The sequence below is a fragment of the Uloborus diversus genome, chromosome 2 (assembly GCF_026930045.1).
Source record: "Uloborus diversus isolate 005 chromosome 2, Udiv.v.3.1, whole genome shotgun sequence".
Classification (NCBI taxonomy): Eukaryota; Metazoa; Arthropoda; class Arachnida; order Araneae; family Uloboridae; genus Uloborus; species Uloborus diversus.
Window position 1 is genome coordinate 72069601 of NC_072732.1, and position 72089 is coordinate 72141689.

The window sequence follows — 72089 nt, forward strand, 5'->3', positions numbered from 1 at the left end:
ACATAAAAAAGGTTTTTTTTCAATTTTTGAAGTGAAAACATATTTAAAAATGTAAAAATAACGTACCAAAATAAAGAGCTTTTTTTCTGCGTCTGATAGAATGTGTTTGGAACTTCCATGTTATTTAAAGTTCGAATTATAACGTTTTTTAAAGCAAATTTTAAATGCGGCTAAAATAAGCCTTTATTCACCCGCTTGGTGACCGAATTCCTTGTCGGCCGACAAGGAAATTAAACGCAATAATTTATACTTTTTGTCTGTTGTTAGTTTCTATTTTTTAACAAAAAAAAACTTGTCATTGTTTATTAATAGTATAGGGTTTTTAAAAGGATTTTCAATTTCCCCTCTGCATTACCCAATTGCGAATTAAATGGGGTTTTTTTATTTTTGATTTTAGTTATTACAGTTGTTTATTTTCGAATGAGTGCACCATGTATTAGGTATACTAGCTGAATTTGATGCCATTAAGAGAGAAGTTATGATTACTTTAAAACACTGGGACATTTTTATAATACTCAGAAAAAATATCCGTTTGTTATTAATTATATAGTTTTCAGAAGCGAATATGTTATATTGAAAATGTAGCCTTCTTTTTAAATTTCAGTCATACATTGAACGTGTCCTGGGTGGGAAATCTTGCAAGTTATGCTAACGGAGAAACTGTCTAAATTTTTAGTTACCAAAAATATTATCACTTAAAAGCATAATACTGATATGCATTTTATAGGGATGATTTTCATATTATGGATCACTTTTCACGTTTTCCAAATTGCATGCCAAACTAGTCAAAATACCGTTTTCTCATTAGCTTGTCAAACGTTGCCAAATGTTGTAATAATGCTAATCTTGATTGTTTTTTCAGTGCCGTAAAAAAATTGAACAATTTTCGATACCATAAGATTTTTTTAAAGAACGTTTCAATTAAAAAAAACATTTTAATAAGGCTCAAAGCTTCATTAAATATAAAAATGGTCCCGCAATTTATTAAAATAAACCAATAGACGGTCAAAAATTGAAAGCTCATTAAAATTCTAAATATTTCGCCAAACAAATTTGAAGACTTTTTGACATTTCAATGGATGCACGTTGGCGTGCTTACGTTGACACACATGTAGACACATAGGTTTACACCCACACACAAGCCTACACAAACACATACGCAACTATACACAGGTAAACGCCCAATGAGTAGGGTCCTGTTACAACTCGTGATTGCGAATAACATAATTTCAATTCAAAATTTTAAAATTCAAATTAATTTTCATTCATTTTTTAAAATTATTTTCAATAATAAAATCAAGCATATTAAAAATCTGGTTACCTTAAAAGTTATGTCGGTAGAATTACGGTAACCGGGTCGCGGCGATAAATATTTCATTCTGGCAACCCGCTACCCTACACCAAAGCTTATTTGCTATTCCATTGGCCAATCAACCATTTCAGAATTCACCTTTACTAAATTGTAATTTATTTATCCAATATATATATATATATATATATATATATATATATATATATATATATATATATATATATATATATATATATATATATATATATATATATATATATATATATATATATATATATATATATATATATTTAATTCTATAGAATAATATTTTTAATTTTCTCAAAGGTAATTTACTTTCTGAAAATTGGCAACATATTGTGATTTTTCAATTTTCAGATCTTCGAAACATGTTATGAAATTTTACATAAACGCGAAATTACGATTTTACGCGAAATGTTCGTTACCTTTAACTTTTGTAAGTTATAAGTTTAAAAATTAGTTATTCATAAATTTTGGATTTTATTTTGGAATGTGTTCACAGTAAGTAATTTCCTCCATATTTCATTGTTCTTTCCTAAGTTTAAAACTTTTTGATTATCGTAATAACTTAATCAGTAAGTTAGAATTATAATTTTAGTTATGATAACATTCTCTGAATGGTTCTTTTGATGTGATTTAACTTATTTAATAGATCGTTTTAAGTCTTAATTAAACATTAAGTATTTTTAATGGCTTTTTCTCAGATTACTTCAGACTAATGTCGTGTTCTATCCAACTTTTACTGTTGATAAACTTTGGTAGAAATATCTTCATTTTAATGTTCTATAGGAAATGAAACATATTGGTAAAACGTGTAACACCATATACGTCTTGAACTTTTTCGTTCACATACATCATGATATTTTATTTCCTTCAGACACCTCCGCTTCTAAATATTTTTTTATTTAAAAAAATCATCATTTTTTTAAATTTTTCTTCTTTACGGTTGCGATCAGAGAAAGAAAAGGGTTAATAAGTAGTTGTAGTTGCTAAGGTGATAATTTGAGCAATTCCAAGCTCCGCACCTTTTCTTTGGGTCAACTCTCATTGGATGATTTCCTTCGTTTACATTGCAGTACTTTGTTTACTTTGGTCGTAGGTGCCAAATTTGGCAGTTTTTGAACAAATACGCAAAAATTTCTTATTGTTCTCATTTGACTGTTTTGAATTCCTATGCTTTTATTTTCCCTCCTCCTCCCTATGCAGCACCACCGTCGACCGGAACCTCCGGATGCCGCTTCTCTAGCGAAAACTGTCTCCAGGTTGCTCCATATCCTACACACACACACGCATACAAACACACACATACACACACGCACACATACACATAAACATGCACACACGCACACTACACAAACGCACACACACACAAACACACACACCACGCCTGCACACAGACACAAACACACACACACATACACACGCACACACACACATGCATACACACACACTCATGTCTGCACACAGATACAAGCACACACGCCTACACACACACTCTCGTGATTGCGAAAAACATAAATTGAATACAAGATGTCAAAATTCCTATCATTTTTTTCTTTCTTTCTTTTTTTTTTTTTTTTGCTTCTTTACGGTTAATGTAATTCTACCGTTAAGTCACGGTTGTTTTTTTTTTTTCAGGAGAAACACCTATATGTAAATTAACCTAAATAGCAAAACTACAGGAAGAATTACGGTAACCAAGTGGCGGCAATAATCACTAGCCTTAATATGACGGATGTGAATTTCCTCTCCATTTTTATTAAATTCTATTTGTAGAAACAAGAAACCAAACGAGTAGGGTCATATCGCAATTTGATCGCGAAAAAGAAATTTTGAAATCAAGCAGACAGAAATTAAATGAATAAATACCAAGAGATGGACGCTGGATTTTATTTATTTATTTATTTATTTATTTATTTATTTACTAGCAGTACCCGCACAGCGATGCCAGTGCTAAAAATTTAATGGAAGTTCGTTGAATAAAAAAAAAATGATGCCCCCTCCCCCTCTGATGTAAAATGATCAGTTTTCTTTGTATAAAATGCGCACACACCTTTTCAAAGAATTAATAATTAATTAATTCAAAGAATTCTTCTTTAGAATTAAATGTAAAAGGAGTACAAATACAGCTTCCATTCTCCCTGCTTTTACGATGCACTGGTTTCTTTTCATTAGTAATTTCGAAGATATTTCGATAACTGGGGGTTTTTCGCTATCGTCAATTATGGGCTGTAATTTTTGCTTCTATCACTATTAGCAAGGCCATGGCCGAAGTACATTAGCCCTTGGTCTTTAGCGTCCACAAATTTGGCGACAATTTGGAAAATTGCTAAGACTCTTAAATTTCAAACTCTTCCCGCAATTTCTACATTTTCTGGGGGTATAATCATAACGTAGATCGTAAAATATGCAGAATTGGCGAAAACATTTCCCCATTGCTTATAATTCCGTGGCGCCAAGTTTGTGAACCTTTAAGAAATTAAAATGAAGCGAAGCTAAAAGACGTAATCATGGTAATGCGAAACAAAACATCAGTAATTTTAATGGAGATTAGATTGATTCGAACTTGATTTTTAACGGCTTGTAACTTTTTTCCTTTGGAGACAGAAGGTTACTTTTTCGACCATAGGTCGTGATATTTCTGGAGTAAAAAATGTCGCTTTTTCCAAAGGTGTCAAAAAGAAAACTGTGGGACAATTCCTTCAGTTTTATTGATAGATTTAATGAAGAAAGTATTGCCAAAATTTCAGCTAAGCCTAAAAAAGTTCGAGATAAAAACGCAAATTGCTCCCGTCGTAATGAAGTTAGAGCATTGAAACAAATGGCTTAGAGCGCAGAAAATTCTACCCCTTTCAACGATACAAAATATTAATATGTGCAAGTAATTTTTCACCCCTTTAATAGCCAATAATTGGCAATTTACTTGAAATTTGGGCCTACATTGGAATAAAAAAAGAACTATTTATCGGATTTTTTTCGATCTATAGCCTATGTTACTCAGTAAGAAGGCACCTTTCATACAGTGAAAGAATTTTTCAAATAGTTGCAGTAGTTCCGGAGATTACCTCGAACATATAAACACACCAAAATTCCTCCTCTCTCTTTATAATGTTAGTATACTAGATTTATTGGCTTTTTTTTTTGCAGTTTAATATAAATATTTCGGGAAGATTTCGATAATTCTGAATCTGGTGATCTTTCTTCATATGCGTCAATTTTTGGTTGCAGTGCCAGCGCGAGAGGTATTTTTCGTTGCAAATCTAAACAAAGAGAAAAAAATTTCTATTCACATAGGGTTACTATAAATTAGCAGGGTTACCAAAATAAAATTATTTAGACGATGAATGACGATGATAGAAAATGAGACGACCGCGCCAGATTCCCAGTTATCGAAATATCCCCAATATTTCGCATGTTAATGTTAATGGAAGTATTAGTTTGTTGCATTACTCGTTTTGTTTTAAATTTTATTAAAAAACAAAAAAAAAGTTTGACATTGTACTTCTACTGTTCACTGTATTTTTGACATAATGTGGCTAAAATACAGTGGGGCTAAAATAAAAGGAAAAATAATCGCCAAAGTTTAAAATGCGTCAAGTGCAGTACTAACTAGTATCACGAAACTTTCTTCTATATTTTTCATTTTTTTCTGATCCCTCCCCATGCTTGACGAGGAAGCGATATTCCCAACAAAAACAAAATTACACATGCAAAAACTTGAAGACCATCCCAATGTCTGAATTATTACAAAAGCAAAGCAAAGAGCGAAAATTGAAAGTTATTTTAAAAGCCTTCCTTGAATTAATTACAAATATTTTATTTGTTACTAAACATAAGATGGCAACAGTTAAAAATTTTAAATCATCTTACTAATATTATATATGCGAAAGTTTGTCTGTATGGATGTATGTATGGATGTATGGATGGATGTATGGATGTTTGTTACTCTTTCACGCAAAAACTACTGAACGGATTTTGATGAAACTTTACAATAATATAGCTTATGCATCAGAATAACACATAGGGTAGTTTTCGTCCCGTTATGGGGGGCAAAACCCCCTTAGGGGGGCAATAAAACACAATTTTTGTATAAATTCTCTAATATTGGGATGAAAAAATACTTGCACATATTTACATTATATGTCCATCGAAAGCTCTGATTTTTCCGCTGAAGATGGCACCTGTTCGAAATTTCTAAGTAGAATAAAAAACGAGTTATGAGCTTTTTTAGATCCATGTTTGAAGGCTTTCCTCAACTTAATACAGTATTTAGTGTATCATCTCAACTCCCTGTCGATAGCGACAATTGTTGTATTGTTGACTATCTTTGCTTTTCGTGACTGTTCAAGGCTTTTCTCAAGTCAAATCTTGAAGTAAGATTTTTGTACAAGATTGGCAAATAATACATGATTTGGCTGATGATTTTCCATTTAAACGGAACTTTAATGTAATTAATGGTTTTTATTATTATTTATGCTGATTGAACACTTACTCATTATCCAAACAACCAGCAGATCGCCAAAATATTTGCAGAAAGATTTCCGTAGCTGATGCATTTGGCAGTTTTTTCAACGTTGCTGTTTTTGAAGCCGAAGACTACGTCATAATGTTTCTCAGCTTTCACCATGTAAACAAAATATCGCCAATCAAAAAATTTTCAAAAGACTTTTTTTACTGTATTAAATAATCCAGCAACTAAATTAGGCAAATCCATAAACAGCACAAAAACTTCCATTAATTTTCCTTTTTGCACAATTTCAAACAATCACCAAATTTTATTACTTATTTCGGTAACATTTCGGATGAAACTGTTTAACGCCATTTTATGGTGACCAAAAATATCTCAGCATCTGGCGACGATATCTCTGTAACGAAAATTAATATATCGTTTTACAAAGTAAGGAAAGAATGGGGGAGCATCATCGAAGGTATCCCGAAACGACTTTCGCAAATTCGGTAAAATCGCACCAAGAGCCACAATGATTGAAATTTCCCGAAATAACTAAAGCAAGTATAAGGGGATTACGAGCGCAGCTACTTTTTTTTTATCACTTCGTACTTCATTAGCCATACAGAGAAGGTTTTAGACTCCATGTTAAAAAAAAAGTATCAACAGATTAATCTTTTTAAACATGAGAAGATTAATTTCATGTTTTTTAAATTTGTGTATATGCTTAAATATAGTGCTTTCGTTTCTAAATCAATACTACTTTGTTCTTTATACTTATTGCTATTTTAGTTTTATGGGTAAGGAAGAAACTCGATTTTTAATCACGTCAAAAAGATGTGTTTTAAATTCTTTCACTTAAAACAGAAAGCAAAAGCAAGTAACTATTTTTTCTAATAATTATTACTGACCCAGGCAACGCCGGGTATTTTTGCTAGTTGAGATAATATTTCCAATCATTTCCATACAATTAAAATCACGAGAAATACGCAGACGACAATCTATTACGATTTATCTTATTGTTGCATTAATAAAACTAATTTTATTCGCAAAAAAAAACTAGTATGTTGTGGCCATCACGAAACTTTCTTCTATATTTTTCCTTTTTCTGATCCCTCCCCATGCTTGACGAGGAAGCAATATTCCTAACAGAAACAAAATTACACATGCAAAAACTTGACGACCATCCCAATGTCTGAATTATTGTAAAAACAAAACAAAGAGCGAAAATTGAAAGTTACTTTAAAAGCCTTACTTGAATTAATTACAAATATTTTATTTATTAACAAACATAAGATGGCAACAGTTAAAAATTTTAAATCATTGAGATAATATTTCCGATCATTTCCATACAATTAAAATCACGAGAAATACGCAGACGACAATCTATTACGATTTATCTTTCTTATTGTTGCATTAATAAAACTATTTTCATTCGCAAAAAAAAAAAAAAAAAAAATCAACACCTCTTGGAGCGATTGGAGTCAAAATTGAACCAAAGCCTGTTTACGTATGGATTCACATATATTCCAAATTTCAACCAGAACGTAGCATTACTTCTTGAGATAGGGCACTCACAATGGAAAAAAAGAACGGGCGATTGCGCTACCCCCTTTTTAGCTGTTGACACCAAAATAAAATCAGCTCTTATACCCACTAAGGGCTACTTGTCAAAAAATTTTTGTTTGATTCCGTTCGTTATTTCTTGAGATACAGCAGTCACAATTGACGACAAAAAACGTTCTATAGCTCCACCCCCCTTTGAGTTATTGACACCAAAATTGAATCAGCACCTGCTCCTGTTAATGGCAACATATGGACCAAATTTTGTTTGATTCCGCCAGTTACTTCCTGAGGAATAGCAAGCACGCGTAACTCAAAAAACGTCCCATTGCTCCACCCCCTTGGAGGAATTCGCGCCAAAAACTAATGGGCACAAGTTCACATAGGGGCACATATGTGTACCAAATTTCGTTCGATTTCATGCGGTAGTTTTTGCTGTAGAGCGGCCACAAAAAACTGGTCACACACCAACGTGACGCACACACACACAGACAGACAGACATTTTCCAAAAATAGTCGAAATGGACTCAGCACACCTCAAAACGTTCGAATCCGTCAAAATTCGAAATTCGAAAATTTGCACGAACCCAATACTTCTTCTATATATTAGATATAGAAGAAAGTAAAAATTAAATCAAATGCGAACAAATCCGCCAAGTCATTATATTTGGCCACTTAAGTACCAAAAATGTATCTATATATACACTGAAGAGCCAAAACATTAAGATCACCCCTAACTTTTTCAAAGAACTCGTTTGGATAACGCGGAGAACACATGATGAGATGGGATTGGTATATAACGGGAGCTGGAGAAGGTAAGGCTTCATTCGAGCACTTTCTCTTGCAAGTTTATGGGAAAGGGTAACAATCTTAGCGAATTTGATCGAGGGCATATTGTGATGGCCCGAAGACTGGACTCTCAGAAACTGCAAGACTGGTAGGTTGTTCACGATCTGTCGTTGCTAGTACTTATGCAAAATGGAAAAAAGACGGTGAAACCAACAATAGGCGTAAAAGTGTTGGACGGCCACTCGTCATCAAAGATACGGGACGTCGGAGACTAGGCCGCTTGGTAAAGCAAAATCGGAGGCAGACAGTTGATCAACTAACAGCTCAATACGATGCAGGTGCGAGTGTAAGTGTTTTCAAACACACAGTTCAGCGAACATTGTTGGTCCCACTCGTGAGCCTCTATTGACCAATCATCATCGCCAACTACACCTACAGTGGGCCCAAGAACACCGAGACTGGTCCATGGATGACTGGAAGAGAGTTGGTTTGTCCAACGAATTGCGATTTCTTGTTCATCACGTGGATGGTCGTGTCAGGGTTAACCGTGTTACAGGTGAACAGTTGATCCCGTCTTGTATCGTTAGTCGTAAACAGGCTGGTAGTGGCGGTGTTATGATTTGGGGGACTTTTTTCTGGTAGGCTCTGGGACCCTTAGTTGTGGTAAAACATACTGAGAGTGTTGTGAAGGTTTATAACAACACCCTAATTTTGTATAAGAATTTGACTCCATTATTTTATAAAAATCGACAAAACTTTATTTACATCACATATACTTGAAGAAGTCGTCATTTTTATTTTTTCAAGACCAAATTCGTGGAACACGATCTCGTGCGTCTTTTTCACTTTTTTTTAATTACGTGTTGCCATTCGGCAGTTTGTGTTAAATAGAAATAAAATAATTAAATTTAAGAATTAAAAGACATTAAAAATATGGATGAAAATATAATACTAGAGAATTATCATTACGTGGTAATAATTTTTACTGAGAGGGGCACTTCAGTACCCCCTTCCCAGTAATGATGATAATAAATGCGTTGCCGAAAGTCACGCATTAACCACGAATGAGATGTCCATAATTCTTTGGGAAGTGAACTGTTCGTCCATATTTTGTCCTATATGAAGTTTCTTCATCTTTTTTACGCATTTCTTCTTCTGTTTGGTTAACATTGTCCTTGTCAGCAGAAAGAAATGCTGGTTTTAGCCTGTCTACAGACACAGTGACATTTTTGCCTTTTATCATTACTTTGAACACTTTCGCGCCGCGCTTGATGACTGCATAAGGTCCGTTGTATGGCGGCTGAAGACTTTTCCGCACCTCATCATTTCTGATAAAAACATGGGTGCAAGTTTTTAAGTCTTGTGATACGAAAGGCTTAATATTAGAATGTGATTTTGTCGGTAAAGGAGCAAAATCGTGAAATATATCTCTTAGCTTCTGTATCATAGTTTCAGGGCTTTTTCTAACCGAATGTTCATCGAAAAAATCTCCTGGAAGTCGAAGTGAAGTTCCATAAACAAGTTCGGCTGGTGAAACATTCAGATCCGTTTTAATTGCTGCACGGAATCCTAGGAGTATGGTGGGAAGAACTTCGGTCGATTTTTCATTTCGTCGAGCTTTTAAAGCACATTTTAATGGTCGATGCCAGTTCTCAATAAGACCATTTGATTGAGGATGGTATGGTGAAGTTCTTATCTTTTCGGCACCAATGAATCGAGTTAATTGTGGAAATAGCTCAGACTCAAATTGACGACCTTGATCTGATGTAATTTTTTCTGGGTAACCAAATCTTGAAATCCATTCAGACATTTACGTCTTAGCGACAGTTGGTGCTGTCATATCACAAATAGGATATGCTTCTGGCCATCGCGTTGCCCTATCAATTACCGTTAAGCAGTAATTCTTTCCTTCAGATTCTGGTAGTGGTCCTATTAGATCAATGTGTATATGGGCAAACCTAGATGTGTTAATATCAAATTTTCCTTCTTCAGTTTTAGTGTGCCTGAAAACCTTTGATCTTTGGCAGTTTAAACACTCTTTAACCCATACTTTGATATCCGTAGCCATTGAAGGCCAAACAAATCTCTGCTTAATAAGCTTAGTCGAACCTTTTATACCTGGGTGTGTTAAATTATGTAGGTTTAAAAAAACTTGTTTACGAAAACTTTTTATTAGAAAACGTCGTGCTTTTCCTGTAGAAATATCACAAAATATTTCAGTTTTTGAATCAGGCATAGTAAGTAATTTTAATACTAAATTAGATTCCTTATTTTCTAAAGCAGATTTAAGTTCTAAGTCAGATTTTTGTTCAACACCTAACTTAGCGTAATCTAGCGAAGTAGGAAATTTAATTGTACTTATTCGAGAAAGGGCACCGGCTGCTTCATTTGAGCTGCCTTGCAAATATTCAATGTCAGTTATAAACTCAGAGATAAAGGATAACCATCTACTTTGCCTATTTGTGTAGGTATCTCGTTTCTTTTGAAAAGCAAATTTTATTGGTTTGTGATCAGTGTATATTATACATTCTTTCGCCTCGATGAAATGTCGAAAATATTTTACTGATTCATAAATGGCTAATAATTCCCTATCAAAAACCGAGTATTTTAACTGAGCAGTATTCAGTTTTTTTGAAAAAAAATGCTATTGGTTTCAACCCTTCTTCAGTCTGCAGACTTAAGGTTGAACCAATGGAGAAATCACTAGCATCAGTGTGTAATGCTAACTGCCCATCCTGCGAGGGAAAGACCAATGCAGCGCCAATCATAGTGCTATCATTCTTTTTACATCCTCTTATTTGATCTGTTAAAGGAGTAAGCAGTCTTGCTGCATGTTTAACAAATCTTCTAAAATAATTTATTAATCCAATGAATCGTCGAAGCTCTGATATTGTTTTTGGCTTAGGATAATTTTGAATGGTTTCAACTTTTGATTCTAAAGGTTTAATTCCTTCAAAAGAAATATCACGTCCGGGTCACCACTGAGAGTGTTGTGAAGGTTTATAACAACACCCTAATTTTGTATAAGAATTTGACTCCATTATTTTATAAAAATCGACAAAACTTTATTTACATCACATATACTTCAAGAAGTCGTCATTTTTATTTTTTCAAGACCAAATTCGTGAAACACGATCTCGTGCGTCTTTTTCACTTTTTTTTTTAATTACGTGTTGCCATTCGGCAGTTTGTGTTAAATAGAAATAAAATAATTAAATTTAAGAATTAAAAGACATTAAAAATATGGATGAAAATATAATACTAGCGAATTATCATTACGTGGTAATAATTTTGACTGAGAAGGGCACTTCAATACCATGAAGGCTGTGGATTATCTAAACATCGTGGCAGTTCAGGTGCACCCGTATATGGCGTCGGTCTTCCCTGCTGGAAACGACATATTCCAGCAGGGCAATGCCCCATGTCAAAAGGTTAAAATTGTGCTGGAGTGGTTCCAGCAGCATGATAAAGAATTCCAATTAATCCCCTGGCCACCGAAGTCGCTGGATTTAAATCCTATAGAGTTCATTTGGAATTTCATGGAATAGCAGCTCAGAGCTGAAACACCATGTCAAGATATCTTAACTTTGCGTGATCGCTGCAATAGTATTTGGTACAATCTATCTTCAGACGTCTACCAAGAGCTCGTGGCATCCATGCCAAGACTAGTCGCAGCTGTTTTGCAGGCCAAAAGTGGCACAATGCGTTATTGACTGGGTGGTCATAATGTTTTGGCTCATCAGTGCATATATATAAAGGTGACGGTGATTCTTTGTTTCTTGTTTTTGTAGTCGATGGCCAGAAGCCCCCATAGCACCTACAGTTCTGAAACTTGGCACACAATTCAAACGTGCACCTCTAATCCGAAATTCTAAATTTCGAATTAGTTTTTTTCTAATTAACTTATTAAGCAAAATTTCGGCTAATTAGGGGCAAAAAGTTCATCCACCCTCAAACATTATATATCGTTGGAAAGAATTTACCTTCTCAAACAAGATGATGTTTGTTCCAATATTCTCAATTAATTAGAACAGGATATATAAGCGAGTCTAATTGAGATAATTTTTAAGGCTTCACTTTCGAGAAATTGCTATAACACTAGGTCCACACACTTTCCAGACAATTTTCAACTATAACACTAGGTCCATTTTCCAGACAATTTTTAAATAACTTTCTTTTTAAACATTTTGGCGGAAGTTACCTTTGTTGCTTATGAATATTTTACTGTTATTACTTTATTCTAAATTCATTGTGCGTATGTTAATTAATTTTTTTTTAATCAGAAAAATGTTTGGCGAATTTGGCGATGCATTATGGAATTTTTTAAATTTGAAAGCTACTGCAAATGTAATTTTGATGCAATTTGTTAGTCTTTGATTCAACAGATTTTCTTTACATTTTTAGAACAGGCATAGCTGTGCGGGTACTGCTAGTAAAACTGTAACACAAAAATAAAAACAAGTCACTAACTTAGTTGAAATGTTCCATAAAATCAAAAAAAAAAAAAATTATGGAGAGAAAAATTAGTACAGTTAATTCAGCAGTGGGTCATTTTTTAAACCAATTTGGCGGGGATATTTCGATATTTGGGAATCTTGCGATCTTTCTTCATTGGCGTCAATTTTTGGCTCCAGCGCCTGCGCGAGAGGTATTTTTCTTTGCAAATCAAAACAAAGAGATCGGAAACATCTATTCACATAAGATTACTATAAATCAGAAAGGTTACCAAACTAAAATTATTTAAGACAAAAATGAGACCACCGCGCCAAAACCGCGCCAGATTCCCAATTATCGAAATATTCCCGAGAAAAGTCTAACGAATCTAATTTTTACCTCCGTAGTAGAATTCATCCCAGTCGTAGGGTTTTGATGACGAAAGGTGACTATAATTTTGCCACCATTTATGGCGTAAGCGGTTTTCTTTCCTACATTTGTCAGTTAGTACTCTGTCCATCTGAACTGGATTCATTTTTGTATTCATCTTAATATACTCTGATATATAATTTCGTAATTGTTTACTCTTCTAAAACAGATTTAAAATTCGAAGAATTTAACGTATACGCTGAGAAGAACATCACATTTGTAAGAGAAGTAGTTTGCACATACTGTCACATCTACTAGACGTTAAATCCCGGTTATTACAAATTTGCCATTTCAACTGCGCTTGCGCACGGACTTAGCTTTTTGGGCTTTCTCTTTTTAAGATTTCGTGTTGTTTGTTAATATTTAGGCTGTGCTAGAGTTCCAACAAATTAATGAATGCAATTAGAATATTTTCACAGCGATTTCGGGATACATTATATGAAACTACGGATATGAATAACTGATAATCTTTATAAAGAAAAGAGAAAATTGACACTTCAATATTTATTGGTTTGGAAATATTTATTTAACGTAAACGTAAAACACGTTATGTACTTCAAAATTGATCGGAATATTACAAATATCCGTTTTTTGCGGATATTTTACGTTATGCGTGAACATTATTATACATTTGTATTTAGGTTGAGGGTTCAGCTTTGTATTGGAAGTGATATTGCAAATCGATACGCTCTTCTGAGGTTAAAAATTTGGCCCTGAAAAGGCTTTTGTTGGATAGAAAAATCAGACTCCGAATCCATTAATAATTAAGACGCAAAACTCAATCTTGACCGAGGCGTAAAAACTAAATCAAAGAAAGCTTTGTAATTTCGAATTTTTATCTGTTCTCAACGCATATTAACCAATTTAAATGTTTTTCATTAGTTTGAGCAAGAGTTTTGAAATCAGCTAAGTCCGCGCGCAAGCGCAGTTGAAATGGCAAATTTGTGATAACCGGGATTTAACGTCGAGTGTCACATCTAAGTTTAATTTTTAAAATCCGTTATTTGTAGTCTACCACATACTAAGGCCCCTATATATACGAGCCGACGCATCAGCTTAAGATTAGCCATTTCGGATCGGAGCGCGTGTTTGAGTGGTTGTCTTTTCTGATGAGTTATCGCGTTTGGTGATTATTCACTGTAAGCAATAATTTGCGACACGTGAATTGTTTATTGAATAAAATGTTATTTTTGGCAAATTTGGAGAAATCCAAAACTTTGCTGTGGTAACCCTAGCAGTGCAACAACGAAAACTCCGATCCAAATAGGCTAAACTTCAGCTGATGCGTCGGCCTATCTATATAGCGGCTGAACCATATATAATTGGCAGTTAATACTTGTCACGTTATTAGCGAAGAAAAATCATTTACGAGCTTTTTAAAGCCCTTATTCACTTCGCCGTATACCACATTAGTAAAATTCATCGACATGTTGTAGAAGTAACTTATTTTAGCTTAGGTATGGCCCCACCAGGTGGCCCTGATGTTTAACAGGCCTCGACAATTTATGACATTTACGATTATGTATTCTTGAAATCCTCGTAAGCTACGAAAAATTTCATATGTTTGATTCATTTTTACCAGAAGTGGAGCTGAACTCCAGCCCCGCTTGATGCATCAAAGGCAACGGTTCAAAGTTAGTTTATTTTTGATTATTTTAGAACAAGCATAGATTCGAATAAGTTTCAGACATCAGTTATAGAGCGTAAATTCCTTTTTTATATTTTTTTAAACAAGTACACTAAAATGGGGTGAACAAAAACATTGGTGTGAATAATAACAAAACTTCCAAAACAGTTTTATGTCACATTTCAGGGAGTAAAAGTAGTGGTAAAGGGGTAAATTTATTGTTGCAAATTGATAACACTCTAAATTTGAAGGAAAAAATAAGTTTATGTGGTTGGCAGCATTGAGAGTCAGATTTATTGCAAGAATACCATGTTTTGTTTTTAGCGGATATTTCGACATCTTCCAAACTTTACATGTAAGTATTATATCCTATCATGTTATGTTCTTGATTTGTACTATTTCTTTAGTGTTACATACCTATAAAAAAGATAACATACTTTAAGAATGTATGAATAACACACCTTTCTATTTTCAGAATATTATTTGAGGCTATGTCACATATTTAGGATGTGTGGGGTGAATAGAAACACAGTAGACAGCTGTTTTTATTCTTTCTATTCTTTCTAGTACAAGCACTGACAGTGGGAGTTCTAGTAAGTCTAAAAATAAAATAACAATCAGGTCAAAAAACAAATATGGAAAAGTAAGAAAACATAAAAATGTTAATTCCTCATCATCTGAGGAAGAGTCAGAGTACTCTTTCCAAGATAGTGATGCAGAACTTGTTTTATCTGACTCCGAAGATACTGATATGGCAAACTATGCTCAAGAACTTGACAGTAACCTCCAGGTTGATGACTTTGCAATTGTCAAAGTATGTGGGAAAACTAAAAATGTGTTGCGAAAGTACTAGTGAATATATATTTTAACCTATTGTTGAGGGAGAATAAAAATAAATATTTAACCCGTTGCCAAAGGACAATAAGAAAGCCAGCTCTGCTTTTTGTAATGAAATTTCATACTGTGATATGTCAATTAAGAATAGATAAAACGTAGCGAGAGAGAGTGAAGCCTTCATTTCTAGAAAGCAACGATTTTAGGTTCCGTGATATATTTTAAAGTAAATTACTTGAAGATTTACGCTAAACGTCGTAGTTGAACCGTGTGACAGGATCAGTGCTATAGGTTTTCCTAACCAAATGATCATAAAGTACAGTGCCAAGCAACATTTGTTTCTAGGCTGAAATCCATCTGAGTTTTGGCCCTAGAGTCAAGAATAGTTTAAGGATTATCTAACTTATCAGTACATTATTAAAGGAAATGATGATGTAATTTAAAGACGAAACAAATTTTATTTTCGTCCAGATAAATTACAGCAGGGTTTTTCTGTAGACAAAAGATCAGTGCAGTGGAAGTTCTTTATCGTTGGTGGAAATAACAAATTAGGCAATATATGAAGTTTAAAAAGTTTTCGTTGAAAAGATCGGACCGCTAATCGGTCGCTTAAAGCTACTGTTAATGTAAGTTATTGTAGTTTTTGTTTATTTCGCGTTATTTGGCGAAGTATTTCAAATTGAAAAGAATTGTTTTTCGTTTTTAGAGTTTTTAGTCATTTTAGTTGAAGAATGTGTTTATTTTACATCGCGAAGGGGGGGGGGGGGTGAGTTATTTTCGCCTATTCAGAAAACTGTTTTTACGTTTATAATTTTTTTTAAACGATATCCTTTCGATTGTTTTGTTCTTTTGCATATGGGGTTTCTACAGCAGGATTTCCCGTTTGTTATAGATGGATAGTTAGTTTTTTACACTTAATATCTGAGGACGCTTTTTATCCTTTGAGCATGGTTGAAAGTACAAACCATCAATTATGGGAGAAAAAATAGTTTATAAAACAATTGCTCAGTGGGCATTAAATAAATCAAGTTGTATGTGGTGGTTTAATCGGAAGTTCTGGAAGTCTTGGATTTTTTTCAAGAGCGTGAACTGTCGGACCTCTCACATTTCTAAAGAGGCCAAATTGTTGGAGCGCGTATAGTTGGAGTAAGTGTATCTGAAACATCTCAATTTTGTGGTGTTTCCAGAGATACAATATCTAAAGTAATGACATCATACACACGGCGTGATAAGACAAACTCAGCAAAGCAAAATAGTGGACGAAAAGAGAAGCTCAGAGACAGAAATCGACGGGTATTGAAGTGGATTGTAATGCTTAAAAAGCGAATAATAGCAGCAAAAGTGACCACAGAACTCAATCATCATCTGGGTTCACCAGTGTGAGTGATTACAGTTAGAAAAGCACTTTTATAAACAGAACATTTACTGCAGAGTAGCGATTCCCAAAAATTGTTCCAAGTGTTTTCATTACTTTGATAACTACTTGTATATATATTGTAAGTTTGAAAATATGCACTTTAGACAGTAGCGCACATGATATCAAAATTTTCCATTGATATCAAAAAGGATTGATTTCAGGGAACATAGTGTTTAAAATTTTAGTGAATGAGGATGAAATCGTTGTCATAATTTGCCATTTGAAAAACCTAACACTGTCATTGTAGGAGTTATGCAAAACGATGCTTAATTATATTTTCAAGCAATTTTTAAAGGAATTTTTTAACGTCTAAAGTAGAAAAAATGTTCATAGATTTCTTATGTAGCTGTTTTAATATTAGGAATGACTTTCAGTGGATTTTTGTATCGCATAGCTTTTTATAAAATTTATCACAAACATATTTTCAAAATACTCTTAAAAATGTTTCTTTAGGACTTTTTGTGCGAATAAAACCATTTAATAATAGCTCGCATTCTTTTTCTGCTCTTTTTCCATGAATATCCATCGTTAGAGTGTTTTCATTGCCTTTTTAAAGAAGGAAGTGAAAATGTGTGCACACATTTGATTTTTAAATGATAAACGAAACGTAAAATTCATTTTTTACATTGTAATATTTTGTTGTGAAGTCTATACAGCAACATGGTTCCAGAGTTTTGCAAGCACTATTACGTAGAAATAAACGACGAAAATGTTAGAGCCACTCTTTTCACAAATTTGATTTTTTGGCCCAGAAACATACTTGTAGTTTTACTAAGAGAGAATTTACATAGGTAATGTTCAAATCCTTTTAGATGGTTCAGAGGCAGAAAGATTTGACGTAGTGTTGGCGGTACAGCATTTTGTCGAGCGCTATGGAAGGAGCCCAAAGAGCCCATTGACTCGTTCAATCTATAAAAAGCAAGCGAGACATATTTTCTAGTGTTGTTCTAGTATTTATATTTCAGACATTGACAGTTTGTGTTGTAATTTTACCGTTCAGTTTCAAACAGATGTTTACAAGAGTGCTCCAGTTTCCTATTGAATCGGAACATACATGAGTTTAGCTGTATTTTAATTTATACATGAAAAATGATCTATTCTAGCAAAGCAAACTTTATTTAAAATCATTCTTATTTATGATAGCCAATTCTCTGATCGAGTAGCGGTCCTGACGTAACTAACAAGGAATCTCGAGTCATTGTAGGATATGTTGGTAATATTTTTTGGCAATGGTTCTATATGCATGGAAATGCCTTATTTTAAGAAGGCTGAAACTGGATCCAATAACTTAACTGTTTTACAAGTAAGACTAGTTTTAGGTGAAGGAAGAAACGAAAATGTGTTCAACAATGAACACTATCTATTGGAGTTTAGGGTTAATTACTGGAGTTCGGATTAAACTTTCAACTATTAAAATATCACCAAACAGGCCATTGGTTCATTCAAATGTAGAAGCAATTTTCAACCGTCATACCTTGGCGGGAGATTTTGTTAAGTGCGTATTTGTATTTATTAATCACTATATCGTTTTTAAATTTTTTGACTTTATAATGTGTTTTGTTTTGGCTCCTGGTACCATTCGTTACCTTTGTTCGGTTTGCCTAAACTTAAACTAGCAAACTTAAATGCTCCTTCCCTTACGGTAGACCTAAGTACCAAACCTTTAAATATAACCTTTTATTTTTTTTCTGTTATCGTCTGCTCGATGGAACAAACGATTAGCGGTCTTGAATTTAGTTTTTAGAACGAGCAATCTTTGCTATCTTTAAACTTTGATGATTTATATAGTTACGATTATTCTTTAGATGTCTTCTATGAATGAAATCGGATTTTGATGAGAATTTTCAATCAACTGGTCTTGTTCTGCTAACAAGATATCGACATCAATTTTCTTGAAAATAAATCTTTACTAATACTATAAAGAGAGAGGACGGATTTATGTGTGTTTAAATGTTCGAGGTAATCTCCGGAACCACTGCACCTATTTGAAAAAATCCTTCACTGCATGAAAAATGCTTTCTTACTGAATAACATAGGCTATAATTCGAAAAAAATGCGATAAATAATTCCTTTTTTTTGTTCCAATTTAGGCCCAAATTTCAAATACACATACAAATACAAATGTGACGCCCAGCAACAGACTCTTGGCCCAGCTAGGCTGGTCCCAGTCAATTTATTAGTCCCCAATGAAGATCAATGGCCCTTTTAAAGCTATCCACCCCCTTGTTCATTACCACCTCTTCCGGTAAGCCGTTCCAAGTTCCCACAACCCTACTAAAGTAGTAGTTTTTCCTTATTTCCAGGTTAGCCTGATATTTGAATAGCTTAAAACAATGACCCCTCGTCCTGCTTTCGGTGCAAAAATTTAATCCATTAACATCATTCATTTTGATAAATTTAAACAACTGACTCATGTCCCTTCTGATCCTCCTTTGCTCCTGGCTATTTACATAAATTCCCGAATATGGGGTGAAACATTACTTGCACATATTAATATTATATATCGCTAAAAATGGTAGAATTTTCCGCATTCTCAACCATTTGCTTCAATGCTCTAAATTAATTACGGCAGGAGTAATGATTCAGGCTATTAACCATTTTATATTCGCGTTTCCACGGTTACGCTTTTTGAATCCATTGTTTCTTTCCTTATTTTGCTTTTAATTTCTCAAACTTATTTTATTTCGTGTTCCCATGGTTACGCTTTTAAAATCCTTCTTTCGCATTTTATTTATTTTTTTATTTTTTTTTAAGCCTGATTGTTGAATATATGTCACTTGACACAAGTTTACTCTCAAGTAGACCGGGCAAAGCCGGGCAACGCACATCTTAATATATAAATGTAATATATAAATATATATATATATATATATATATATATATATATATATATATATATATATATATATATATATATATATATATATATATATATATATATATATATATATATAATCTTAATATATTATTTTGGCGTTTTTTTTTTTTTTTTTTTTGAAAGAAAAGAAACTTTTGATTTGTTTTTATCCGCGTGAAATGTACGACATTTTCTTCTTTTTTTCTGACGATGATGTTTAAATGTTTCACTGGATGTTTTTTTTTTCGTTAGATGGATGGATTTTGATACGATTGTTGCTGGGCGAGCTTGGCGATAAACACTAGAGTTGAGGAACTATTTTTAAATTTGAAAGATATTATTTCATTTCCTTTTTTTTTGTTTATTTGGCGAAATATTTTAAATTGCAATAAAACCGCTTCACTCTCTAAATAGAGTTTTAAAGCAACTGTAAATCTAATTTAATAATTTGCCGAAAAGTTTAAAATTCCAAAGAAACTTTAATAGTTTTTTTTTTCTTGAAAAGGTGTGTACGGATTTTATACAAAGAAAAATGATCATTTCATTTCAGAGGGGGAGGGGGCGTCAATTTTTCTTATTCAACGGACTTCCATTAAATTTTTAGTATTGGCATCGCTGTGCGGGTAATACTAGTGTATTTTATAATTTCATAAACGTAAATAGGATATATACTCATTGAAAACAGCCATTTAAAATCAAAGTTACAACCAATTTCTTTTCAAGTTATGTCATTAAACTACTCATTTTAAACCATTTCCAAAATGCTCAATACAACCAAAAGTTTTTTCACACCTCAGCTACAATTTTTTCGAATTTATTCATAGTAAAATATGAGATACTTCCCAGTTCTATGCATATTTCTTTCAAAATATTTTCCCTGCAAAATTGCTCATGGTTATATCTTTTATTACGACATCCACATCGCGAGAAAAAAATCCTTCGTAACAAACTTGTTTGAAAAGACATTTCGAGTCGGTCCATCATTTTCATCTGCTTGTATGTCCTTTACTCCTCTCAAAATACATAGTAATTTCCTTCACAAATACTTCCAACCGTATTTGGATACATAACCGTTTGCCTTCCTTTTTCGAGATATTCAACTCCGTGTAATGATGTTAGCTCTACAGATAAAACACGTTCCATACTTTCGTTTTTTCACCCAACTAATGCTAACTTCTTTTCGAAAATATATCGCATCGGTTTTGGAATTTTTACTTCAGCTTGGAAAATGGAATTGCCTATGTTTAAGCAAATGTTGAATTCATTTATGTAAGTATATTATTTACAATGGGGTGTATCTTATTTCTGAAAGAAAAATCGAATAAAATTGAAGAGTTTACTGTTGTTTGCATGGATTTTTTTTTTTTTTTTTGTAATAAGTATTATGCTTTTAACGTTATTTATACATATAAAACATACTCTATTAGTAGCAACAGTGTAATTCGTTACTTAAATGATGAAAATGCCTATCTTTAACAATGATTTAAAGGAACGTGTTTTTTTCTTTTTTTTTTTTTTTTTTTTGCCCTATGCTTAGGTTATCATTTTGACATAAAATCAGAGCTTCAATTGAATAGTAAAAAATATTATTACAAATGCTTGATTCGTAGGTTATGCAAAGAATTGATTACTGTAAATACCAGGCTATTTTACCATGTTCGTTAACGCTCATCAACCACCGGATATTGTTTAAACAGTTCCATTAGGGTCTGTTAATTTTTCGATCTCACTTCTCTCGTTCGCAACAACATGACAGTCTGTCAGATGCAAGTTCAATAGTACAGTAAACTCCTGATTTTACGCTGGTTGCTTGTCCGGGGGACGGATTACCCGCAACCTTTCAGACTAAAAAAAATAATAATCCTTACTAATATTATAAAGAGAGACAGGGCGGTTTTTTGTGTGTTTATATGTTTAAGGAAATCTCCTTAACCCCTGCACCTATTTGAAAAATTCCTTCACTATATGAAAGGTGCTTTTTTACTGAGTTACATAGGCAATAATTCGAAAAAATCCGATAAATAATTCTTTTTTTATTCCAATTTAGGCACAAATTTCACATAAATTTCCGAACATGGGAGTGCAAAATTACTTGCACATATTAATATTATACGTCGTTGAGAAGGGTAGAATTTTCCGCGTTCTAAACAATTGGTTTCAATGCTTTACATTAGTTACGGCGGGAGTAATTTGCGTTTTTAGCTCGAACTCTTTTATGCTTAGCTGAAATTTTGGCACTACTTTCTTCATTAAAGGTGAAGGAATTGTCCCACAGTTTTGTTTTTGACTCCATTGGAAAAAAGCGACATTTTTTACTCCAAATCTCTTAGTTTTAAAGCAACTGTAAGTCTAATTCAATGATTTGACGAAAAGTTTTAAATTCCAAAGAAATTTTAATAGGTTTTTTTTAAAGGTGTGTATGCATTTTATACAAAGAAAAATGATCATTTCACATCAGAGGGGGAGGGGGCGTCGATTTTTTTATTCAACGGACTTCCATTAAATTGTTAGCACGGGTATCGCGGTGCGGATGCTGCTAGTAATAATAATGATAATAATAGGGCAATGATTATCTGAATACAGATTTTAACTTAACAAGTACAACATTTATTTTAAACTATTGTTTTCTTTCTCTGGCTTCCAATGACATTATACCTTTTAAGGTCATCAAACCTTGTCTAGTTGAAACCTGACTTTTAGACTGACGCGACTTACTGCTGTAATACTGTATCTTCACTACTTACTGACTTTAAGGTATACACTTCTATGCGCATGAACAAGTGACAAGTTATCCGCTTTACCCGGACGACTTACCCGATTTCGGGCCGCTGGTTTTTTCAAGTGTTTGTGATGTTTGATAATAAATAAATATTGGGTTTGAAATAATGCAAAAATAACATCTTATTTTGAAGTTGAAGAATCCCGCGAAGAAATAAAACCCAAATTTTAGCGATAAAAATCCAAAAACTAAAATTTTCTATCGTTCTTCGTTAACCTAATAGCCTTAGCATTTTCTTACAAATTTGGTAATAGTTGAAAAGGGGAAAAAAAGTGATTTTTCAAATATCGACTTATACCTTATATCAAACATTACATAATACAATTTAGTTAAGAAAGACACTCTTAAAATAAAAAAAATAATTTAAAAAAATGATTGTTTAGTTCAAGAAATTGATGTGGAATTCGAAAAATTACGATTATGAAAAAATAATAATAAAAAAACTGAATAAAAAAAAAGATAAACAGGTTGCAATGTTTTTTAACAATACGTGGTGTGTTTCTGCTTTCATTCAAAGTTATTTCTCTGTAATTCAGATTCTGATCATAAAATATGCAATTCGAAAAAAAAAAAAAAAACACAAAGCATTGAGCATCAAAGGGTTTGAGTAAAACGCGTTTAAATTTCCGGTCCTAGGTACACACTCATTGTAGAACAGTTTTTCTAAATCATGCTCTTTAGGAGCACCTACCAGATCTACTAGTGCTGTATTTTGCCCCAAAACAAAGGGGAGGTTCAACTATTAAACGAAATTCTTATCTCCAAATTTTGAATTTTGTCACTTACATCCCTTTGCCTCTCACTGCCCTATATGAATTAGCGAACGGTTTAAAACTTGATGATATCATTCAAAAACAAATGCATGTTTTTATTACATCAAATGAAATTTGAAACCACTGCGTTTATTTATTTTATCATGTTTATAGTTACACATAGTAATTAATTATGTTTTACAGTAGACCGTGACATTCATAGCATAAAGGAAGCAAGTTAATTTACGTATCTTAAACACAATAGTCTTGAATAGTCAAAAATCATATGTATACAGGACATGTTTTACCAGAACACCTTTATTAATACCTTCAACCAAGTAGTAGAGACCCCATGTAACCTCGAACAATTTATTTCATGGTATGAGAACATCGACAGGAATACAAGTCCGATTTTTTCGTGAAATTTAAATTGTTTTCTTGAAATCTATGACCACAGTGACATTTGTGCCATTGAATTTTGGAGTAAGATATCTGATCATTTTGAAATGGAGCAAAACTCAGTTTACTTGCTAGACAGTGTGACGGGTAATTTAAGTTCTGACACCCACACATACAGGCTTGTGAACATATTTTTGTTAGACTAGGTCCAGGTGTGTCAGTTGATTTTCCTAAGAGGACGAAAAAAATTGTAATTTTTAGTACAGTTTTAAAACAGGATATTAGACATTTTTCTTCAGTATACTATTTGTTTGAACTTCCAAGTTAATGCCATTTTATATTATACTAGCAAAAATACCCGGCGTTGCCTGGGTCAGTAATAATTATGAGAAAAAATCGTTACTTGCTTTTGTTTTCTGTTTTGAGTGAAAGAATTTAAAACACGTCTTTTTGACGTGATTAAAAATCGAGTTTCTTCCTTACCCATAAAACTAAAATAGCAATAAATATAAAGAACGAAATAAGTATTGATTAAGAAACGAAAGCACGATATTTAAGCATATACAAATTTCCACAGTATGAACATGGAGTCTAAAACCTTCTCTGTATGGCTATTGAAGTACGAAGTGTTAAAAAAATGTAGCCGTGCTCGTAATCCCCTCTTATACTTGCTTTAGTTATTTTGGGAAATTTTAATCATTGTGGGCTCTTGGTTCGATTTTAACGAATTTGCGGGAATCGTTTTGGGATACCTTCGATGATGCTCCCCCTTTTTTCCTTACTTTGTAAAACGATATGAAGTTAATTTTCGTTACAGAGATATTGTCGCAAGATGCTGAGATACTTTTGGATACCATAAAATGGCGCTAAAGAGTTTCATCCGAAATGCTCCCAAAATAAGTAGTAAAATTTGGCGATTGTTTAAAATTGTGCAAAAAGGAAAATTAATGGAAGTTTTTGTGTTGTTTATGGATTTGCCTAATTTAGTTGCTGGATTTTTTAACACCATAAAAAAAGTTTTTTTAAAGATTCTTTGATTGGCGATATTTTGTTTACATGGTGAAAGCTAAGAAACATTATGACGCAGTCTTTGACTTCAAAAACCGCGACAGTTGAAAAAACTGCCAAATGCATCCGCTACTGAAATCTTTCTGTATTAATTTTGGCTAGGTTTCTGCTGTTAAATTGGATAATGATTGAAAAATCCAATCAGCACAAATAATAAAAGAAAAAACCCCTTAATTACACTAAAATTCCGTTTAAATGGAAAATAATCAACCAAATCTAGTATTATTAGCCAATCTTGGGGAAAAAACGTTACTTTAAGATTTGACTTGAGAAAAGCCTCAAACAGTCAGACGAAACACAAAAACATTCAACAATTCTAACTATGAACTGGGAGTTGAGATGATACACTAAATAATGAATTGGGTTGAGGAAAGCCTTCGAACATGGACCAAAAAAAGCTCATAACTCGTTTTTCATACAACTTAGAACTTTCTAACAGATGCCATCTTCAGCGGAAAAATAAGCGCTTTCGATGGACACACAATTTTAATATGTGCACCTATTTTTTCACCGTCATATTGGGGCATTTATGCGAAAATTTGGGCAAATTAGAATAAAAAAGGAACTATCAATCGGATTTTTTTCGAACTAGTCTACAAACCTCCCCAGTACCAAAAACAACAAACGGTGAAAGTTTCAGCCAAATCTGCCGGGTAGTTTCTGAGATCTTAGGGAACAAATTTACCAAACTCCATTTTTATATATATAGATTAGGTACTTTAGATACAAAGGTAAACATTTTAAAAGTGTTTTTAAATACAGTTCCTTGTAGTATGTCATTGCAGATATAGCATTTATTTAACGAAAGATGCAACACTTGCTGCAAGAAATTTTAAAATCCCTATATTAATACGTGAATATCGAGAGCACTTCCTTTCTTTTTAAGTCCTAATTATAAGAGGAGAACAATAACAATCAATAGCTCGAAATATGCAGCGTGCACAAATAAAATGTAAGGGGAATCCTTTTTTTAATTAAAAAGAAAAAAATGAGTGTTCTACGGAATATTTCCTAAGATGGGGTCAAGGGTTCTTGTGGATGCTGTAAATTTTATAGCAATTGAAATGATTGCTCTTTTAAAGCGTAAGATGAATGTTGTTCCAACTTTTAAATTTGACAAAAAACGCCTGTAATCACGTTAAAAGCATGGGGCAGTTTTGGATTTTCTTGCTCCATTTTTTTTGGGGGGGGGGAGGAATTCTATAGGGAGAGAGGATGATTTAACAAATTCAAGGCTTTTTGGCTTTGGTCAAAAAATTTTTAATGTGATCTGATATGAAGTGTTTTGGGTGATTAGTACCATTTCCTTAATACGATTAGGGAACTACCATTTCAAACTAGCTTGTCAATAACTCCAACATTTGCACGCATTTCTACTAGCTTTTTTAAAAAAAAAAAAAGCTTGCTGCACTCATTCATCTGATACAATTTTGAGGACTTTAGGTGCTTATAAAGCTAATGAGAATAGCAAAATGGCTACACGCAAGGCTTGAAAATTCGGTTTGTGCAGGGTTATTGATTTATTAGAGTTGCGTTTATCACCTGTTTGAAATAATTGCAAAAATTGGAACAAACTTCATATTCTCGGGAAAACGCTCTTCAGAATGGCGTAGAATGTTAAACAGTGCTTGAATTATGTTGCCCTCTTATTAGGCGATTGGCAATTTATGTGCAACTTTTGTTTAAAAGTTAACTACAAAAAACATATTTGGACATTGAAAAAGAAAAAAAAGTCCTAGTGGCGGATCTAGACGATCGTTTTAGGAGGGACGAATGACTAATGCGTTCTATGGGGGAGGGGGGAGTGGACTAATGAAAATAAAATTAAAAAAAAAAATTAAGAGCTGAAGCATGATGTTTTTTTTTTCTTTTTTTTTTCTTTTTTTTTGTTATTGTATGATTGGAAAGCAAAGTTTGGATCTATATAATCTAAATTAAGCCCTTCAACTGTTAATTCGTTTGAGGACTCGTGAAGTATTTTCAAAAGCCATTTAAGGTTTTCAATTGCCCTTTTCCCATATAAAAACGGTTGCAGCATCAAGATGGCATCTCTTTTTACCATTTTTCGTACTAAACATAATGGAATACAAAACTTACATTTGTAAATCAAATTTGAAGATAGTTTTGGATTTGTTGTTGATATTGAGCTATTTAATTTTCGCTCATAAGTAGGATGTAGGGTAAGGTGTTTGCGAGCTCTACTCCGAAATCTTTTGTTACGAACGCTTTTTTAGACTCTTTTTAGGGTTAATAGAAGGAAAGGAGGCTTAAAAGACCACCTCCGGAGTTTTTTTTTTTTTTTTTCGAAACTTAAGGGTAAATTTTCAAAAATACAATTGTTTGCTATGTTTGGTGGCTTGAAGGAAAAGGATGAGATTCAAGAATTTTATCTAGTTGTTTTTTGACATTAAAACTCCAAAATACCAATTTTAGGAAACTTTAATAAAGCTTAGAACAGGTGGAGGGGGGTTCGAGGTTCGAGGGCTTACTCCCCCCCCCAAAAAAAAAACATTTTGGAAATGAAGTCTTAAAAACGCAATTATAGGCCACCTTTGATGACGTAGCAGCTTTTTTCCTAAGGAATGTTTCGATGTAGAAGTTCCAAAAACGCAGTTTTTGTCGATCTTTGAATGATGTTGAAAGATGAGGAAAGAAGGACTTGAGGGCTCCTCTCAGGAAATTTTTCGAAGGTGAAGCACTGAAAACGCAGTTGCAGGCCATCGGTTATGACGTTAGGGGAAGGAACAGGGTTCGGAATTTTCCACCGGAAATAGTTCAAAATTGGAGCCTTGAAAATGCGATTGTTGGCTATCTTTGGTAGCATTAATTGAAGGATTGGGGTCAGGAGCTGTCCCTCAACTTTTCAATACTGAAACTTCATAAAAAAAATTTTGAAAAAAAAATAGAACCGACTTCAAAATTGCTCTAAAAAGTGAAAAATAATTTTATTCTTTAAACACCATCGATAATGCTTTTAAACATAATTTTTGAAGTTGGCGCAAAAACAAAACGTAAAATCCAGTGTAACCATGCTTCGTTCATATTTTTTTCAGAAAAGCATCCAAAGTTACGAACGAAACATTTATATCGTTATTCAAATATGTTGTCATCAATGCATAATTTATGTGATAGTGAAGAAACTGGTCCTGGTTAAATTTATAGTTGTAGTTGAGTTATGGCTGTGAATGATTTTATTTATCGTTTTTGCGCCAATTTCAAAAATTATGTTTAAAAGCATTATCGATGGTGTTTAAAGAATAAAATTATTTTTCACTTTTTAGAGCAATTTTGAAGTCGGTTCTATTTTTTTTTTTTCAAAATTTTTTTATTTCATTCTTTTTAGTGTAAATGTAGGTATTTCAGAAATAGGAAGAAGTTACCATCACGAAACTTCACCTTATTTTTTTCATAAAAATGCTCTATACTAAAAAAAAAAAAAAACTATAAACACGCTTTAAACTTTAAGCGATTGGCACTAAAAACGTATCTTTGTTCCTCCTTGGAATTAATCGATAATTCACATAGGGTTCTATAAATCAGCAAGGTTACCAAAATAAAATTATTTACGCCAAAAAATGAGACGACAGAGCCAGATTCCTGATTATTAATTATGAATAAAATCGAAATATCCCCCTGAAGAAACTTGATGCTTGCTTCAGAGAAGCCTTCATTCAAAATTATCATGGTAATTACTATTAATGTTACTGTCGTATGGCACCAAACTTTCATAACAATGGGTTTTAAATTTAATCATTTAATAGGGAAATTGCATGAAATTTATTGTTTTTTGCCCATAACTTTTTTTCTAAAGGACAAATATGGTCAAACAAAGTAATGGGACATAAGTTGAGCCATCCCCTATCCATTAAAAAAAGAATCATCAAAATCGGTTTACTAAGTGAGACGCTGTGAGTGGACAAACAAAACAAAAAACAAAAAAACATACATACGGTATGAACTGATAACCGCCTCCTTTTTGAAGTCGGTTAAAAAACGCAATGTTAGAGGATCTTCATTCATGTTAATGGAGGGACTCGAGGGCTCTCCCCCAGATTTGTTTCGGAATTGATCTTTTAAAAACGCAATTGAAGGTCCTCTTTAAAGACATTAATCGAAGGCATGATGTTCAAAACTCTATCCCAGAAATATGTTGATATTAAAGTTCCAGAAGCATAGTTTAAGATTTTTTTTTGTGATGTAAGGAAGGGGTGAGGTTTTAATCTTCCCGCGTAAGGTTTTTGAAACCAGAGTCTTAAAAACGAAATTGTAGGATAACTTTAGTAACAGTAGGTAAAGAAATGGGATTCAAGAAGTCTTCCTTGTCGATTTTTTCGAAATTGAAGTTTCAAAAATTCAAAATTTTTAACGATTTTCGTTGACATGGAAAAGAGGGGATTTAGGGATTCTCCCCTGGGAAATTTATGGAATTCAAGTCGTAAAGATACAGTTGTAGGCGATTATATGTGATGTATTTAGAGGAAGGGCGGAGGGGGAGCTGTGGTGGTCTTCTCCTGGAAATTTTTCAAAATTTCCAAGCCTTTTGGGAGGCGAACGTCCTAATCCTTTCCCCCTGTTTACCCGCCACTGCGAAGAGCACACCTCTGGAGTTTGAAGCATTCTAAAGATTTGGCAAGACCAACTTGACAGCTTCAAAAGACTGCAAAATTTATGATCACACCATTACGTACGCTGCAAGGATTTTGTCTTGCCCCAACAATACATACCAAGTATTGCAATAGTTGTTTGGGGGCTAATTAACAGAAACGTTAAACATGTGAACTTGGCGAAACCTAATGTAATTTTTCTCCTAACTCTTTTATTTATCACTTTTTAGGAGTTTTATTTGCTAATTTATGACTTGTTTTTCTTCTAATTATTTTTATATTTATGGTAAGCCACTTAGCATTAAAAAAAATGTTTATGTTTTGCAACATTAATAAATTTATCTTTATTGAAAACTAAAAATGTCATAGTTGTTGACATTCAAAAATTGCCGTTTCCAAATTCTGTTGCTGCCAAATACTTGTAGATATCGCCAATCATTTTCTGCAATTGTTGCCAAACCTAGTTACGTACTTTTAACGGGAAAATATTATTTTATATATTTGCTATATTAGTACAGATTTTAATTGTTAAATTTCATCGGCAGAATTTTTTTAGTTTAATGTAAATTTGTTCTGCTTTAAATGCACTTTTCAACTTTCAGCAAAAATTTGATAAGCATTTGACAACTTTTTGTTTTGACTAATTTGGAGTAAAAATTTGAAACCGCGCCATATAGTCTGTGTCATCAAAATTACCACGTAATTTAAGCAACGAGAGTTTTTTGCATTCTTGGCTTGTCCCACATTATAATGTTACCCCCAAAATATGTCCTACTCCGCTTAAATAAAAATTACCTGAACCGTAAAATGATTCATAATCAAGAGGATGTTGAAAATATTTGACACCATGATTGTGCATCCAACCTTCCCTAGTTACTCGCTCTTTCTTATAAATGCCTTTCCTTATAGTTTCGTCTCTGACTGGATCGTTTTCGGAAGACATGAATAACTAACTAATTTTTCAAATCTGATCTAAACAAATGTAATAACAAATCTTCTGACAAGTAATTCAGGAGTTCAATTAAATTTTACGGTTAAGAACTTCTATTCTTGGTATTTATGATATTAAAAATTGAGGCTTATAAGAGTCTCGCAGCTTATCAGGAACTAATATTAAATTACATAACACATGTAGAATTGAAATGCATTCTTGTCTACATAACATGAAAGACACATTTTTGTTACGTTGAAAAGCAGGATGAAGAGAGAAAACGGAGAACCTTTTTGAAAGCCTTTCTTACGTATTAAAATGAACTACAATATTTTTCTTTGGTTATAAAATAGAAACTGGTAACATATTAACATTCTAAGTCGTTACGGTTTTATGTAAGGCCCCTACAAGCGTCATCCGTCGCAACAGCTCAAGATCTGAAGTTTTGAATCTGATCACGTGATCGCGTTTCGTGATTTTTCACTGCGAGCATTTCCCAACTCCAGAGCTCGAATACGCTACCTTGCGGTGATTAACTATACTAAAGAAAAAGGTGAAAGATTCCATTCCACGTGTTTTCTTTGGATTAAATTACAGGCTTCAGACAGTTTGTGGTGTAATGTAATTTCAGAAGAATAGAAGAGAAAGCTTCCCACAAACACACGATGAAAAATTCCTGTCAGTCACTAAGTGTCAAAGCAAGTTATAAGTTACAGCATTTGATTGTTTTACCTTTTTCATCCGTCATTAGACAGTGACTGCAGCGCCCCCTATAGTTTATTTATAGTTTATTGGAGTTACAAATTATTTACGCATCCTGAATTTTTAATTAATAAAATATTTTTTGGCCAATCTAGCAAAACCTGAAACTTTATTCTGGTCAGCCTAAGGTTCCTATATATACGAGCCGACGCATCAGCTTCAGATTAGCCATTTTGGATCGGAGCGTGTGTTTGTGTGGTTGTCTTTTCTGGCGAGTTATCGCGTTTGGTGATTGTTCACTGAGCAATTATTAGCGGCACGTGAATTGTTTATGTAAAAATATACCAAATTAAATAATTAAATATAATATTCGGCAAATTTGGAGAAAACCGAAACTTTGCTGGGGTAATCCTAGGAGTGCAACAATGAAATCCGATCCGAAATTGCTAAACTTAAGCTGATGTGTCGGCCTATCTATATAGCGTCTCTAGGTCAGCCTAGACAAATAAACAGAATAAATATCAAAATTACATTACCAGTAGCTTTTAAATTGTAAAAAAAATCCCGCAATTCTATTGCTTATCGCCAAACTCGCCAAGCGACCGCGCTACAGTAACCCAACCAATTAGCAAGCGAAGCGAACTCCGACCAATTAGCGATCCAATGTTTTTAACGAAAACGTTCAAACGAAAATTACCCAGCAGAAAAACAACGTAATTAAAAAGCACAGTACATCTACTACTAAAAGGAAATCTTGTATCCCATACCCCATAAAATGTAAGAAAATTTGAAAAATAGGCTTACATCGTCGTTATGTCTGCTCCGTCTTTTCTAATTTCTATTTTAATTTAACGTTCGCATTTATTATTTAAGTTTTATATTAAAAAATATACATGCTTGATACAAAAGGTGTCTTAAGTTTCTGATTTAAAATATTTTTTTAATTCCTTATAGTTTTAAAGTATACCTGTGAATTAGTAACTTATAATTTACTAGCAAAAATACTCGGCGTTGCCTGGGTCAGTAATAATTGTAAGAAATAATTGCTACTTTCTTTCGTTTTCTGTTTTAACTGAAAGAACTCAAAGCACACCGCTCTGACGTGATTAAAAATCGAATTTCTTACTTACCCATAAAAGGAAAATAGCAATAAGTATAAAGAACCAACGAATATTCGTTTAGAAACGAAAGCACGAATTTAAGCATATAAAAATTTGAAGAATTTCCAAAATATGGACTAACAAAAACAAAGATCACTAAAAAAAACCATGCGCTTGCTTCATTTAATTAAATAGTACACACACACACACAAAAAGAAAAAAAAAGCTCTTTACTATGTTTCCCTCAGGGTGCGAAAAGTACAGTTTTCAAATGTTTAAATGACTTTAAACTCATGTTTGATCCGGGGAAGCCAAGATTCAAAATTTTCATTATGATTACTTTTAATATTGCTGTTGTTAGGTAACGAATTTTTGTAACAATGGGTTTTATATTTAATCACATAGAGTAAAGAAATTACATAGAGAGGCCCTGCTATACTAAGAAATTAAAGCCGGAAGTTGCACCGCTGTATCCCATAATTCCGGCTTCAATTTCATCTCCTTTTTACCATAGACGGGGCCACTCTATGTATATGTCTTCACTCTATGTTTAATCATAACATGGGAAAATTACATGAAATTTACTGTTTTCCAACACAACTTTATTAAACTAAGTTTTTGATTAGTAAATTATAACCTAAGTTGCTCCTTGATAATGTAGCTATCTATGGTGAAAAAATGGTTAAAATCCGTCCAGTAGTTTTGAAGTTTACCCCGGACGTCCGGACAGAAGTAGCTCTTTATGTATAAAGACAATCAAAAATACCCGGCGTTGCCTGGGTCAGTAATAATTGTTAGAAACAATCGCTATTTTCTTTCGTTTTCTGTTTTAAATGAAAGAACTCAAAACAAACCCTTTTGACATGATTAAAAATCGAGCTTCTTCCTTACCCATAAAAATAAAATAGCAATAAGTATAAAGAACGGACGAGTATTCATTTAGAAACGAAAGCACGAGTTTAAGCATTTAAAAATTTGAAGAATTTCCAAAATATGAACTAACAAAAAACAAAGATCACTAAAAAAACCGTGCGCTTTATTTAATTAAATATTACACACACACAAAATGAAAAAAAAAAAAAAAAGGTCTCTACTATGTTTCCCTAAGTGTGCAAAAAATAGAGTTTCCAAATGTTTAAATGACTTTAAACTCATGTTTGCTTACAGAGAAGCCTCGATTCAAAACATTCAATACGATTACTATGTAAGGCATTAAATTTTTGTAACAATGGGTTTTGTATTTAATCATTTAATTGGGAAATTACATGAAATTTACTGTTTTCCATCATAGTTTTTTTAAAACTTTGTAAGTTTTTTAGGTATAAATTATAGCCTAAATTGCTTCCTGATAATATAGCTATATCTATGGTGAAAAAGGTTGTTAAAATCTGTCCAGTAGTTTTTAAGGTTATCCCGGACATACATAAGAAATATCAATTTATGTATATAGATGAGGATAAAAATCCTAAGAAAGCAATAAATGTCATGCTTGCTCCAGAGAAGCCTTGATTCAAAATTTTCATTATGATTACTATTAACATTGCTGTTGTAAGGCAACGAATTTTTGTAACAATGGGTTTTATATTTATTCATTTAATGCAAAAATTAAATGGAATTTACTGTTTTCCATCATAACGTTTTTAAACTGAGATTTTTAGAAATAAATTATAACCTATGTTGCTATCTGATATTGCAGCTATCTATTGTGAACATATGGTTAAAATCTGTCCAGTAGTTTTGAAGCCTACCCCGGACATACATAAGAAATAGCAACTTATGTATATAGATGAGGATGATAAATCCTAAGAAAGCAATAAATTTCATGCTTAATTCAGAGAAGACTTAATTCAAAATTGTCATTATGATTACTATTAACGTTGCTGTTGTAAGGCAACGACTTTTCGTAACACTGGATTTTATACATAAAATACACCGCCAACTCAGTCATTCTTCCATATTAGCTACCAGTTTGTTTGGCACTCTTGGGGCTTCCTTAAGAGGTTTTACCACATCCGGCTCAGTCTCTTCCTAAGCCGGGCTGATGAGTGCTAATAAGCACGAAACTGCAGTCCTCAGCTGGAATGACTATGAGTTGGCGGTGTATTTCACGTATTTCTGCCTTAGTCCTGTCTATAGGGCGGTAACTTACTCTGAAAATGGGTTTTATATTTAATCACTTAATGCGGAAATTACATGATATTTACTTTTTTCGATTTCGATGTTTTTAAACTAAGTTTTTAAAGAATAAATTATAGCCTAAGTTATTCTCTGATAATGTAGCTATCTATGGTGAAAAAATGGTTAAAATCCGTCCAGTAGTTTCGAAGTTTACCCCGGACATCCGGACAGAAGTAGCCCTTTATGTATAAAGATGAGGATGCAACTAATAAGAAAGCAATAAGTATCATGCTTGCTACAGAGAGGCCTTGATTCAAAATTTACATTATGATTACTTTTAATGTTGCTGTTGTTAGGCAACGAATTTTCGAAACATTGGGTTTAATCTTTAATCATTTCATGTGGAAATTACATGACGTCGACAGTTTTCCATCACGCCGTTTTTAAACTAAGAGTTTTAGCAATAAATTGTAGCCTAAGTTATTCCCTGATAATGTAGCTATCTATGTGAAAAAAATGGTTAAAACCCGTCCAGTAGTTTTGAAATTTACCCCGGACATCCAGACAGAAATACCCCTTTATGTATAAAGATTGCATTTCATTTTATTAGTGTTGTTTCAATTCTTGTTTTTTATTAAACAAAAAAAAAAAAAAAACACAGTGACAAAATAATGCATGGTTTTACCAAATAAATAGTTTCTACGTCGATATAATTAAACATGCTAATAAAATAAACTAAACAAAAACACTCGCAAAGATTAATAATGTGCCATAAAGTACTTATAACGAAAAAAAAGGGGCTCCGATATAATAAAGGTAACAGTTTTTAAAGAGAGTCGAAGGCTATCTTTAAAATCCTCGTCTGTAATAGTTTCGATAATAGTATCTGACTCTCTTTTCAGATTTTTTTTTAAAGACTACACATCCATTAAAATCGTACATGAAAACATCGACTTGCGAAAACCTAATCAAAAGAGTATATATTTTAAATGCTCTGCTACAGATAAAGCCCCAATGCGTTAAAAACCAATTGCAAGGAATTTTACTTCTTGATATTCAAGCAAGAAATGGCAACAAATAGTATTGTTCAACTTGTCTTCAAGCTAAAATTAATCTCGTGCAAAAAATGGAGGAAGAAAATTCTTTTTGCAATAAATAAATTTTTACTTCAAATGCTTATAACTTTTTTGTATTCATTTTTCGATGTCCGTGGCTTTAGTCCTTGCGGATATTTTCGAATGATTATTTTTTACGGGCTTTCGAAAGGTACAAAAACCGGAAAAATCGGACCATTTTTTGGCATAGATGATGTTCAAGTGAACATAAAATTGAGTTTTTAACTAATATCTCCGTTAATTAGTATCCTACGTAGTTGAGGCTGGAATATTCGTAACCCTTGTAAAATTTCGAATTTTTTAATACCTGGTCCGACCCTGAACTCGACCCCTTTCTTGAGAATTCCCCATTCCGTTTCACCCCCTTAAAACGGAAATTTCCAAAAAATCCTTTCTTAGCACGCGCTTACGTTATAAAATTAACCTATGATCCAAATTTTAGCTTTCTAGCCTCAGTAGTTTTTGCTGTGCGTTGATTGTCAGTCAGGACAAGCTATTTATATATACAGATGATGTGTGTCAGCTAATTTGTTAGAGCAATTTCCAGTAGAATCTGTACGAATATTTACAGACTTGATTTAAATATTTCGCCAAGCAAAAAAAAAAAAAATAATAATAATAACTGATGACAATTATGAGCTTATTCCAAAAACTTTTTATTTCCATACACCTTGATTTCTAGATAAATCGTAACATTTAATCAGTTAATAATTTAAAACCAAGAACTATGTAGTAAAAATCTATACAAAAAATTTCTCTACTCATAAAAGTATTCACCATAATTTTGGTTTATATATGTAACTTTTCTTTCTTTAATACCTTAAATTTTAAATACATACTTTCAACAAAATAGTATTATAACTAGACAATACCGTTTCAATTTAAATATGATTTGATTCAACTAACACCCCATTACCTAATGCATGTAATAGTTACTCCTCCAAAGAGTTAATTTTCCAACATCTGATGATTATTTAAACGCATTCAGTCCGCATGAGCTAATTTTTAATCCGTACTGCCATTGGGATTTTCACTCTAATGTTTTATATTTCATAGGATTAGTTTCCATTTATGAATACCTAATTTCAGACTGTCAAACCTTCGAAACCACACCTTCGTTTTATTATCTTGTCACATTTCATTTGTGACGCTCCAGAAGCTTAGATACTAAAAATACACCAGCTTGGCAGGGTATCACCAAAGATACATTTTCATATTTTATTACTGTATAAAATATGAAACTTAGAGATGATTTTGCGCTTTGTTCAAGTTTTTCAAACTTTTCAAAACGGCACACCCAAATAAGGAAGAGTAGAATACTAATATTTCTAATAAATCATTCTCTGAATAGAGATTACGCCTCGGCTATATTTATTGTAGATTCGTATGTGCCCATATTCAAAACATGTATCATGCAAAGCAATTTATTTTTTCCTTTTATCCTGTACGGTCATGGAATTTGGAAGAACCCCTTTCACAATGCAAAATTTATTTTATTATGAGAAGTTAAAAAAATAATAAAATATATTTTGAGATATCTTAAATCTGTTATGAAATACGGTTCGATCGATTTTCCTCCGTCTCACTTTAAGCACGAACACATTCTTTAGCATCTATTCTTTCGCCTTATCTTTTACTTAAGTTCTGTTTTCGTATAGACTTAACTTATCCTCCCAATGTATGCACTCATGTAGAGCCTCATGTAGATCTAGTTCAGTGAATTTGATCTACTACATACTGTTTATAACTACGTAGATATAAAACGCCCTGCACACAAACATGCATAAAAGACATGAATTTTAATTTAAGTAACTCAGTTACTTTTTTTTTGTTATATTTTGAAAATTTAAGCTTAACTTTTTTTTTGAGCATTTACGATTGTTTGTTGTTCTCAATTGACGGTTTTGATGTTCCTATGATTTTATTTTCCCCCCGCCTCCTTCTGCAGCACCACCGTTGACCGGCCACCTCACGATGCTGCTCCTCTAGCGAAAACCGTCTCCAGGTTGCGTTCATATCCTACACACACGCGCATGCATACACACCTACACATATCCTACACACAAACACACACATCACACGCACATACCCCCACACTCATGCCTGCACACCCTGCACACAGACGCAAACAAACATGCCTACTTACACACACACACTCGTGATTGCGAAAAACATAATATGCATTCCAGATGCCTTTTTTTTTTGCTCTACCAAACCCTTCATTTTTCATTAATCAATTTTGCCATTATGAGCTCATTTTGAAAACAGTTGTTTATTATCTTAAATTAAAAATGCCCTCCCCCCATATTTTAAAGCAATAACAAAATATTCATATTTTTTGTCATTTGCTGACAGTAAAAAGTCTTCAAAAAGCAACACATGGAAAAAAAAAAAACTAACAAATTTATTGTAGTAAGTTTAAACGGAATCCCAATCCCTCCGTTGTTTATTTATGCAATGAAAACTCTTATCGTTATATGATTTAACTGTAGTAGCAGTAGACAGGTTATTTATTTTGAAAGATTTTCACTACCTACCTCTTTTGTTTTGCTCTTCATCCCTTTTTCTCTTTCTTTTCGAGAAACCTTTTGGGAAATCTGAAAAAGGGTTATCTAGTAAGAAAGAAATGTGTGGGGAGGAACAGTTGCTTTGGGAATCCCGGTATCTTTCTTAATTCTCTTCTCGTCGATATGAATAAGCCTTGTATGAGCTTGCTTTCATGGAATTTGGTAACGTTTTTACCAAGGGAATAGGGATTTTGAAGAAAATTGATTTTTGAAGATTGATAGCAAAGTTATGCTTCTTGATGATATTACAGTATTGAAAATGTGAAGAACAATTCATTATAGTGTTTACTGTAAATTGCAGAATAAATTTGGGGAAAAACTAAAGAAGTCAGCTTTTTTTGATTTACTGATAATGTTACGCTATTATAAAAGTGATAATCATAAAATACAGTTACTAATAATACATGATAGTAAGAAAACTTACTGCTACAGTACAGTACAGTATTGAACAGTAAGAATACGCGATAGTGCTTCTTACTGTTCATGATAGTGCTTCGTACCGATAGTGCTTCATACTGATATGAGTTTTATCATAAATGCGTAGTGAAATGCACTTTGCATTTGTACTTTTGTTAAAGAGTACTAATTAAAATGTTAGTGCTCTAATTTAGTTCTATATGCTCTAATTTTAGAACTAATTTAGTTCTAGTATCCCTATTTTATTACTTATATGAACAATTGCACGAAATTAATGTTAAGTTTTAATTTGCTGAATATGTTTTGTTGATATTCGTACTAAAATATGCAGCATTATGTGAAGTTTTGGAAGCACTATGTAACATGGTTTTTGTTCCAAGGAAGTCATTTTCTATTTAACCATATAATTTTTTCAATTGGTATCATCATAAACACATGGATAATGCTTTAATTCTTAAAAAAAAAAAAAACTTTGATTCCTTTAGTCAGGATAGCAAACAGATTTTCTTACTGTCATTGCAAAAAAGTAAAAATGTTCCTAGTACTTTTTTTTTTCATAAAAGCAAAATGTAATTTTGTATTTCAAATTAAAATTCTAAATTGACGTCAACTGACAGAAAGAGGGTAGTTATGTGAAATGTGCATGCTGAATCATTTTCACGAATAAAAGAATAAGAAATAACATAAGTCTTGACTTTGCACTTAATACTGATGAGATGGTCACAAAGGCAAGGTTCACGGAATATAACTTTGCATTTATATACTTGCTGTTTAGTTAAAAATAAAATTATACCACACCTAAAATAAATTTATTGAAACATATTTTTTTTTTTTTATAGTCTGATGTATTTTTTAAAATATGAAGTAGATAATCATAAAAATACAATTGGTCAGAAAGCACAAAAATGTGCTGGATAAATGCGTAAACTGTATCAATGCTTCTATGCGAAATACAAGTAGATTATTCGTGAGAATTATTCAAATGTTTGCCGCTCGACAAAATATTTAATTTTTCTATTCTGCATTTTATTTTATTAAAATAATAAATATTTTAAGAAATATCTTGCAGTTTTTTCACAATAAGTTAAATTAGTTCAGTAACAGATACAGATAAGTGTTTTTTAAACATAAAACCAATATGTAAATAGTATTGTCAAAACATTTAAATGTGGAAATTCAACTCATTTTAGTAAAGCCTAATAATTACATAAAAAGAGCGGTTTTTTTCCCAAACCATTCAATTAGAAAACATGCACACATACTTCAAGAACGTAAACATATAACGGCTTTCTTCCAATTTCTATCGGTAGGGTACGGATTTTTAGAAAAAATACTGCATGAAATAGATGCCAATCCTTAAGTGCAGGCATTCTTATTTCGATCTTTCACGGAAACAGCTATATTCAACTTCAGCAGTAAAATTATTTTATTCGTGATCGTGCTAAAAGTAAACTACAAATTGGCGTGTTGGAAATTGTTTACTTAGCACGCAAAGTTTATGTTTTCATCTTCGCGATATTTTTACTTTATTTAATTTAAACGATCGAACTCCTATTCTTTTAAAGTTTTCCTCACGCCAGTTTCGGTAGTCGTATTCTTAAGTGCAAAAAATGTGATCCACGTCCCGTTTTTTTTTTTTTTTTTTTTTTTTTTTTTTTATTTGAGTGCATAAAGATTATTTGTTTGTTTATTTTTTTATTTCTCACCCAATTGAGTTAAATGTATTCACAAGAGCAAGGACAAGATTTACATTCTTGAAATTAATAAAAAATGTAATGTATACTTTTAAATGTTAAAAAAAAAAATCAAATTTGAAATAAAAACGAAAAATGTCTAACACTGTTTTACCGTTACGCTGCCATTTTTCCTACGAACCAAAATTTGTCAGAAACATTTTTCAATGGTTTCAATCATTTAAAAAATATTACGATTTATAATGGCAAATAAAGTTAATTGATATTTTGGAAGTCAAATCTTCCAGAATTTAATCTGTCTTAGCTTTTAATTCAACTTCAGCGGAGTTTTTAATTCATTTTCTAAGTTTTTAATTATTCAGCATTGGACTTTAATTAACTAAAGTATGTTTTCTAAATGACACAAGAATTTAGATTTAATTTCTATTTCTGCTTGTTTAACGGCGTTTGTAGTCAAAATAAGAGTGAAATGGCGTTAGCATATGTGGTATAATATATTAACGAACTTGTTTTTGAAGTCGAAATAATATAAGGGAGAAATAAATTAGAGGGTAAATTCCGTTTAGGGGAGGGTGGGGCAAGATGAGATACTTAACCAAAAAACAGTTGTGGGGGCAAATTAAACTCATAAATCAATTAGAAAACTATGTCATTATTATCTCTCAAGTATTATAAAAGTATAAAATTTGACTCAATATCCTATTTCCAACAGAAAAATTTTGACGCACGTTTAAATTAGATGAGTCAAAATCCCATCTTACCTTACCAGGTGGGGTAAGATGAGATTCAATGTTTGCATAAGTCACAAAGATGAGCAGCTTCATCGTCCTCATCCTCCTTTCCTGCACACGATCAATGGGCCTATTTCTTGCATTCACAGCACCTAATAAATCCTTCTTTTGATAGGGAATATAAATGTCCACAGTAAAAACATTCGACATCAGAAGGCTCAGACAACGATGAAGACTCGGATGGTTTCATTTAAGTACAGTTTTTTGGTTTTAATTTTTCCTGTCTGTATTCTTTTGTTTTTATCTTTTGACTGGGCCAACTTTTTTGGTCAACTGTCATTGCTGTACGAGTTGATGGGGTAAATGAAAAAATTTCATCCAAATCCCTTTTTCACGTTTCCTTTCTTACTTTTTTCCTCGATTTTCTTCTCTTCCTGCTTAGATTATACTTTCTTCTCCTCTCTCTGCGTAGACTTTCCAATTTTCTTCTCCTCTTCCTGCTTAGATTTTTCCATTTTCTTCTCTTCTCTCTGCTTAGATTTTTTTAAATTTTCTTCCGTTCCTTTTGAGCCTTCACAAAAAAATCCTTTACTTTAATCCGCAACAAAGTCTCCTTATTAGAAAGAAAACATAGTTTTCATGGGACCCAAAGGTTTAACTAGATCTAAACTTGTGGTTTCATTATTTGTATAAATTTTTCCAGCTGTCGAAACCAAAAGAACATCCCTGTACAATTGCTGCTTTTAGCTTCTTTCACTTTTTTATGAAGTGTAGCGCGTGGTACATTATAAGTTCGGGATGCTTTCTGAAATCCCATTTCTCCACTCACTAAGCATTCAATAGCATGTTGCATCGATTCTAGTGACCAAATTCCCATATTCGTCTTTCTTTTCACTATCTTAAGAAATCTCAACAAATCGCAATACATGTGGGGGTAAGATAAGATCCATCCATTAATATGGGAGTAAGATAAGATCCATCCAGATAAGATTCCATCATGCCCCTCGTATAATATCTCGTCTTGCCCCACTGACGCCATTTGGCGTGTTCGCTGTCGACTCAAGTTCATGTTATAAATAAAATTACATTAAATAACTGTAAATTTATCCTTTAGAGTTGCGGATTACGATTATATGAGAGTACAAACGATTTGTAAAATCGTACTCACCAAACTACACTTGGAAGGGTGTTAAAACAAAATAAGAGCACGGCGAAACGCACGAAAATTGAGGAAAAAAACTTTATTCACTGCAAATGCAGCGCACAACCAGGTTGATTTGACCAACATGCTTTCTGCTTCTCCCAACGCAACTACTTGACTACTTTTCCGCAAGATAATAGCACCCACCTTGCTAGGAGCTTCAGTATCTCATCTTACCCCGCTATTCAATCTTGCCCCACCTTCCCCTAATCTTGTTTAAAATATTTTTGTTTCAAAAACTATGCAATCATCCGAATTGTGCTCATCTATAAAGGAAGCCACTAACAGCATACTTTTTATTTTTTGTAAAGGAACGGTTATTAGGGCGTTATCGTCAAAGTTCATTACTTTTCTTTAAGCTTGAAAATACCATTCTTTATTGTAATCTGCATACGAACGTGTTAATGTCGGAATTACTAACAACTCCCCTCCCCTTTCCTCCCTCTTTAACTTAAATTACAATAACAATTTTACTGAATTTTTACTACGCAGACGTGGTACTTATAAACAAAGATATAATATTTTATATAAAATTTCCAAGACCTCTTCGATGCCTTTATTACACTTAATTCTTAAATTAGAGAATATATGCCCTCATATAGCGCATCTTATGCTCCTGTGGTGATATTTTCATAACTTAATCTCTGTTTTAAGAAGCTAAGAACTATTATAAAAATATTATTTTTGTTAAAACAATGAAAGACGTGTTATCTGATAAAATATCTATAGAATTTTTAATAAAGTAGTTATAATTTAAAGAAGTTTATATTTCTATAAACATTTTTCTTTTTCATCTTAAAGCTAAAATTTTCCCTGAATTGAAAGTCTGGCTTAGGCCAGATTTATGGTTGTGTACTGCTTACGCATTTTTAATTGTATGTTAAAATTACCCTCATCTTTACTGCAATTTCATGGCCCTATTGTTTCATTAAACATGTTCTCTTTCATTCTTTGAAGTTTTAACACATTTCCTTGTAATGGCAACGCAGATGAATAACTGAAAAATGATATAGACTTGAGTTAGACCTGTAAGGGAAAATATAATGATAGAAAATAGGGACAAAATGAGTAACCTAGATTTTTCTCGAAGGCTGAGCATGTTAGTATGTTTTACATAAGACAGCATCTTTATTTTAAGAAAGAAATAACTAACTTATTTGTTGTTTTATTATTTGTTATCGTTTACTCAAAAATACATTTGAATTTAGAATAAAAACGAGCTGATGTGTGCATCACATGACTTCCTTTTACACCAATTTAATGTTATTTCCCCATTACTGGCAATTTTAATGTGATTCAATAGTTTACTCTCTTAATATCACCAACAGTGGCCAAATTGAAACCAGATTAAATAAAATGAAAAAAAAAAAAACACAAATTTGTTGCCAAGTTCATGGCAAAACTTGGCGACCAAAAGACTGGCGATATATCGCCAAGTTTCCACCAAATTATAACACCACTTGAGTTTTCGTCGAATTTCACAATGAATTCCCCCCAAAAAGGGGCAAAAGACCCCTTTAAAAACACCCGAATGCAAACAAAAGGAAAGGTGCACAACTAGACCCCAGTAGGTGTTTACGTACCAAATTTCAACTTTCTAGGACATACCGTTCTTGAGTTATGCGACATACATACGCACATACACACATACGTACATACGCACCTACATACGTATATGCAGACGTCACGAGAAAACTCGTTGTAATTAGAACCCCTATAACTGGAGAGGCCGACGCATTCGCCATATAGGAGCAAGCGTACAACAGTGAAAGCTACCTTTATTGGCAAATCATTCGCCAAATAGGGAACGAGAGAGTCGGAGAGCGAATTTGAACACTGGCGAAATTTTGGAAACAGATTCCAGGTTGCTAGTCACTTCGCGGGCAGAGAAATTATCCATTTCTTTTTTCTTTCTGCATCTGCTGAAAATCTGAAGAGCTGAAATCCTTTTTGGGAGCTGTTTGCACAATTTACAGCCGAACAACCATACAATTGACTCAATTTAACACACGCTAAAGAAATGTCAACATTAGCAGCAATGCTACCGCTACGAAGCACGGGATCATGTATGCTCCAAAATGGCGGATGCGTCGGCTCCTCCACTGAAGAGGCCTTAGCTGTAATTAACTCGGGAATCGTCAAAATGGATATTTCTGGCGTCTATACGTTCTTAGGTAGAGGAGACTAGGGTTACTTGATCCCCACTCTATTGTTTATTGGCATTAAAAGTATTTGAGGTTTAATCATTTGTTCTTTGTTAGTTCATTGAGTTAGTGAGCTATGAATCGTGAAAATGTGCGTGTTACTGTGGTTGAATTACACAAGAAGGGAATGAAAACAGCCGATATTATTCGAACGACTGGATTCAAGAGTAAACAGTCTATGACGCTGTGAAACGCTACAAGGAAACAGGAGGGAATGCCGACAGTCCACGGAGTGGTCGTCCAACCACTGCAACGACTCCAGCGAATGTGCAGAAGATCTGCTGTCGCATCCGTCGCAATTCAGAGCGCTCGATGCGAAAGATGGCCAAAGAACTGGTGATCAGCGAAAAAAGAGTCCGAACCATCGTAAAAAACAAGTTAGGACTTCGTTCTTACAAGATCAATCGCCTCCACTTCCTCAATGACACAATGAAGCAGAAAAGATTGATAAAAGCTCGACGGATGCTTCGCTTGACCGCTGGTGCTCGCCTCTCGAAGGTTCTCTTTACCAATGAGAAGATCTTCACCATCGACTCCACACATAACAGTCAAAATCATCGCCAACTGCTTAAGAAGGGTCAGAAGAAGACCGCTGCTGCAAAACTCATCGGACACAGTCACTTTCCAGGCTTCGTAATGGTCTGGACTGGCATTTGTGCCACTGGGAAGACGCCGCTTGTTTTCATTGACAGAAACGTTAAAAAATAATGCTGCGAGCTATCAGCAGCAGGTTTTATGTGACGTACTGAGGCCATGGGCAACATAACACTTTGGCCAGGATGGATTCACACTCCCACAAGACTGGGCTCCTGCGCATTCGGCCCGATCGACGATTGCCATCTGCGCAGATCTGTTCCCAGGTTTTTGGGTTAAGGATGTTTGGCTCCTAACCCACCGGACCTCAATCCGATGGATTACTCGGTGTGGTCAATCTTGGAGGAAAAAATCTCGGGGGGAAAACGATACGCCACGGTCGACATGCTCAAAACGGCTCTGAGGCGTGCCTGGAATGAGATAACGGTGGATGCGTGCGCGAGCATCATCGGCAATTTCAGATTGCGGCTCCGTAAATGTATTGAAGCCCAAGGAGTCAATTTCGAACAATTGTTATAATTTTTTTTGTTTAATGTTATTATTATTGTTTCAATAAAGAGTTTTTACTGCTTTAACTTGTTGATTTGTTGAATTATGTATTAGTTACAGCCTATTGAAATATCTAATAAATTTGTGGGAACTTTCTCCGCACCCTGTACATAGACTTTTCATTAGATCGGCAATTTATTGTGATGGATTTTAGTTTTCAATATAATATTTTTAAAAAATAACACCATTTCTAATTTTCTTTATTAAATTATAATAAAGTGAATACAAAATAACATGGTTTCAAATTTCACTAGACATTAGTAAAAAAAATGTGCACAACTTTCATGAACTTATGATGCTTTTGATGAGTTACTTATCCAATACAGTTGTGAACAATACTATACACACATTACATTAGTTTTGTAAACAAAACTAACAATTTTTTTAAAGTAGCATAATGAAGCTAAAATTATATCAAATGAAAAAAAAAAGGATGACAAGCACGAAAATCATCTTATTTTCATCTTGCTTGCAATAATAAAATTAAGAGTTTCATCAACTGAGTTAAATTTAAAAAAGAGGGAAGAAAAATGTAAGTATCAGTGTATTTATAAAAGAGAAAACCTGGCTTATATGTTTTCAAAACCTGAAAAGACAAATGCAAACAATTCGTTTGTTGTAGTTCTTAAAGTTCCGCTCGACCCAACTAGATGTGTGCAGCTTAACACATTTTGTCAATTTTTCAAGCTAAATCGATTGATTAAGCACATATAACTTTTTCACTTCAGAAAACTTATTTCAAACTCTAGAAATCCAACTTGGCATTCTATCAGCTAATGGGTCTACATAATGGGCAACTAACTTTTTTGATGTAAATCTAACGGTAGCAAAATCATTTGCTTTTCAATCAAACAAGGATTTGACATTATTTCAACCTGTTCAAGCTCATTTGGCTGATCAAAACATAACTCATCAGTAGAGTAAGTTTATATTTAGATAATTAAGGTGTTATGTGGGTTACAAGTACGAACTGATATTTTTATTGTTTAGCATATTTACTGCAGTGATTATATAAACCTATCACTCATACTATGACACATTTTATTACGTTAATATGGTTTTAAATGTTTAATGTTAATTTTAACTAAGTAAACAACATTTATATTGTTTTTATTGTGTTTATATTGCCATATGGATACTTGATCCCTGGGATCATGTATCTCTGTAAACGAAGGGATCAAGTATCCCTAATATGCAATTTTTACAAACATACTTATTATAGTATTAACAATTAGTGGTAATTTACTAAAAATATGTCCCAATTATAAAATACTGTATATACTTTAACATTACACTTCAGTATTTTTTTTTAAAGTTGTATATATTGTAGGACTCGACCGATGCATCGGCCTTGCCGATGCATCGGTCGAGCCTTGCCGATGCATCGGCGCCGATGGTTCAACAATTTAGCCATCGGCATCGGCGGCCGATGCTAACTTGCAGGAAACATCGGCCCATCGGCCTTAAAAAACATCGAAACGCCGATGGAATTGGCCGATGTTTTTTTTAAAAAAAAAGGACCTTTGTTGTGTTACTTTTCAATACAAAGTAAATTGAGTTACCGTTTTCATATAAAATCGTTTACTTAAATTACAGCATGAATTTCTATTTTAGTCACCCCTGAAAGAGTTTTTAATACTGCGTTCAGGTAACGAACAAGTTAATTGTTGCGTTGTTTCTTGCAGCTGGATGTACGTATGTACCTCTCCTAAGTCATAACTCAAAAATGGTAAGCTGTAGAATGCTAAATTTTCGCATGTGGGGTGTGTGTGCGTTCCAGTTGTGCACTTCCCTTTTTGTTTTCGATCTGGTGTTCTAAAAAGCCTATTTACTTATTTTTTTGTGGTTATTAATTACTTATTTCAATGCAAAACTAATTTAGCATCTCAGACTGACGATCATTTGGTGATATTTTGCCGCATTGGAGACAATGGAAACAAATTTGAGACGGCGAAACCGGTTTTGTTTCATTTTGTTGGATTCCCGTTAAACCGACGGTAATTTTTAATTTTTCGATATTTGTAATATGAATCACAGTATTGCAGTTTTTTCTGTATCGCTTCGGCGGAGCTACAAGTTTGAGGCCCGTCGAAATACATTCTGGGGCCCTATTTCTCTATCACAGAAGTTGTAAAATACTTATCATAGGCATTTTCGTAATTCCTAAGGTTCCCCTATGGTTATGGGGCCTCTCGCGCAATTGCAACATTTGCTGTATTTTAAATCCGCCACTGCACATCCAAACAAACTCGGATGCAAGTATTAAAAGGGTTTTTCTGCTCAATGTTTATGATTATTTTGAACTCTATTTTTTACGAATATTTTTTGTATATCCGAGAACACTTATGTGCCCCTCCTCCCACTCCCTCAATTTCTGAAACTAAACTCTAGTTGTACTTCTGAGTTGTTTAAATCTTACACCATTTATAAAATTAGAGATTATTTTTTCAAGCTTTATCTATTGTTTAGGAAGAATTTCGAGCATTAATGTAAGAAATTGATTAAAGACGTTTTGAATGGTGACATAATTCGGAAATCAAAAGGACTTTTGAATTTTTTCTTCGGAAGTGCTGAAGTAGATTCAGAAACTCTTCCGAGGCGTTGATGGTAGCGGTTCTGTACTATAAAAAGGGGGGCCGAAGTTGGGGCCAAAGTTTAATGTTGTGAATTACTCCAAAATCAGAGGTTGACCCCCCTAACCCACCGTCGTTTCAAGCATTTCTTAAATATTTAACGATAATTTATTTCGACCAAGAAATGTCATTTTGCATATTTCTTATACTTGTTTCACCTATATTTCGTAATGAACCATCTTTTTTGCATCATTAATGGCGATCGATTTTTTTTCTATTGTAAGTAACTATTTTTATGTATTTATGTAAAATCAATGAATAAGTTATTTTTGTTTTCATCATATTTTTAATAATATGTTGTAGAAAAGTTTCAAGGATTTTCTATTATGCATTTTTTTTAATTTCAGAAAATTATTGTTAAATTGAAAAATTTAATTTGAACTCGTTTCTAGTGCTCCAAAAAAGATTAAACAATCAAATTTTTCAATATTACGTGTGCAAACATCAGATCAAGTAGTATACGTATTCAGTAATTAACTTTGCGTAAATATTGAGTTTGTTTATTTTGACTGAGTTTTAAGAAATTCGCTCTTTTCATGGCTATTTCTTTTTTCCGTAAAATTTGTGTCACTGTTATAGCTTTTATGAAAAATGCAAACTTTTCTGTTCATAAACTTTAAATAAGTATAAAAATATTCCTGTTAGGATTTAATATTGTAATTTATTTGTTACCTTTTTTGTTTAATTTGATGCCAAAAAAATGTCTACGTGCACTCTTTCCAATTGAATTGCGTAATTTGTTGACGGTTTCATAGTTTTATTCTTATTATTTTTTTGAATGATTAAACAACGTAATTTAATGTTTTTCAACTATCTTTAGTGTACCTAAATCCATGCATTATTACAATATTACTTAAATCTTAGTTATATGTTCAATTAAAAAAGAAAACAAATCAATTGGTTATTAAACAGTCTCGTTGTTTTTCTTTCTTTATTTTCTTTTTTTTTTTTTTTTTTTTTTTTGACTGTTGTTTTTTGTCTTCTATCATACAGCAGTCGGAAAAGGAGAAGCATAACTACACCCTGTACAGATTGTACGTAGTACGATCCAAAAGTTCGAGGGACAAGCTGTACTATCAAACCTTACCCAGAATAGTTCACATTACCGAAGCACATCCACCTTCAAAAGGTCACCTTGAGGGATTATGTATTTCTGCCAGCGTTCATGTAACTTTTAGAAACACTCCTGGAAGCCACTTTTTCGCTACCTTCTGTGATGCAGTTTTATCTTCTCCTGACGGAAGAAAGCGGCGCCCATGCAAATATTTTTTTTTTTTTTTGCTGAGAACAGGTAAAAGTCACACGCAGCTAAGTCCGACGAAACGTTACGTTATTTGTTTGTCATATCAGAGTATTGACCAATCGAACAGTGCATCCTCAACATGAAAGTCTACTTCTTCCCCACGATGAAGTTCAAGTAGCAGCGCAAGAGGCCTTACACTGTAAAAAAATTCCGAAACGTTACTGGGTATTTTCGTGTTACGTTTCGGGATTTTAACCATTTTTATCGACTTCCTGGAAAAAAAAGTATCCTTGTGAAAAAGTTTCCTGAATTGCCACAAGTCGCACGAATGCAGACTTTTCACTGTTGTGAAAAATATTTTTAGCTCCCAGTTTAAAGATTAACTGAACGTATTTATAAAGTGCATCGGCTTTAGTTCAACTACGGCCCGTCCATACTAATTACGTTCCCTAAGGGAGCGAAAAAGTGTGAACTACTAAGCTTTGCAAGAATTGCAGGTGGGTAAAGTTCTCGTCATTTGCCTGCAATTCTGGCTTAGCTTTGGCCATAATGCTCTTGGAACTTTCTTGATAAATCAGGAAGATGCCGAGCCATTATATTATACATTTTTAAGTTTACTCTAATTTTCCAGACACAAGACTGACTTTTAACGGAAATAGTGTTGAATTTCTCAGGAGGGGGAGGGGTTCCAGAATAACATCTAGAAGGTTACTGAATTTTAGAGGAAAATATTCCTGGCTTTTGCAAGATATGTTACTGGCAGAAATTGGGCACATCAGATGTCTATTATTTTCCAGAAACGTTTCTGAATAGTTTTTACAGTGTACAGAAGGTTGCGACCAATGTGTTCCAGGAGTCCTTCTAAAAGCTATACGAACGTTGGCATAAGTGCATAGTCTTTCAAGGTGACTATTTTGTAGATATATGTACTTCGGTAATGTGAACTATTCAGGGTAAGGTTTTATACAACTTGTCCTTGAACTCTTAGATCATACTACGTGCGTATGAGTTTTCAACTTACTATTTCATAACGTTTTTGAGTGACGCAAGTTTTTGCGCATTAAGACATCACAAAAGAATTTGTGATAATTAACTAAGGAGGTGTTCAAAATGGATATTTTGGTCATCTATATGTTCTTAGGTACATAAGCATGTACACATGCGCCGAAAAAACTTGTGAAGTTTAAATTGGGTAATCGTAAAATAGAAATTTAGGTCGAAATCTGATTTTTTTTTTTTTTGTGATTACAATTCCTTATTCGGAGCAAGGAAGCAAAGTGAAAAGAATTAATGATCCTTTAAATCCCTGACAATCTTATCAATTTATTTCTGTTAGATTTTCTTTTTTTTTTGCCATCGGCCTATGGCATCGGCCATCGGCCATGGGAATCGGCCATTTAGAGGAAAACAATCGGCAATCGGCCATTGGCCATCTTTGAACAATCGGCCAACAATCGGCATCGGCCCATCGGCCAAAAAATGCCATCGGTCGAGCCCTAATATATTGGATAATGTAATGTTTCCTAAAAAAAATTTCCTTTGATACATTCAGAAAATCATTTCTTGAGCTAAAATAAAATGGGTGGAAAAAAACAAAGAGTTGCCCGACTTTAGCATAATTGTCAGGTTTCAAATGTCTATTTAATGATTTTGGGACATTTTTGGCTATGGGATCATGTTTCCCTTGAGATCAAGTATCCCCAGTCTCCTCTATATATGCACGAGTGATCGTGTCGAAACAGAAACTCAACATTCATTCGGGGGTGAGCAAAATCAGAATTCAATACTTCCGTTTTTGTAAAAAAAAAATAAAAAGAAAAAAAAACATGATTACATTCCAAATGATTAACTATGATCTTGTAACTTTTTTTTAAAAAGTTACGTATTAGTGCTCTTTTGATCAAAACTGTCTTGAAATCAAACCTAGCGCAATTATTTAATATCTATATTGCTGGATCTTTGATGAGCACTGAACTTAAATGTCTTGTGCGTTAACCATTTCATCAGTTGTCATCTTTATTTATAGCAGCATGTTTATACAGTTATTTTTTTTTCATCTACGAATCAACGATTTAAATAGTTTGATCTGTTTTATTACGTTTACTCACTTGTGTTCTTACCACTCCTCACTGTTCAATTGTATTTCATTAGTAAATTTTAACTGGATTGCAAAAATTCTAAAGTTTCCACTTTTAAAAACTACCCATATGAAGAAAAAAAACGTATAATGTTTAAAAAAAATTTTGATGACTGTTTTGTTCTTCGGTTTTTCATTTAGCAGGTTTCCTTCGTTTAAAAGCATTCAGCCTTTTTCGCTCGACACTCATTTGTACTTGCTTCTGAGACTTAATATCAACAGAAAACAATTTTTAACTGTTTATAATGTAAAAAAAATAAATATACGTCAATCACTAAAGAAACCAGTACTGAGTAAACTCTAATATAACACTAAAATCTTTAGTCAAACTCCAAACTTGTTGCGACTTCTGGATAAACGCAAAGGCACTTTCTGAAATTAACACCCTCTTTTCGTCTTCACTTACTTTTACGCTGATCAATTTCCATGGTTGCAATACATTTGATTTTCATAAGATGTGTGAAAGTAATCATTATTAAATGACAAGAAAAAAAATGTATCTGTGAAAAATGAAAGAATGCTAATATTTTACTTTCAAGAATAAAAAATTCATTCATAAAATGTGTGGTGAAAGCAAAATTTGACGCCCCTGAAAATTTTGCCGCCATAGGCAGCTGCCTACTCTGCCTATTGGGAAATTGCGCATATATATATATATATATAGATTTAATTACAATATTAATTCAAAGACGATGACATTCAAATACAGATGTGCACTCATTAAATATGCCTTAATTAATGAATTTTTGAATAAACTGGTTGGTTGGATAAATGCATATGTTAGTACATATAAGCACAAAACAGATTATCTGAATTGTTTTTAAAGCTACAGTGTCAATTCCACGCATTATAACATCCCGAAAGTCATTAAAACCATTGTTATGCAGCAATCAAAGGAATATCTAATTCATTTCCTTCCCCCCATCCGTTGGTTACCTTTTCTTTCTGAACAAATATAAGTATTTCCGCATTCGAATTTCCATCAGAAAGCATGAAATGGGCATCTTCCTCCTAAATCGCTATCACAACAAATGGAAGCGAAATTCCCTCTGAGAACGTCAACACAAAGTCCTCTTGCCAATGCAACAAAGGATTAAAGTGTAGAAAACGTGGTGCGTTATTACTTCAAATGCAAATGTGTTTGTTTCCAAATTCCTTTTCATCAAGCACTCTCAAAACAAGAGGCTTATCTCTTCCTCGGAAGCATGAGTTCAAGAGGAATGATTAAACTTTCGTGAGAGGTGTGGAGCTGGAAATCTTCCGGTAATGAGTAATATGTATTTTCTGTGAAGAAAATACCTTGAGTAGGAATGTTTGCTTTAAATTGTTTTGCTGAAAATTGACGAAAATTATATACGTGAGAAGTATTTTCCATTGTTGTTATCGAAAACCGTTTCTCCGTTAAGTGATGTATGTTTAAATGTAACGTAGTTAATAAAACATAAAATAAATTAATGAAACGCTGTGTTGAAAAAAAGATTGCAACGAAGAAGGACTTAAAAGCAAAATTTAAAAAAAAATCACTGCTGTAACAATTTGTCTATAGTGGACTGTAACAGCGTCAGTGCGAAATTTACATAACCAACTCTTTTGAGCTTTCATTATATAAACTATTTTGAGGCAAACATTACCTAGCAGCACCGTAATGAGCTGATTAGGATCTCCGTAGCCTTGACACCACTGACAGGTTAGGACTGCTTCAACTGTAGAACGTTAATATGATTTTTTATGAATGATATATATTTATTATGATTATGAAATCTATTCATTCAGAAATAATTTGTTTTTACTGTAAGTGCATTGTAGTGAACAGAATTCTCTTGTGTTTGATTTTTTTTTTAAATTACATTTTCTTTTACTAGAATGGCAATGGTTGCAATACTTGTGCTTTTATCACATTGTTGTTTATTGGTTAATTTTTAATATTGTTAGAAGTACTATTTTATTACACTTTCAATACATTAATCACAAAGACAAAAATTAATGCATTTTGAAAAAATCAAAAGAAAAATACTAATTGTGTCTAAAAAAGAAAGACTAAAAAAAAGTTCTTAAAAAAATAATAAATAAAATGCAAAACCTCATAAATTGCAGCGACTTCTTGTCATTTGTTAATTATTTATTTTTTTTCGTACTGATTTTGATACGTAGTAATGAAAATAAACCTACGTAGTTTGTACAACATCTATTTCCTTCCCAAAAGTTTTACATGTATTTCATCTGCATATCGGAAATATATTTTAAGGAAATTCATTTTTACAGGCAGTTTATAAGTAACGCAACTACATAGAACTAAACCAGAATCAACAGTCAGAAACCGTAACCATTACACAAAAAGATAGTTAATTTTTTCATACAGAATAATATATTTTTTTGTCGAGAAGACATGCAACGAATAGTTTTTCATAAAGTCTCTTTTTAGATAAGACATTTTCTAAATTTAAAGAAAAAAATCTATCGAAAATTACTTGTCGATTCATGTGCTAAATGTAGAATTTAAATACGTACTCAACACAAGTTTTGAAATATTTATAGTACTTAAATGCATACAAATTTATTACGATAAGAACAAAACTTTTCAAAAAACTAATACCTACCCAATATCCGAGTTGAAAAGTAATTTTCCTCTTGTAAAGCTAAAACAAAAACACTTACAAAATGAGTAAATAAAAAAAAAAGTATGAAAATGAAACAAAGCCTTCAAAGAATTCTCATAAAATCATTTATGCAGAATACTTTTATTACAAAGACGAATTGTCAGGTTGTGGAATCCGAAATTTTTACGACCTAAGAATTTTGAAAGTGTTTCCATTCAATAATCCGACCATAAAAAGGGAATGCGTCCGATTGAAGGAAATGCGGAGGGTGCAGAGGAATTAGATCGATTCATATGAAAATCGAACACTTAAGAAGCTGAAGAGTTTCTGCCCTTTTTAATAAAAAAGAATATAGTTGCGTGAAAGTCTTTGTAAACAAAGAAGGCTATTACGCTTCTGTTTTCTAGTTGAACGCTCTTAGGTTAGATAGCAGAGGTGCATTTGTTTTTTGTATGTGTCATTTCATTTTTGAACCGTGGTAATATATATGTTTCAATTACGAGCTTCTTTGGGTAGCGTAAGTTTCACAATATTTTCACTCACCAAAAACAAATGTTTGTTTCACATTTGAACCGACATTTATTTTCTTTGAAGTGCAAGAACAAATGTACATAATTTTACTGATTTGCTAAAAGTTCAAACGACATTCAAATGCTCAAAATACATAAAATTTACCGCCAGCTCAGTTATTCCCATCCGAAGACTACAGTTTCTTGGTGTTTAGCACTCATCAGCAATGAATAGGAATTAACTGACCCAATAATTTTGATCCACAGTTTTCAATGTAAAGAAAATTTGACTTTACTTAAATTTTTATTTCATAATTTTTTTTTCTGTATTATCTCTAAGGAGCTCCTAAGCAAAAAAAAAGTGGTAATAATAATAAAATATTACTCTAATACGAGAAATTGATTACAACTGAGTTTCAGTCTGTGCTACTAGTATCACAGCGACGATTTCTGTATGTGTCACTTCGCTAACAATACATTAACACAAACAGTCCAGAACTAACGTTAAACGATGGGGTCTTTTTAGAAGTGGAACTTGACAACTATTTCTATTTTTACAAGGAGGAATTTAAGAAATCTTTTTAACAGTGACTTTCATGGCAGGTGTTCAAATTGAAGCAAATATAAGGTAACACTGAACGATGTTCATAGCCAAAGCATAATTATGAAGGACATATTTGCTTTTTACGAGGATGCTATAAATGCAAACATTTGAAACCTTAGAAAAAGCTACGCTCTTTTTTTTTCTTTTTTTTTTCAAATTGAGAATACCAATAAATCAATTCCATTAGAGGGATAAGAAGAACAAAAAATATATTTTGTTCAAGAAAGGTGGGAAATATATTGCGCAGAAAAATAATTTTAATGCAAACCTTCACTTCTAACGTCTATTGAAAGTAGACGCTTAACGCGCGGTTTAAGTGAAATATAATCACATATTTCCATGCAATGCTGGTGGTTTCAAGTAATTTAAGTTGGTTTTCCTCATTTTAAGCACAAAATTTAGAAATAACAATTACCTATACAGTGCCAATCATTTTCTAATCTATTCGATTGTTGTTAATTTTGTCTCCTGCATAAGATTGTAAGAAAAAGAAAAGAAAAAAAACTCTTTTGATTTTCAATAAGCCAACAACAAGTTAAGAAATATTTAGTGCAATAAAAACATATAAGGAACAGCTAAACATTCAAGTTTTCATTTATCCCTGACCGTTTTGTAGATAATGTCATTATTCAATAAACTCTTGATGTAAACTGTTGACCCTCCACCTGGCAAGCCCGAGTATACTCAGGTTAGTCTATGGAGCTTAACGTTGAGTGGACTATAGCCCTAGATAGTCGCTTAAGTAGCGACACGTCCGCCATCTTGGGGCTAAATGCCGCTTTCTTCATATGTCTGCTATAATGAAGTAGAGGGTTTCTCTTTTTGATTGTGGAATAACACGGAGTTAACAAGAAACCACAGCTAAGAAGCAAAATGCGCTACTTCACCATAGAAGATGTAGAAAACAGACTTCGAGTGGACGTGTTCTGCCTCTAATAAAAGTCATAATAGCCGCGTTTACATGGACATTTTCTATCCCGTTTTATTCATCCTGCTATCGACTGGAAAAAAAGCAGGGTTTTTATCCACAATGCACTTTGAAAAACGAATTTGTGTACTAGGTGGGTATATCCGCGAATGATGCTGGGTAAAACCGTTTTCTCGGATACATGACACAAGCTCTTTCTGCATGTTAACGGCGTATTTTCCATCCGGTTTTTTTTCTGAGTTGGAGCAGGGAAATGCGAGATAAAAACTCATGTAAACGCGGCTAATGTGTACATTTTTAGCAATTATATGGCGTTTATAATTTATGTTTGTTGCAGGGCACACGATGCGAGTATAAAACTTATACACCTATGTTTCCGAAATTTAAAACCTGTACAAATCATATTCTAAAAAACTATGTCCCTATAGATTGTGACCAACTTGAAAACTCATTATATATGTATTGTTTATGCTAAGTATGGCTTATATTAAGGGAAAAAAACCAAAACTGTCGCTAAGGGTACATTAAGTAGAGCGTCATACCACGGTTATTTACAACACCGCTGTTGCGAGAACACTTCTAGGAAGACACTTTGATCGCAAACAAACTGCGCATGAAGACATTTTCATCCTGAGTCTCAAAAACAACGTGCACAGTTGTATATTCCAAACCGTTAGCTATGTGTATGCTGTGCGACGGTTTAAATGATAAAATAAATTATTACAAAGTTGTCTACGCTAAAATAAAACACGAAGAAAAGTTCTTTCTTCGTTACTTCTCGTATCCTACATTGTTCTTACTTTATAGGAAAATATTTATTAGGGCGAAAAATATTAAACAAATACATTAAAATTTTATTGTATATTATTTCGTTCGAACTATAAACAAAACATAAGATTCTGATTTTGGAAATACTTAAATATGTATAAAAATGTAAAAACTTGGGCCAGATTCACGTAAAAATCAGTTATGCAGAATATTCTTTTTCTGGAAGCTATTTTCAGGTTGTAGAATGCGGAATTTTACGGCTCCAGAAATCTAAAACCGCTTCTAGCAAGTAATCCTCCCATAAAATCGGAGAACCCTTTCTCGCATAAAGCAAATGCAAAAAGGAATAAATTCCATTTTTATGAAAATTGTCAAATGCATGGAACGCGTCACTTTCACCACGTTATCAAAGTACCAGGTTTTTTATTCTTTTATGTATATGTTCTTTGACGTCAGTAGTTCAGTTATAAGCGGTTTGAAAAGGTTCTAGATATGTTACACTAGTTTTAAGTGATGTATAGAGTATGTAACCAGAAAATATTTATTGGGCGAAATATTGCGTTTGAGTGTTTTAGATATCTCGTACGGATTTGAAAGGAAAGTCACTTTTTTGGGATTAATCAGTAATGATCATCGTACTGTAAAGACCAAATCCACAATATTCTGATGAGTTATCTTATAGACGAGATTGAAAAAGTTTTGGTTATGTAAGGCTTAGTTCCACAAAAAGTATAATATATCGTCGACAACTACTAGAGATAACTTAAAAGAGTTTAACAAATTATTTATTTTTTGCCTAAAAAGTTGATAGGTAGGGCAAGTAAAGTGTCATGTTTTTCTCCTCCCCAAAAAAAAGTTGCAATTTATGTTTTAAAAGTATTTTTATACTAGCCGTCAGTAAACGCTATCATATTCTTATAAATAGCTTAAGTACAGTGAAACCTGTATAAGCTGACCACCTGCAATGCACTACTTTCGTGGTCAACTTAAACAGGTGATCATTTTAAATATGTTGATTTATATGATAAGGGCTAATTCCGTGCCTGAAAAAGCGGTAAATGCAACCTTCTTGTGGGCCCAGCCCCTATACCAACAAGAAAGGCCATACGTATTTCTTAGATGTATTATTTCGCATGTTAAACTTTTTAACATATCTCGCAGCTGAACCTCGTGAGTCTAGGACGCTTGTTATTTTAGATTCTGATTTAAGAATTTTTAAAAATATTTAATTGAGTTTGGTGTTAGAATAGAATCAGTGTATCTGAGGGATACCAATAAAACTGTTATGTAAGTTTTTATTGCATTACATTTCCTATTTTTTAAGTACATTTTTATTACAATACAGTATTTTATTTTTCAAGTGTTTAACATTTTCATTTTTAATTACAGCAATTTATTTTATAATGATTGATTTACTGCTAATAGAAGCCTATTATACCTTCTATTCATTAAAACAATCTGTTTGTTTAGTATAAATTTATTGCAGACCCTTGAGATTTTATTACGACTTTTTGTTCTTTTACAGTGATGCACCGTATAAACGAATTTTTCGGAGCCGTTCCTGAATCAACTATAATATTTAAACTAAAATGATTTTAAAAATTCGAATGAAGAAGAAACGTCACGCGTACCTCTTAGATGCAAGCAGCACATGTGCAGACTGCTACTGACTAAACATTTCAATGATAACTAAAAGTAGGTTTACGGGAGCGAGAGTTCCCGTTCGTAGTGCTATTTTGGCGTAAACTCATAGCGTATCTTTCAGAAAAGCGCGAAAGCAAGAAGGTTAAAAACGAATGCTTTGCTGGATATTTCCAAATTACCGTGATTAATTCCACTAATCATGATATAATTTTGTTGCTGCTTTTTAAGAGTAAGCTTACTCTTGTTTTTACTTTCTTCTATATCCAATATATAGAAAAAGGTTTGGATTCGTGCAATTTTTGAATTTCGACGTTCGAACGACGAATTCGAACGTTTTGAGGTGTGTTGAGTCCGTTTTGACTATTTTTGGAAAATGTGTGTGTCACGTATGTTTTTTGTGGTCGCTCTACAGTAAAAACTACCGCATGAAATAGAACGAAATTTGGCACATATATGTGCCACTATGTGAACTGGTGCCCATTGGTTTCTGGCGCGATATCCTCCAAGGGGTTCGGATCAATGGGACGTTTTTAGTTATGCGTGCCTGCTATACCACAGGAAGTAACTGGCGGAATCAAACAAAATTTAGTCTATATGTTGCTCTTAACAAATACAGGTGCTGATTCAATTTTGGTGTCAATTGCTCAAAGGAGGGTTAAGCTTTGGAACGTTTTTTGTCATAAATTGTGACTGCTGTATCTTAATAAATAATGAACGCAATCAAACAAAAATTTATCGACAAGTAGCCCTTAGAAGGTATAAGGAATGATTCTATTTTGGCGTCAACAGCTGAAAGGGGGGGTGGAATAGAACGATATTTTTTCCCATTGTGAGTGCCTTACCTCAAGAAGTAATGCTACGTTCTGGATGAAATTTGGAGTAAATGTGAATCCATATGTAAATAGGCGTTGGTTCAATTTTGGTGCCACTCGCTCCATGAAGGGGGCAGGGGGTGATTTTTTTTTCGTGTGAATGAAAATAGCTTTATAATTGCAACAATAAGAAAGATAAATCGTAATAGACTGTCGTCTGCGTATTTCTCGTGATTTTAATTGTTTGAAAATGACCAGAAAATCGCGAGATTTAAACTTTTTAACTTTTGTCATCTTGTGTTTGTTAACAAACAAATGTTTGTACTTATTTTAAGCAAGGCTTTTAAATAATTTTCAATTTTCATTTTTTGCTTTGCTTTTGATATGAATCGGAAATTGTGATGGTCGTCAAGTTATGACGAGTGTAATTTTGTTTTTGTTGGGAATATTGCTTACTCGCCAAGCATGGAGTGGGATTAGAATTATAAGAATGATATAGAAGAAAGTTTCGTGATGACCACAACATACTTGTTTTTAATTAAGAAAAAAATAAAATTATGTTTTTTTTTTTTTACTTTCCGTGTTCAATTCCAATTAAAAAAAAACAATATTATTAATTAAGATTATACTAGAAAATAACCCGTCAAGGTATGACGGATGAAAAATATTTCTTCATTTGAATGCAGCTAAGAGGATCCATTTCAGTAGAGCTGCCCATCTCACTGAGAACAAGGACAATCCCCCACCCCCCTCAATACAAAAAAAAAAAAAAAACGAAGCCCTCACAATCTGAAACCGTTCTCAAAGAAAACAAACAAACAAACAAACAATCCTTTAACCCATACCCCCCCCCCTCTTAAAATTTTTAATGGCTCAGTGTGCACCATGACCGCTCCCTAAGTTCAGCTTTGTCAAGACAAATCATTTCTCTGCTTGTCAAAGGTTACCAAAAACATCAAATTTATAAAGAATTTATTGAATTTTAGATACTTCAACAATGAAATAATGCCATCACGCATGCTACGGTGCGAGTGCGAGTTTCCTTGCTGGTGACGTCAGAGCGTTAATTGATCAGTGATTTTGTCTTCTATCCTATATATGAGGATATGACTCCAATTTAAAAACGTACAGCCATTTCTAAGCATGAATTTTAAACTGTTAATCTGTAAAAAAATCTGAAATTTAAAATTAGGAATAAAATTAAAAAAAAAAAAACATTGCATAAGCCACGAATATCTGAATATTAAATGTTATGAAGTATTAAAAATGGAAACTTCAATAAAATATGCTATAGTATTTTTCAAACAGTAGTTATTCAATTAGTTTAGGATATCATATTCATTATATTTACAGAGAGAGGTACATCATTTCGTTACGGAATACATTTGAGTTCTTCAATGAAATTTATGTTATAAAATAAATCATAGAATATCTTACTCTAACTCAGACACTTAGGTCCTAGTTCGCAATAGAATACATGGACAAATTTTATAACTAAAATGTTAATAACTAGCCCCAATTACGAATACATACCTTTCTATATCTCGAGTAAATTCTAATTTGTGCAACTCGGTTGTAACTGTAACGTCGTTCAAGGGACTGGAATATTTATGACGTTTATAGCCTTGCCGATGCGATAACCAGTGGAATTGAGAAATGACTCTAGCGGGAAAATTGCTCATTTCTTGTGGCTACTTTCCCTTCCAATGTCCATATATTTTCCCTCTAACATTTCAAGGATTTCTTTGTTACCATTTAGGGTCCCATTACAGTAAAATGATAAACACGTGAGTCTGATTGATTAAGCTTTCCTTTACCTTTCCTGGATATTTTGTTCTACGGAGTGGGGGGAGATAAATTTTGTTCTAGGATACTCACTCTCACCCCGCAATTTACGAACACTCATGAAAGTGACCACCGTGATGTGTGTTTATCCAACTCCTTTGTTATTCCCCAGGTCTCTAAGGAATTTAACATGTAACAAGGGTGGTGAGGTCTCGCAGACGACTCAAAACTTTATCCTTCTACCTCTACTTCATTTTCAGTCCGATTGAATGGTTTTCCCAATAGCTTTTGGTTTTTTGACCTTGAACACCCCCAGTATCTTTTGGCACGTGCATCTGGTTTAAATTTCATTGCATTCTTTAGGAGCGGTCTGTGAGACCTCACCTCTCCTTTGTTACAACTTCCGGCAGTAGGGTAACATCCCCAGTAATTGGCACGGCACCAGTGATTGCACTTCCAACAAAAATGTCCTAAAAAAGACTCGTATCCAATTTTTTTTTTTAAATAGAAGGCTATATACCAACTGAATGTACATTAATTTTAAAGATTATACTACAATTAGTGTTACTAAATGGCAGCAGTACGTAGGAAAGAGAAACAATTGTGGCTTGTGTCAAATCAGCCATTTTTGTTGCAAAAGCTTCTTCTCTGAAGCATGCACATAAATCCATTAAAATCTGACTTAAAATATATTTTAAATTTTCGTTGTCAAAAGTTTTGTTTAGTTGAAATGTGTTACTTTAATTGTGTAGAAGTATATTTTCGTCCCTATTTGGAATTTTAAAATAATGATGGGTGCCATTTACTGGTGCTTCAATTTTACTAGTACCCAGTAATTGGCATGTGTGCCAAGTACTGGGGAAATAGCGTCATTTCCGCGATAAAGCTGAGTGAGGTGTCATTATCTTCAGTTTTTTGCGTAGATTACGAATGTGGTGAAGCGGAATTTGAAATCGGTAGCTTTTGTACAGTAATTGTCAAAAAAAAAAGCATCAAAATCATCAATTTTTGAAGTTGCGACTTTTGGTCAATTGGAGTGACTTTCAATAGAAAAAAATCCAAATGAAAGTTAGTCAGTAATTAGTTTTACACTGGGGACTCCGTCCTCTGCTCGATTCGCTCGCTAACTCCCGTTCGCCACCTAAAATACTTTTCCTACATGAAGAAGAGTGATTTAGCATTAATTTATATAAAACTAGTGGTACCCGCACGGCTTTGCCCGAAATAGAAAAATTAAAAGGTCTTTTGTTTCGCTTGTGTGGCGAATTTTTTCTTCAATTGGCTTGTACCCATGTTACGGCTCCACGTTATGATAATTTCGTATCTCGTCAATTGTCTTGTGCCCATGTTACGGTTCCACGTTGTGATAATTTCGTAATTTACTCGTTATTACTTTGTCCATCTTATGATAATTTTGTTCTTAAAATTGGAATAGAAAAAGAACTACATCGAATTTTCGAAAAATCGCTTCGAGGTGCACACCCTATGATACAAACTAATTTTGTGCCAAATTTCATTAAAATCGGAGGAGCGGTCAAGTCGCTATGCGCGTCACAGAGATCCAGAAAACAGACATAGCTCCAGACAGAGAGACTTTCAGCTTTATTATTAGTAAAGATAAAGATAAAGATGGAGAAAACAAATTCTTCCCCATATTATCAAATTTATATTAAAATGGGCTTAAAATTGGAATAGAAAAAGAACAAAATCGAATTTTCGAAAAATCGCTTAGAGGTGCACACCTCTATGCTATAAACTAATTCTGTGCCAAATTTCATGAAAATCGGCCGAACGGTCTAGGCGCTATGCGCGTCACATAGATCTTGACAGACAGAGATCCGGACAGAGAGAGATCTTGACAGACAGAGATCCTGACAGACAGAGATCCCGACAGAGAGACTTTCTGCTTTATTATTAGTGAAGATTACCTACTTTACATTAACATTACTCATGTTTCTTATGATGATAAAATTTGTATGTAATTTAAAAGTAAAAAATAAAGTGATTTTCCAGTTCTTTTAACATGTGCCAATTACTGGATCATAAGGTGTCATACACTGGGGGATCAGGTGCCAATTACTGGTGATTTTGGTAACTTTTTATATGCATATTTTTATAAAAGTATCGATTCAAATATTTTTGATTTTAGTGAACCAAATAGATGCACAGATGTGCACTCTTTGATACAAAAATATTTGCAAGAGGGTATTTTTTTTCTAAGTACTGAAAATAGAGGTAAGTTTAAGGACAAACTCTTAAAGTGCCAATTACTGGGGTCTTTACCCTAGTAGACACGGCTTTTAACGTTTGCACCGCGAATATGGATTTATTTATTTGATCCGCGTTATGCGGAAGAGATGTAAACTGTTCAAAATAAGATTGCTATTTGTTTAAAATGTTCTTAACCTTTTAAACGCCGTAATTCAATTTTTTAATTTTTACTTTTAATTTTTTGTTTAAATGTCTCAATTTACCTCTAGTATAGCTAACCTAAACATGTTTTGGCGAAAAAAAAATTCTAAAAAGGGTTTTCAGGATGTTCCCATTTGGGAACATCGGCGTTTGGAATGAAGTAAACGGGAGGATTGATCTCGAAACTTTATTACTTCGAAATGGATGAAAAAATATGAATATTTTTGTTTATTTTACATATTATTATACTTTTCTCTTCTGAATGACACTTTTTCTTCCTTATTGTCCATGGTATTGAGGGAAGCGAGATGAACGGAGTCTCTTTTCACATTCAATGCCCGTTTTCGCACGTTCTTGTGACAAACCGTACAACGTCACTGAGTGAAGGGGACAAGATAATGGTTATCTGTTTTTCTATTTAGAACAGGAAGATGTGATTTAGGTTCAGGTCTGCTTGACACCTTCACTTAGAGTTAATATGATATCAGCTAGATGTTGCATATAATCCAAATGAAGTATTTTGAAAAATAACTGCAGAAGATCCATTGCCTGAAGCTCGGGGAATTTTTCAGTCAATTTTTCTAGTTTTTTTCCCGGAAGATTTTTTTCAAACTTAGCATATTTTTTCCACCTGGGCTAGGGTTTTTGTTTCAGCTTCTTTGCTTTTGGAGTCTAGCATGAGGTTGTGCTTCCCTTTTGATATTCTGAATTGTGAAGCTGATCATCTGAACTATTTGAACCTGTATCTTCATCGCTAAGCATCAAGTCAACCTGGCCGCAGACATCTTTAGGATAAACTTCATTTAAGGCTTCATCGTTTATGTGTTCTTCATCACTCAGACTCGCGTCTTTATCAGGTAGAAAATACAAAGATCATGATCGTGTTAGTCATCAAGTTCGCTGTCGGATAAGCTGTGGAAATAATCTAGCGCAGCTTCTAACGTTAAAGACTTGCGAGGCACCTCTAGACGGCTGCTTATACGGAATCACAGTTCAAAAACACTAAATAGATTAAAACTACATTATTCTGAGTCTAAAAACAAACTCGTTGGTACGTATGAGACTCAGTAAAAGAAACATAACACACGTGAGCCGAGTAATGAAATGATGAAATGAGACTGGTCAAAGTTCATAAAAGGCCCTTATCTTTACCTACCCGTCAGTCACAAGATACATTTCAAAAGTGTGAAACACATACAATTCTTAGAAAGTGAATAGGGTAGAAAACAAGAATTCCAACCCTGAAAACGCGATTCACTTATAATAGAGAGAATGCATGAAGGCGGGTGTGAAGGTCATATTTACAATAGAATAGTGGTGTGAAGGGCAAGCTGGTTGATAAAAAATGCATGTTCGTGAATGAAGGAACTGAACACGTGTAATCAACACAAAACATATTGTCCACAACAAAATATTTGAAATAAAGAGGAATCACACTCAAATTCCGCGATTGACAAAAATCCCCCGCAAATACTATACTCTAAACGCCGATGTTCCCAAATGGGAACGTGTCGGTTCTTATGTAAATAACTCACGAGAAATAATAATTGGAAATATTTTGTTTAGTTGAAATAAAATATATGTCCTCTGGCTACTAAATAACGCCAATAAAATATTTTTTACATTTTTTTCTTTAAAAGCAGAGACAGAAAAAGTTAGACAAATTCTAAGTTCAAAAATTCAGTAAATTTGACTTTAATTTCAAGATAAAGATTAAACGTACTTTAAAAATTAAGAACACCTAAAATAAATTCATACTGTTATGTATCATATCAGAAAATATGAAGAGTGTAAACAAATAATTAGGTTACTAAAACAATTCACAAAAAAATGTTCCCATTTGGGAACATCGGCAGGTAAAAGGTTAATACCTCATCCAGGCCAATGATTCCTGTTGAAGAAAAAAATAAATAAAAAACAACGTGAATGATTTAAAAAAAACGAATTTATAAATTTCCTTTTCATTAAGATGGCTGATAAATAGTTTAAACAGCCAATGCAATCAGCCGGTATCGAACCCGCAACCTTCCGGATACAGGCCCAGGGCCTTACCGGCTATGCCATCCCGGCTTGGTCATGCGCCGTATTAAATATTATAAATACAAAAAATGCACCTTGCCTATTACTGATTTAATTTTAATGAATACTCCATTTAGAATAATTAGGTAGAACCAGAGTTTAATCCCTCATCCAAGCCGATGTTTCCTGTTGAAGAAAAAAATAAATAAAATTCAACGTGAATGATTTAAAAAAAAAACGAATTTATAAATTTCATTTTTAGTAAGCTGGCTGATAAATAGTTTAAACAGCCAATGCAATCAGCCGGTATCGAACCCGCGACCTTCCGGCTACAGGCCCGGGGCCTTACCGGCTACGCCATCTCGGCTTGGTCATGCGCCGTATTAAAAATTATAAATACAAAAAATGCACCTTGCCTATTACTGATTTAATTTTAATGAATACTCCATTTAGAATAATTAGGTAGAACCAGAGTTTAATCCCTCATCCAAGCCGATGTTTCCTGTTGAAGAAAAAAATAAATAAAAATGAATGTGAATGATTTAAAAAAAATTAATTTATAAATTTCCTTTTTAGTGAGCTAGCTAATAAATAGTTTAAACAACCTACGCAATCACCCGGTATCGAACCCGCGACCTTCCCGATACAGGCCCGGGACCTTACCGGCTACGCCATCTCGGCTTGGTCATGCGTCGTATTAAAAATTACAAATACAAAAAATGCACCTTGCCTATTACTGATTTTATTTTATTGAATACTCCATTTAGAATAATTAGATAGAACCAGAGTTTAATACCTCATCCAAGCCGATGATTCCTGTTGAAGAAAAAAATAAATAAAAACCAACGTGAATGATTTAAAAAAAATGAATTTATAAATTTCCTTTTTAGTGAGCTGGCTAATAAATAGTTTAAACAGCCAATGCAATAAGCCGGTATCGAACCCGCGACCTTCCGGATACAGGCCCGGGGCCTTTCCGGCTACGCCATCTCGGCTAGGTCATGCGCCGTATTAAATATTATAAATACAAAAAATGCACCTTGCCTATTACTGATTTAATTTTAATGAATACTCCATTTAGAATAATTAGGTAGAACCAGAGTTTAATACCTCATCCAAGACGATGTTTCCTGTAGAAAAAAAAATAAATAAAAATCAACGTGAATGATTGAAAAAAAAAATGAATTTTTAAATTTCCTTTTCAGTAAGCTGGCTGATAAATAGTTTAAACAGTCAATGCAATCAGCCGGTATCGAACCCGCGACCTTCCGGATACAGGCCAGGGGCCTTACCAGCTACGCCATCTCGGCTTGGTCATGCGCTGTATTAAATATTATAAATACAAAAAATGCACCTTGCCTATTAATGATTTAAATTTAATGAATACTCCATTTAGAATAATTAGGTAGAACCAGAGTTTAATCCCTCATCCAAGCCGATGTTTCCTGTTGAAGAAAAAAATAAATAAAAATCAACGTGAATTTATTTAAAAAAAATGAATTTATAAATTTCCTTTTCAGTAAGCTGGCTGATAAATAGTTTAAACAGCCAATGCAATCAGCCGGTATCGAACCCGTGACCTTCCGGCTACAGGCCCGGGGCCTTACCGGCTACGCCATCTCGGCTTGGTCATGCGCCGTATTAAAAATTATAAATACAAAAAATGCACCTTGCCTACTACTGATTAAATTTTAATGAATACTCCGTTTAGAATAATTAGGTAGAACCAGAGTTTAATACCTCATCCAAGCCGATGTTTCCTGTTGAAGAAAAATATAAATAAAAATGAATGTGAATGATTAAAAAAAAATAAATTTATAAATTTCATTTTTAGTAAGCTGGCTAAAAAATAGTTTAAACAGCCAATGCAATCAGCCTTTATCGAACCCGCGCGCTTCCGGTTACAGGCCCGGGGCCTTACCGATTGCGCCATCTCGGCTTGATCAAACGCCATATTAAAAATTATAAATACAAAAAATGCACCTTGCCTACTACTGATTTAATTTTAATGAATACTCCATTTAGAATAACTAGGTAGAACCAGAGTTTAATACCTCATCCAAGCCGATGTTTCCTGTGGAAAAAAAAAATAAAAAACAACGTGAATGATTTTAAAAAAAACGAATTTACAAATTTCCTTTCAGTAAGCTGGCTAATAAATAATTTAAACAGCCAAAGCAATTTGCCGGTATCGAACCCGCGACCTTCAGGCTACAGGTCCGGGGCCTTACCGGCTACGCCATCTCGGCTTGGTCATGCGCCGTATTAAAAATTATAAATACAAAAAATGCACCTTGCCTACTACTGATTTAATTTTAATGAATACTCCATTTAGAATAATTAGATAGAGCCAGAGTTTAATACCTCCTCCAAGCCGATGATTCCTGTTGAAGAAAAAAATAAATAAAAACCAACGTGAATGAATTAAAAAAAAATGAATTTATAAATTTCCTTTTTAGTGAGCTGGCTAATAAATAGTTTAAACAGCCAATGCAATCAGCCGGTATCGAACCCGTGACCTTTCGGCTACAGGCCCGGGGCCTTACCGGTTACGCCATCTCGGCTTGGACGTGCGCCATATTAAATATTATAAATACAAAAAATGCACCTTGCCTATTACTGATTTTATTTTATTGAATACTCTATTTAGAATAATTAGGTAGAGCCAGAGTTTAATACCTCATCCAAGCCGATGTGTCCTGTTGAAAAAAAATAAATAAAAATCAACGTGAATGATTAAAAAAAATGAATTTATAAATTTCCTTTTTAGTGAGCTGGCTAATAAATATTTTAAACAGCCAATGCAATCAGCCGGTATCGAACCCGCGCGCTTCCGGTTACTGGCCCGGGGCCTTACCGATTACGCCATCTCGGCTTGATCAAGCGCCATATTAAAAATTATAAATACAAAAAATGCACCTTGCCTATTACTGATTTTATTTTATTGAATACTCCATTTAGAATAATTAGGTAGAACCAGAGTTTAATACCTCATCCAAGCCGATGTTTCCTGTGGAAAAAAAAATAAATAAATATCAACGTGAATGATTAAAAAAAAATGAATTTATATATTTCCTTTTCAGGAAGCTGGCTGATAAATAGTTTAAACAGTCAATGCAATCAGCCGGTATCGAACCCGCGACCTTCCGGATACAAGCCCGGGACCTTACCGGCTACGCCATCTCAGCCTGGTCATGCGCCGCATTAAATATTATAAATACAAAAAATGCACCTTGCCTATTTCTGATTTTATTTTATTGAATACTCCATTTAGAATAATTAGATAGAACCAGAGTTTAATACCTCATCCAAGCCAATGATTCCTGTTGAAGAAAAAAATAAATAAAAACCAACGTGAATGATTTAAAAAAAAACGAATTTATAAATTTCCTTTTCAGTAAGATGGCTGATAAATAGTTTAAACAGCCAATGCAAACAGCCGGTATCGAACCCGCGACCTTCCGGATACAGGGCCGGGGCCTTACCGGCTACGCCATCTGGGCTTGGTCAAGCGCCGTATTAAAAATTATAAATACAAAAAATGCACCTTGCCTATTACTGATTTTATTTTATTGAATACTCATTTAGAATAATTATGTAGAACCAGAGTTTAATACCTCATCCAAGCCGATGTTTCCTGTGGAAAAAAAAAATAAAAATCAACGTGAATGATTAAAAAAAATGAATTTATAAATTTCCTTTTCAGGAAGCTGGCTGATAAATAGTTTAAACAGTCAATGCAATTAGCCGGTATCGAACCCGCGACCTTCCGGATACAGGCCCGGGGCCTTACCGGCTACGCCATCTCGGCTTGGTCATGCGCCGTATTAAATATTATAAATACAAAAAATGCACCTTGCCTATTACTGATTTTATTTTATTGAATACTCCATTTAGAATAATTAGGTAGAACCAGAGTTTAATACCTCATCCAAGCCGATGTTTCCTGTTGAAAAAAAATAAATAAAAATCAAAGTGAATGATTAAAAAATATGAATTTATAAATTTCATTTTCAGTAAGCTGGCTGATAAAAAGTTTAAACATTCAACGCAATCAGCCGGTATCGAACCCGCGACCTTCAGGATCCCGGCCCGGGGCCTTACCGGCTACGCCATCTCGGCTTGGTCATGGGCGTATTAAATATTATAAATACAAAAAATGCACCTTGCCTATTACTGATTTAATTTTAATGAATACTCCATTTAGAATAATTCGGTAGAACCAGTGTTTAATCCCTCATCCAAGCCGATGTTTCCTGTTGAAAAAAAAATAAATAAAAATCAACGTGAATGATTTTAAAAAAAATGATTCTATAAATTTCCTTTTCAGTAAGCTGGCTGATAAATAGTTTAAACAGTCAATGCAATCAGCCGGTATCGAACCCGCGGCCTTCCGGATACAGGCCCGGGACCTTACCGGCTACGCCATCTCAGCCTGGTCATGCGCCGCATTAAATATTATAAATACAAAAAATGCACCTTGCCTATTTCTGATTTTATTTTATTGAATACTCCATTTAGAATAATTAGATAGAACCAGAGTTTAATACCTCATCCAAGCCAATGATTCCTGTTGAAGAAAAAAATAAATAAAAACCAACGTGAATGATTTAAAAAAAACGAATTTATAAATTTCCTTTTCAGTAAGATGGCTGATAAATAGTTTAAACAGCCAATGCAAACAGCCGGTATCGAACCCGCGACCTTCCGGATACAGGGCCGGGGCCTTACCGGCTACGCCATCTCGGCTTGGTCATGCGCCGTATTAAATATTATAAATACAAAAAATGCACCTTGCCTATTACTGATTTATTTTTAATGAATACTCCATTTAGAATAATTCGGTAGAACCAGAGTTTAATCCCTCATCCAAGCCGATGTTTCCTGTTGAAAAAAAAATAAATAAAAATCAACGTGAATGATTTAAAAAAAAATGAATTTATAAATTTCCTTTTTAGTGAGCTGGCTAATAAATAGTTTAAAACAGTCAACGCAATCAGCCGGTATCGAACCCGCGACATTCCGGATACAGGCCCGGGGCCTTACCGGTTACACCATCTCGGCTTGATCACGGGCCATATTAAAAATTATAAATACAAAAAATGCACCTTGCCTATTACTGATTTTATTTTACTGAATACTCCATTTAGAATAATTAGGTAGAACCAGAGTTTAATACCTCATCCAAGACGATGTTTCCTGCTGAAAAAAAAAATAAATAAAAATCAACGTGAATGATTAAAAAATATGAATTTATAAATTTCCTTTTCAGTAAGCTGGCTGATAAATAGTTTAAACAAACAATGCAATCAGCCGGTATCGAACCCGTGACCTTTCGGCTACAGGCCCGGGGCCTTACCGGTTACGCCATCTCGGCTTGGACGTGCGCCATATTAAATATTATAAATACAAAAAATGCACCTTGCCTATTACTGATTTTATTTTATTGAATACTCTATTTAGAATAATTAGGTAGAACCAGAGTTTAATACCTCATCCAAGCCGATGTTTCCTGTTGAAAAAAAATAAATAAAAATCAACGTGAATGATTAAAAAAAATGAATTAATAAATTTCCTTTTTAGTGAGCTGGCTAATAAATATTTTAAACAGCCAATGCAATCAGCCGGTATCGAACCCGCGCGCTTCCGGTTACTGGCTCGGGGCCTTACCGATTACGCCATCTCGGCTTTATCAAGCTCCATATTAAAAATTATAAATACAAAAAATGCACCTTGCCGACTACTGATTTAATTTTAATGAATACTCCATTTAGAATAATTAGGTAGAACCAGAGTTTAATACCTCATCGAAGCCGATGTTTCCTGTGGAAAAAAAAATAAATAAATATCAACGTGAATGATTAAAAAAAAATGAATTTATATATTTCACTTTCAGGAAGCTGGCTGATAAATAGTTTAAACAGTCAATGCAATCAGCCGGTATCGAACCCGCGACCTTCCGGATACAGGCCCGGGGCCTTACCGGCTACGCCATCTCGGCTTGGTCAAGCGCCGTATTAAAAATTATAAATACAAAAAATGCACCTTGCCTATTACTGATTTTATTTTATTGAATACTCCATTTAGAATAATTAGGTAGAACCAGAGTTTAATACCTCATCCAAGCCGATGTTTCCTGTGGAAAAAAAAAATAAATAAAAATCAACGTGAATGATTAAAAAAAAATGAATTTATAAATTTCATATTCAGGAAGCTGGCTGATAAATAGTTTAAACAGTCAATGCAATTAGCCGGTATCGAACCCGCGACCTTCCGGATACAGGCCCGGGGCCTTACCGGCTACGCCATCTCGGCTTGGTCATGCGCCGTATTAAATATTATAAATACAAAAAATGCACCTTGCCTATTACTGATTTAATTTTAATGAATACTCCATTTAGAATAATTCGGTAGAACCAGAGTTTAATCCCTCATCCAAGCCGATGTTTCCTGTTGAAAAAAAAATAAATAAAAATCAACGTGAATGATTTTAAAAAAAATGATTTTATAAATTTCCTTCTCAGTAAGCTGGCTGATAAATAGTTTAAACAGTCAATGCAATCAGCCGGTATCGAACCCGCGACCTTCCGGATACAGGCCCGGGACGCGAATTTAGAAACACAACCGCGTACGCAGGTCGCACAGATGGCGCTACGATCGATTGGCGAGGAGAAACTTTCGGGAAGGGATTCATCGCCAACCTTCGAGCCACAAGCGCAAGTCGCGATTGCCGCTTAAATTCT